Source organism: Phyllopteryx taeniolatus, chromosome 15, assembly GCF_024500385.1.
Source record: "Phyllopteryx taeniolatus isolate TA_2022b chromosome 15, UOR_Ptae_1.2, whole genome shotgun sequence".
Classification (NCBI taxonomy): Eukaryota; Metazoa; Chordata; class Actinopteri; order Syngnathiformes; family Syngnathidae; genus Phyllopteryx; species Phyllopteryx taeniolatus.
This window is the reverse complement of record NC_084516.1, coordinates 9,886,641-9,957,243: the sequence shown is the minus strand read 5'-3', so window position 1 is coordinate 9,957,243 and position 70,603 is coordinate 9,886,641. Positions and strand designations below refer to the sequence as shown.

The 70,603-nt window shown below is 40.1% G+C and overlaps 6 protein-coding genes across 14 annotated transcripts in view; 2 read left to right on the top strand and 4 right to left on the bottom strand.

Moving 5' to 3' along the window:
• Nucleotides 1–11,469: 11,469 nt before the first annotated feature.
• Nucleotides 11,470–34,241, bottom strand: galt (galactose-1-phosphate uridylyltransferase). 8 transcript variants are annotated; one of them, XM_061799341.1, is made up of 12 exons: nt 34,104–34,241; nt 33,812–33,896; nt 32,509–32,678; nt 30,996–31,071; nt 30,714–30,759; nt 27,896–28,025; nt 26,231–26,287; nt 24,082–24,204; nt 19,676–19,808; nt 19,351–19,434; nt 11,831–11,985; nt 11,470–11,580 (listed from the first exon to the last, which is right to left on the bottom strand). In XM_061799341.1, exons 2-12 carry the CDS (start codon nt 33,843–33,845, stop codon nt 11,491–11,493), a joined length of 1,098 nt encoding a protein of 365 aa, XP_061655325.1. In that variant the 5' UTR covers nt 33,846–33,896; nt 34,104–34,241; the 3' UTR covers nt 11,470–11,490. The 8 variants fall into 8 exon arrangements, with proteins under 8 accessions (XP_061655325.1, XP_061655327.1, XP_061655329.1 ...); XM_061799343.1 differs by lacking the exon at nt 34,104–34,241 and adding an exon at nt 32,925–32,962 and having other exon boundaries at nt 33,812–34,087; XM_061799345.1 differs by lacking the exons at nt 33,812–33,896; nt 34,104–34,241 and adding exons at nt 32,925–32,962; nt 33,694–33,798.
• Nucleotides 34,242–34,264: 23 nt separating this feature from the next.
• On the top strand, nt 34,265–40,428 carry sigmar1 (sigma non-opioid intracellular receptor 1). Its single transcript, XM_061799346.1, has 5 exons — nt 34,265–34,436; nt 34,587–34,638; nt 37,159–37,307; nt 38,705–38,797; nt 39,352–40,428. Exons 1-5 carry the CDS (start codon nt 34,292–34,294, stop codon nt 39,579–39,581), a joined length of 669 nt encoding a protein of 222 aa, XP_061655330.1. The 5' UTR covers nt 34,265–34,291; the 3' UTR covers nt 39,582–40,428.
• Nucleotides 40,429–41,604: 1,176 nt separating this feature from the next.
• On the top strand, nt 41,605–52,618 carry katnal2 (katanin p60 subunit A-like 2). Of its 2 annotated transcripts, XM_061747227.1 has the most exons (16): nt 41,606–41,980; nt 42,925–42,995; nt 43,146–43,312; nt 43,391–43,439; nt 43,679–43,775; nt 43,855–43,929; nt 44,262–44,309; nt 45,840–45,917; nt 47,048–47,146; nt 47,743–47,806; nt 48,347–48,465; nt 49,838–49,929; nt 50,669–50,779; nt 51,689–51,848; nt 51,927–52,044; nt 52,296–52,618. In XM_061747227.1, the coding sequence occupies exons 1-16, from the start codon at nt 41,822–41,824 to the stop codon at nt 52,433–52,435; spliced, it is 1,647 nt and encodes a 548-aa protein (XP_061603211.1). In that variant the 5' UTR covers nt 41,606–41,821; the 3' UTR covers nt 52,436–52,618. The 2 variants fall into 2 exon arrangements, with proteins under 2 accessions (XP_061603212.1, XP_061603211.1); XM_061747228.1 differs by lacking the exon at nt 47,048–47,146 and having other exon boundaries at nt 41,605–41,980.
• On the bottom strand, nt 52,585–57,769 carry hdhd2 (haloacid dehalogenase-like hydrolase domain containing 2). Its single transcript, XM_061747229.1, has 9 exons — nt 57,654–57,769; nt 55,237–55,346; nt 55,055–55,157; nt 54,157–54,262; nt 53,892–53,976; nt 53,308–53,473; nt 53,075–53,125; nt 52,911–52,974; nt 52,585–52,821 (listed from the first exon to the last, which is right to left on the bottom strand). Exons 2-9 carry the CDS (start codon nt 55,335–55,337, stop codon nt 52,718–52,720), a joined length of 780 nt encoding a protein of 259 aa, XP_061603213.1. The 5' UTR covers nt 55,338–55,346; nt 57,654–57,769; the 3' UTR covers nt 52,585–52,717.
• A 1,527-nt stretch (nt 57,770–59,296) lies between these two features.
• Nucleotides 59,297–61,445, bottom strand: ier3ip1 (immediate early response 3 interacting protein 1). Its single transcript, XM_061747230.1, has 3 exons — nt 61,283–61,445; nt 60,628–60,729; nt 59,297–60,158 (listed from the first exon to the last, which is right to left on the bottom strand). The coding sequence occupies exons 1-3, from the start codon at nt 61,371–61,373 to the stop codon at nt 60,103–60,105; spliced, it is 249 nt and encodes an 82-aa protein (XP_061603214.1). The 5' UTR covers nt 61,374–61,445; the 3' UTR covers nt 59,297–60,102.
• A 333-nt stretch (nt 61,446–61,778) lies between these two features.
• Nucleotides 61,779–70,603, bottom strand: part of skor2 (SKI family transcriptional corepressor 2) — a 10,480-nt gene continuing 1,655 nt past the window's right edge. The window contains exons 2-9 of the mRNA XM_061747748.1: nt 68,513–70,501; nt 67,965–68,022; nt 67,506–67,589; nt 64,299–64,364; nt 64,051–64,149; nt 63,818–63,885; nt 63,275–63,338; nt 61,779–62,879 (exon numbers count right to left, since the gene is read on the bottom strand). Coding sequence (XP_061603732.1) covers nt 63,282–63,338; nt 63,818–63,885; nt 64,051–64,149; nt 64,299–64,364; nt 67,506–67,589; nt 67,965–68,022; nt 68,513–70,486 — 2,406 coding nt within the window. The 5' untranslated portion in view covers nt 70,487–70,501 and the 3' untranslated portion in view covers nt 61,779–62,879; nt 63,275–63,281. The remainder of the gene's footprint in view (nt 62,880–63,274; nt 63,339–63,817; nt 63,886–64,050; nt 64,150–64,298; nt 64,365–67,505; nt 67,590–67,964; nt 68,023–68,512; nt 70,502–70,603) is intronic.

Sequence of the window (70,603 nt, the reverse complement as noted above, 5' to 3'; positions counted from 1 at the left end):
CTGCACATCACCTTTGTTCTTAAAAATGGGCACCAGTACACTTTTCCTCCATTCCTCAGGCATCTTCTCACACACTAGAATTCTATTGAACAAGCTGGTCAAAAACTCCACAGCCACCTCTCCTAGATGCTTCCATACCTCCACAGGAATGTCATCAGGACCAACTGCCTTTCCATTTTTCATTCTCTTTAATGCCTTTCTAACTTCCCCCTTACTAATCATTGCCACTTCCTGGTCCACCACACTTGCCTCTTCTACTCTCCCTTCTCTATCATTTTCCTCATTCATCAACTCCTCGAAGTATTCTTTCCATCTACCTAGCACACTGCTGGCACCAGTCAACATATTTCCATCTCTATCCTTAATCACCCTAACCTGCTGCACATCCTTCCCATCTCTATCCCTCTGTCTGGCCAGCCTGTATAGATCCTTTTCTCCTTCTTTAGTGTCCAACCTGCCATACATGTCATCATATGCCTCTTGTTTTGCCTTTGCCACCTCTACCTTTGCCCTGTGTCGCATCTCAATGTATTCCTTTCGCCTCTCCTCGGTCCTCTCAGTGTCCCACTTCTTCTTAGCTAACCGTTTTCCTTGTATGATTTCCTGTACTGTGAGGTTCCACCACCAAGTCTCCTTCTCTCCTTTCCTGCCAGAAGATACACCAAGTACTCTCCTGCCTGCTTCTCTGATCACCTTGGCTGCAGTGGTCCAGTCTTCTGGAAGCTCTTCCCGTCCACCGAGAGCCTGTATCACCTCTTCCCGAAAAGCTGCACAACACTCGTCCTGTCTCAGCTTCCACCACATGGTTCTCTTCTCTGCCTTTGTCTTCCTAATTTTCCTCCCCACCACCAGAGTCATCTTACACACCACCATCCTATGCTGTCTAGCCACAGTCTCCCCTACCACTACCTTACAGTTGGTAACCTCCTTCAGATTACATCGTCTGCACAAGATGTAATCCACCTGTGTGCTTCTACCTCCGCTCTTGTAGGTCACCCTATGTTCGTGCCTCTTCTGGAAAAAAGTGTTCACTACAGCCATTTGCATCCTTGTTGCAAAGTCTACCACCATCTGTCCCTCCAAGTTCCTTTCCTGGATACCGTACTTACCCATCACTTCTTCATCACCCTTATTACCTTCACCAACATGTCCATTACAATCTGCACCAATTACGACTCTCTCTCTGTCTGGGATGCTCAGAACTACATCATCTAGCTCCTTCCAGAATTTCTCTTTCACCTCTAGGTCACATCCTACCTGTGGGGCATAGCCACTAATCACATTACACATAACACCCTCAATTTCAAATTTCAGCCTCATCACTCGATCTGATACTCTTTTCACCTCCAAGACATTCTTAGCCAACTCTTCTTTTAAAATAACCCCGACTCCATTTCTCTTCCCATCTACACCATGGTAAAATAATTTAAACCCTGCCCCTAAACTTCTAGCCTTACTGCCTTTCCACCTGGTCTCCTGGACACACAATATATCAACCTTTCTCCTAATCATCATGTCAACCAACTCCCGGGATTTTCCTGTCATAGTCCCAACATTCAAAGTCCCCACATTCAGTTCTAGGCTCTGTGTTTTCCTCTTCTCTTTCTGCCAAAGAACCCGCTTTCCACCTCTTCTTCTTCTTCTTCTTCTTTGACTTCGACCCACAGTAGCTGAATTTCCAACAGCGCCCTGCAGGTTGACGGCGCCGGTGGCGGACGTTGTTAACCCGGGCCACGACCGATCCGGTATGGAATTCTTTGGATGAACGCTCATATTTGTTTGGCAAGGTTTTAAGCCGGATGCCCTTCCTGACGCAACCCTCTGCATTTATCCGGGCTTGGGACCGGCCTACAGTTTGCACTGACTTGTGCCCCCCATAGGGCTGCATTTGTTTCTCATCCACAGTACACAGTATAAAATAAAGGGTGTAGTGTAGTCGTATGGTGTTTGGACAGTTACACTCATTTTTTTATTCAGAAGAATCTCTCCGTTAACTTCTTTGTTCATATTCATTACTCTGGTACTGGACATCTCCTGGGCCCAACTGAATTTTCAGCTATATTTTAAGTCAGCATGTTGCCTTGAATTAAAGTGAGGCTTTCAGGCAGAGTAGTCATGTCTTGCCGTATATCTATTTTTAATGTGGATGAATACCACTCTGCATTAAAAGCTTCTACTTTAATTAATTGGAAAGGTGGACTGTACTAATGTTTTAATCATGTTTGTGATTGCATGTGAGAGACCTAATTGAGTGCCAATAAAAATGTTTACATCATGAATACCACCAATATTGTAGTAATTAACTTTGGATCTTGTTTTTTTTTTTTTTTTTTTTTTTTTTTTTAGCCTCAAACATACGTTTAAAATTTGAATAACAAAAGGTGCACTCCCCTTAAAGTACTGGCATTTCATTTTCCCATTGTTGCCACCCATTCAGTCCACAGTAGTAGTCAGCTGCAGCTTTCACCCTACAATCTCAAAAACATGAGGAAAAACTTGTTGCTTGTTCTTTTTATTAAATGAGGAATTAAATCAAAAACAGGACTTTTGTACTTAATGTCCAAACAAAAACACGCAACACAGTATGACCGCAACGATGGTGAAAGGACATTGATAACTTTGCATTCCTCGCAGCTCTGGCCAACTATAGCAACAAAATATTTTATTTTATCTCTTCTTATATTACAAAACAAAATAAATTCCATATCATGACAGTGTGATCGTACAGTTTTAACTAAAGCATTCTGATACAAATAATAATTTCCTAGTAATATTTTTTTACAATTATGTACTGTATTACAATAGAGCCACCAAAGAACATATTTAGTAGTTTTAGTTTGGATTACGTTTTTTCACCCCCTCTGTGTATTTGATGTGAGTGTGGGAGGAGGGTGTTTAATGGAAGTTTCTTCTAATCAATAAATATAGGAAACACCATGGGTTGTCTTGGTTATTTATTCTCGCAAAAATGAAAAAGGTCAACAGGAGTACAATCTGAGAGCCCCCCTGCAAGTTCCCTGTCGATTCACGGTCAGCTCACTTTCCAATAAGCAAGCAGGACATGATGGGGCAAGCTCAACAGGGACAGCCATCTCATCATTGCCGTGTGTTGCTTCTATTCTGTTTTGTTTATTCTCCACCAATCTCTCAATGAATGGAGACGCTCCCGCCCCAGACTACATAAATCTAATTATTGATTTACTTACTGAACCCAACACATTGCTTGCTGGTGGGCTTCAGACCCACAAGTCATGCATAAGGTCACACAGAAAACACAAGTTCAGCAGTGTTGTTCCTGAACGAGCTCAATGAACTAAAGTTGATGGACTATTTTAGATTTTGTGTGAACGTGAACTGAACTTAGTTCATTTCTGCTTGATGAACGTAATTGAGAACGCGCTCATCATGGCGTCAAAGAACAGTTTTGGAACGAAAGCTCAGTTTCATTCAAGAGTGCCAGCTTTTGCTAGGGACTTTCAGGACAAACCCGTCTCAATACATGATATACGAGCCTTCCTACATCGACAGATTAACGCTGTATTTGGCAACCGATTTAGTGCAGCCACAGCCTCCACTAAATATAACTTAAATATTGGCTCAACATACACAACACAAAGAAAAAAATTGACGAGGTCAAGGTTCTTAACTCGAAAAACTTGTAAGTCAAGCTACCACACACCACTTTTCTCAGCTAATGACTAATGGGCAAAGTTCCAGAGTGAAAGAACCACTTTGTAGTGGCTGTCTCAAAGCCAAAAGGTAAGCAGCAAACAGTGTTACCAGCATTAGCTTCAGATAAAATTTATATAATCTTAATAAATTGGGAAAGCTGTCGATGTTGGGTACCTACCTGATTTAGCAACCCAAAGAATTAGCAATGGCTAGACTATGCATGGAACATCCATCCATCCATCCATCCATTTTCTGAGCCGCTTCTCCTCACTAGGATCGTGGGCGTGCTGGAACCTATCCCAGCTGTCATCGGGCAGGAGGCGGGGTACACCCTGAACTGGTTGCCAACCAATCGCAGGGCACATACAAACAAACAACCATTCACACTCACAGTCACACCTACGGGCAATTGAGAGTCTCCAATTAGTGCATGTTTTTGGGATGTGGGAGGAAACCGGAGTGCCCAGAGAAAACCCACGTAGGCACGGGGAGAACAGAACTGTGAGGCTGACGCTCTAACCAGTCGGAACAAAATTCACTTTGTGATCAAAGTTTGTGCGGCTATTTTGCGCTAATTCATTTCAAATTCAGACAAAGTATCCAGGTTTCACCACACCCACATGCTCTGTTCAGTTGCTTCTCTTGTTTCTCTTGTCTGTCTTGCGAGCCCTCGTCCCTCATCCTTGTCTTGTCTACAGGCTGTGCCAAGTGACGTGACAGATGAGCAGGGGTAACGGTCGCTCACATTTCCTCTATAATTGGAGTTTACAGCCGTCGCCTCCAGGCTACATCTACAGTGTCTCATTTTCTACAGACAAGGCGAGGTGAGGGGAAATCAAAGGTGAAATCTGATTGGTAGTGAGCATGATCGTGTGAAAGATACAAGCGAAAGGACAGAATCACAAACATAGTAACCAGTGTCACTGGGGTTGCAAAATTACAGTTTTTACACAAATGATTTATAGTTTGTCTATCAAAGGAACTTAAATATTTTGAAAAACATTTTAGCATAATCTTAACTAAAGGGCTCTACAGTATTTAATTCTTCCATCCATTCCTTCTAACTCACAGGGGAGCTGGAGCCTCACCCAACTGACTTTAGGCGAGAGGCAATCACATAATTTAGGGTCTTCAATTGAAGAACCTAAGGGGTCTCATTGAGCCATATTTCACTAACAAGTCAGAACCAGAATCATCTTTATTGGCCAAATATGTTAAAACACACAAGGAATTTGTTTCCGGGAGTTGGAACCACCGTAGCATGACAACAAATAGCCACTATAACAAAGTATACAGGACATATAGGACATAAAAAAACAAGTCCGTAGAGTCATTGTGCTGTGAAAGGCTGATACAATGACAGTTGTGCAAATGACACAGAGTCATCTAGCAATTTAAAGCAATTTAAAGTGACTAGTAGTGCGTGTTGATTTTATGTATTTTTTGCTCAAGAAAATTAAAATGGCAGTCGTGTCAAATAATATCAATCTGTTATGGCGAAAATGGTAAATAACTAATTTCACTTGGGGCGCCCCTTTATCATTGCCAAAATAAACACGCCCCTCAAATGTCTTGGTGTGATGTCAGAGGCAGAGATGGAAACCAAATCCACTCCATATCCAATGTGGAAAAAGGAATGTACTCTACTATAAATTGGCAGTATTTAGTCATATTTTATATATTCTTGCTGTCGGGTGGAATCCCCCCACCTCCAAAATAAAACCTTTCAGGAAAAAAACCCTAAATCTTGCTTGAGTTTCCAAACACCGCTTTGCTCAAGTTGATATACTTTATATTGCAATCATATACCGTTACACTCTCACATGAACACAACAGCTCACACACCACAATTATGTTCAATCGCTAATTTAATATGCAAAGAAATCCCAAAATGTATTACCATGTCATTGATTAAAATGGTATAAACATGGCGCCAGGCAGCCGTGCACATCAAAGTCTGCCTGTCACACGACGCCGCCACCGTACAGAAAGCCTTTAATAGCAAATGCCTGTGTCACGTCATCCATCCAAACTCTTTTCAAAGATATTAGTTTTCGTGATGCAATTGATACATTGAGCTGATGAAACCCATTTACACTGGCAAAAATAAATCTGCAACCACTTACCATATGTGGAATGACGTGGCCGTCTTCAAAGAGGCATTTGAATGATGTTTGTTTTTAACTTTCAGTACATCAGAGCAAAAATTGTACTTGTTGGAACAACCATTCATACTCAGAGCTGGAACAAACTAAAATAAACTTGGTGACTATGAATAATCTACATTATGTGTTACCAGAATGAATCTGCTTGTTATAATTTAACCTAACGTAACAATATTCAAACTACACCATGTTGTTTGACCCTTTAAATTGACAATCTGGCAGATTAAAAGCACATTTGACACCACTTGGTGTTTTGGGAGAACAATCCTCTACTGTCTCTAAAAAAAGCAACGTACCAAGGATTTGGCAAATATATCTTGAGCACATACACGTGCACACATACACACATACTAGTCTCAAAGGAGCGATGGAATAGACGAGGAAGTGATCCATGAGCCCAAAGAACTAAATAAATATTGACTTGAAAGAATGAGGTCCGTCACAGTACATAAAAGGCACACACATGCGCACACACACACACACTTTCACAAAGACCTCTATACACCAATATACTTCAACCTTATACTTAAACAAAACCTAGAATCACCATTAATATTTATAGGAAGTCAAAGATTGTGCTTTGCAATAATAGCAGTGTGTGTTTGTATGACATCTTCCAAGTGTTATCGCAAGTGCACTTTACTGGAAATTCTGTCAAACTACATGGTTCCGAATATTCCATTCCCTGAATATATTTCTCTTTTACTATGGCTGTAGTTCTCACTATGAAGTGAACTACTTTAAAATGTTTGGACCATGATGATAAGATGAGTTGGGACAACACATTATGAAATCAAGTCAGACTTTGTGTTGATGATAAAAAAAAAAAATAATCATGACTAATTAAATACATGCAGAATGCTGGATATGCTAGAATTGAGCCAAGAAACCCTCTACATCAGTGTTTATTTACTTTGAGGCAAAAGGGGGGAAAACCAGCTCAGATTAAATGACGCAACTCTAAGAAACAAGTTACTTTCTTGCATTTTATTTTATGTGGCAAGGCAAAAATGTAATACTTGCCTGACTGTATCATAATTAATCAAGATGAATTAAAAATAAAAATTGTGAATATATGATAATGGAAAAATGGGCTCATATTGTGTATTGCACAGATGCATCAAGTCCGTGAACACAACTGAATATTGTTCTTGTAATATACATTTTATCTACTTCAAAAAGTAATGGTCCATGCATGAACCGGATGTGGCAAAAATCGCACGGATGCATCAAGTCCGTGAACACAACTGAATATACATCTTGTAATATACATTTTATCTACAGTATTTTCATGACCATAAGGTGAACTTAAAAGTCTTACATTTTCTCCAAAATGGACAGGGAGCCTTATTATGCGGCGCGCCTTATGTGTGCACCGAGTTCCAAAATCTCTAAATGTTTTTGTGTGACTTTAATGAGCGCTCCGCTTGACTGACTGGGAGCATTTCCTGCCGACACGCTGCTTATATAGAGGAAGGCGGACGTGACTGAGGACAGCATGCGGACGGAAAGGGGGAAGGGTGCGCGTGACAGAGGACGCTAAAGACACGCCCCCAGTAGGTATATAGTTCCGGTATGTGCATCGGTTTGGCTAAGGACCCCCGAAAATGGCACCTACGAAGAGACACGCTTACGAAGCAGTTTAAACTGCAAGCTATTAGTTACGCAGAGGAACATGGGAATCGAGCAGCCGTGAGAGAATTCAAGATCAACAAATCCATGGTTTGCAAGTGGAGGAAGCAGGAAAACGCGGAAACAAGGCGAGGAGGCCCAAGTTGGTAGACCAACTCGAGCAATGGATTAATGCGCAAGGAACAGCCGGGAGAAGCGTCTCTACAGTCACCGTTCGACTGAGTGCAATAACTCGGAGCTTGCCATCATTCCGTGAGGCTTGATGAAGGAACTCCAACCACTGGACATCGGTGTAAACAGGGCATTCAAAGTGAAGTTGCAAGCGGCGTGGGAGCCATGGATGACAGATGGCGAACAGAGCTTTACTAAGACTAGGAGGCAGCGCCGGGCGAGTTACGCCACAATTTGTGAATGGATTGTGGATGCTTTGGCTAACGTGTCTGCTTGCACTGTTGTTCGAGCTTTTGTAAAAGCCGGCATCATTTCTGAGGAGCCGCATGGCAACGAGACTGACTCCGAGGAGTACGAGAGGGAAGTTTGATGGAGAACTTGCCCAGCTGTTCATTTCGGATACAGAAGATGAGGACTTTGATGGATTTGTGGATGAGGATTGATAAAAAAAATAACGCAAGTACATTGTTAAATACTTCAATAAAGTACAACTGAATTCAGTTTTGCTCCCGCTGCCTTTTTAAAAACATTGTTTTAGCGTGCATGCATGCTACCATATGTTTTAAACTAGCGTGTTTTACCATGCCTGCGCCCAATAATACTGTGCGCCTTATGTACGTGTTAAATACAGAAATAGACCCCGTAACTGAGCCTGCACCTTTTAATACATGTGCCTTATGGTCGTGAAAATACGGTACTTCAAAAAGTAATGGTACATGCATGAACCAGATGTAGCAAAAATCGGTCTAGTTGTTTTTGTTTCATCCTGAAAACAGATGGGTTGATGGCAAAAATACAAATTTCCCAACAAAAGCAATACCTCCAACACAAAAAGAGGCATATTTTATACATACAGTATCTCAGTAGTCTGACTATTCACTGGTAAAATTACAAATTATGAAACCATTGTTTTAATAGTCACTGATGGTGTAGTGGTACACTCACCTGACTTTGGTGCAGGCAGCATGGGTTCAGTTCTCGCTCAGTGACAGTGTGAATGTGAGTGTGAATGGTTGTCCGTGTCTATATGTGCCCTGCGACTGACTGGCGACCAGTTCAAGGTGTAGTCCGCCTTTCGCCCGAAGTCAGCTGGGATAGGCTCCAGCGTCCCGCGACCCTAACCAGGATAAGCGGTGTTGAAAATGGATGGATGGATGTTTTAATAGTTTATGGGTCATTTGATATTTTACAATATTATATTGACTGAATGTGTTTTATTATTCCCACCCATGAGCCACGTTACTTTTGAAATGTTATTTTACATTCATTACAATGCATGATGTTAATTCAGAGAAAGTCTTTAGCCTGATGAGATGATTATGACAAAAGAGAAACATCTCTAGTTGAAGAAAAAAATTAAAAGTCTCTCATCTGACCATCATGGAGTCAAATTACTGTTTCCTCCATTAACAGATACTGTATGATTTTTCTTCCTACCAGGGCCCCATTATTAATCTCCAAACCCATTAGATTTTGGGTCAAACTCATTCTTTGTGCTTGGTTTATCTTACTCTTCTGTGTGCTCATGTTGTTACGCATTTGTGTATCTGTAATTAGAGTCACCCAGTCGCTTCAGGACACTGTGATCGACTGGTTAGCTCATCTGCCTCACAGTTCTGAGGACCGGGGTTCAAATGCCAGCCTCGCCTGTGTGGAGTTTGGATGTTCTCCCCGTGCCTCAGTGGGTTTTCGCCGGATACTCAGGTTTCCTCTCACATCCCAAAAACATGCGTGGTAGGTTGATTGAATGTGCCTTGCGATTGGCTGGCGACCAGTTGAGGGTGTACCCCGCCTCTCGCCCGAAGATAGCTGGGATAGGCTCCAGCAGCCCGCGACCCTAGTGAGGATAAGCGGTATAGAAAATGGATGGATGGATGTACAGTCTCTTCAGCCACGCCCTCTTATGTGCAGCCAATCACTGCCAATGTCTGCCATTCCTCATGTCTACTCCTACATCCTAAAATACAATAAAAGCAAGAGTGAAACAGAAACATTAAAAGAAAAATGCTTATTTTTTTGGAGCCTGGCTATGATGTCTCATTTTACAACACGCTATGCTATGAAATGCGAGATGAGATTGGCGGGCTCGTTGAAGAAAAAAACATGCAATGGTGAGTTGTATTTTTAATCATTTATTTGTATATATGACGGGCCTTCGGAATACTTTACACGAAACCAGTCTGTGGCACAAAAAGGTTGGGGACAGCTGTAACTGTGCTAAAGGAATATCAAGGTCAGCAACGATTAATCAATTTCGATTCGTTTAGATGCAGTATGTGCCTCTGCACAAATCTTTTAGCAAACATTTTATTTAAAGTGAAACAGACAAATTATGGCCAGCGGGCCACATACGGCCCATGTTCGTTCATCCAGCCCACTAAGAATTTACATTATCAAAAGACCTGAAATATTTGTAGCATTAGTTTTTTCTCTCTCACTAAAATGGGTTAGTTAAAATGTACATGCAGCGGTAAAGAAAATGGATCGATGTTACATATTTAACTATTCTTTTTTAACTCATCCAATAAGGACCTGGACCCTGTTTTAAAAATCGGATGTGGCCCTTGAGCACTGAAGTTTAACCACCGGTCTAAACTCTTGGTCCTCCAGAGCCTTACGTTTTAAGCAACAGTGCCCTCTGTTGTTGCTACGATGAGTGTGCGAGTGAGACTTGTTAAACCTTGCCATTTTAAACTCGATCTGTACATCAATCACAGAATCATATGTCATATACCTAGATAAAAGTTGATACATTGACACAATTGATAATACCAGTATACTGATCGACCAGTAAAAACTGGACCCATCCATTTTCTGTTCAGGTCACCGGTAAAAACTGAAGCCTATCCCAGCTGTCATTGGGTGAGGCAGGTTACACTTTGGACAACTAATCATTCACATTCACACCTATACGGACAGTTTATACTCAAAATTATCCACAGGGTTTAAGAGCCTTCAAAAAACCTGGTTATGTGCATGATTTTGGAATATGGGAGGCAGGCAGTGTACTCAGAGAAAACACACCCAAGCACGGGGAGAACTTTGTTACACAGAGACTTTTGACAGCAAGGCTGACGGGCTAACCACACCAAAAAGTTGAGTTATACTAATTACGTTAATGAAATTACATGTTGTTATTTGCTGTAGTTCTGCAATGTCTTCCCATGTTTTCCGGAATAACAAAAAGACGCTCCATTATAGCACAAAAAAAGGGGATTTAGTTCTTACAAGACGACAAGATAGCTTGAGTTTCCGATTAAGCTTAACTGAGAGAGAGAGAATGGATGTTGTCCCCCACCATTTCTCTAGTTTTTTCATGGGCCTGAATAAATTTTTTTGTGTGACCCTCATAAAATCAATCTCTGTAAAATGAACTACAAGCTTTGCATAAATTCTCAATAAAATAAATTATAACAAACTAAGCGTCTGCCTCACAGTTCTAAGGACCGGGGTTCAATCCCTGGCCCCGCCTGTGTGGAGTTTGCATGTTCTCCCCGTGCCTGCGTGGGTTTTCTCCGGGTACTCAGATAATGGATGGATAATTTTCAGCATAACCTGTCCAGCTATTCCGGACATAGTCTAGTTTTATTTTTTTTTTTATTATGCCGCTTCACAAATAGCCTAACCCCCAATGTCACATCCAATTTAAATTAATTTCATAATTACGTCAAAAGCCCTGCTATGAGCTTTTTTTGGGGACAAAAATCCTACACCTTCAAGCTGTGTGAGAGATACAAGTCATGAGAGGCTCGGGCATAATGTGTTTGTGTTGGATATTTTGATTTTTTGTATTATTGTCTTGATTTGACTTTTGTTTTGAGTACAAAAATAATATTTCCATCTTCTCCATTTATTTGATCAATACATTGCATTGAAATTTTTCTTCTCCATGTCTGCTTTTATAGTGCTCATCTGGTAGATTCCGTAACCTCTCTGCCGCCTAAAAATAAAGCAAGAGCGATTGTAAGACAACTTTAGGGACAGACAGTCAATACAATTACATCTTGTGTGATCATAAGTCTAGAAGGCCTCTAAGTCAAGACAAACGTCCTGTCTTTTTCCACAACAAAAGGATAATTTGTTAAAAAAAAAGTCTAAATGCCTGAAATGTACATTAAAAATCCATGAATAGGTCCCAGTTGTAAATGAAGCTGTGGAAAACATGCAGGGGTGTTGCTATTATAAATCACCTGTTCAGGAGTGAGGTCTCTCTGCTCCTGAGCAAGTATTTCATAGCCGACCATGAACTTCTTAACTGTGGCTGAGCGCAGCAGAGGGGGGTAGTAGTGAGCGTGCAGCTGCCAATGGGAGTTGTCATCCTTTAAGTAGGGACCAGTAGGGGCTCCTGTGGAAAACAAAAACATAAGCAAGACGAAAGATGCAGGATTTGTTCATCTCACTAATAAAACGCTTTTTCAGAAAGCTCACATTTCATATATCTATTAATGAGGATGACACCCTGCCCTCAGCATTACCTTAGCTTTCATGCAAACTGACGAAACAAAAATACAAATAAATGGCAGAATATATTGATTTGTTTTCTCTTCAATTCTGCAGCACACTTGCACACAAGCAAACAGGGCGACTGGCTTGAAGGCTAATTAAGAATATGCATCACCATGGGAAAACAAGACTATTCATCTCTCTTGCTAGTCACACAGCATGAATGAAGCACTTTGCTCATTAAACCTTTTGGACAGCAGACCAGAAATCAGCCTCCCTCGTCAGTTATCTTAGAGAAAACACGGTTGTTGACAATTGAGTAGTTAAAAAAAAAAAAAAAAAAAAAGAATGAAAATAATTTATTTAGTGGGTGTTTTTAGGGGGGAAAAAAACATTCCTTTAAATGACATGAGACAGATGACGGCCAGTTTATTTGACAGTTTTAAATTCCACACCAACTGAATATATGTACAGTAGGTCCATTTAAATACTTTTTATTTTGCAAGATGGCGCCTACAATTGTGGTCGCCTCGGTCACGCGCTCTCTAGTATTGTTTTTGTTTTTGTGTTTTTCCTTTGTCTTTGGATTTGCATATCTGTTGTTGACCAATACTGGCCACTCATGCCAGAGTAGCATCTGCTCCATTTGCACACTGACTGTGGAATATCTGCAACATTTGCACAATCAACATTGTCTCAGATTATCGCGCTACGTCACTTTAAACTGCATACACTCCTAGAAGTCTCGGTGCCCTTTGCACAATGCTCATTGCACCGGACTATTGCTATATTAGTCATTCAAACTGCTCTGAGTGCTAGAGGACTCTGCATCTTTGTACAATTGTCAAAAAAAGAAAAAAAAATGTACCGGCATTACCAGATAACTATTAACCCTTTATTGCTCAGTGACTGTTTTTTTGTCAATGTCTTTATGTCTCAAAGTGTTCTCTGTCAATTGACTGTTGTCGTACTAGAGCGGCTCCAACTACCGGAGAAAAATTCCTTGTGTTTTTTGGACATACTTGGCAAATAAAGATGATTCTGATACTGTACTGACAACAGTGTATATTTAAAATTACAGGTTGACCATGATCAATTTCAGGTCAATGCTTTGCTCCAGAGCACCGTAACAATAGTCAGGAAGCAGACTAGCATCCCTCCAACAACTACTTTCAATTTAGATTTATCCACAGTGGGATCATAGCCCTCTAGTTCCAAAGACCAAGTTTTACAGATGAGCTCTTGCCACCAGTTTACAACACACGAAAAACTGAAGCATACTACAAGTTTGATGGTGACAGCAACTGTGAAGATCAAGAAACGATAACATTTAAGTTTGCTAGAGGCCGAAATGCCTTCTTTTCCAGTGTGTATGGCGATGACCCGATGATCATTTTCTTGACATTGTGCCATCACAGCTAAGAAAATTATCTCCGTAAAACACAAATCCAGCAAGCTTATGAAACAAACCAGAAAAAGTACCATTTATTTGCCTTGTTCGGACTACAGAACCAAATTAAAACTGGAAACACAGTGAATACAGCAAATCGGAAGGTATTCACAGTGCTTACGGCCTTTTTGCGTAATATAATAGATTTTGGGGGTTCAAAATTATTTTATTTTTTTACCAATGCTATTATAACGGGTGTCAATTGCCTGCTGATTTTCACTATTCGTGGTTAAACCCGGTCCCTATCCCCTGCGAATAGCGGGGGTCCACTCTATATATATGAATACTGTATATATTTATTACCTTGTTGTTGTTACTGTTGTACTACGGACAAGTTCATTGTAAAACTGAATTGCCCTTCTGACTGGGACTATTAACATATTCTGAATCAAATCAAATTTGTCTTTCATAGTCTGTGAGTCCTTCAGGTGCCTTTGGGCAAACTTCAAGTGGGCTACCATGTTCCTTTTACTAAGAAGAGCCTTCTGTCTGGTCACACCACCATATAGGTATGATTGGTGGATTGCTGAAGAGATGCTTGTCCTTCTGGAAGGTTCTCATCTTTCCAGAGAGGCACATTGGAGCTTTAACAGTGACCAATGGGTTCTTGGTCAACTCCCTGACTAAGGCCCCTCTCTCCTGATCATGCAGTTTCAACAGGCAGCTGGGTCTCGGAAGAATCCTGGTGGTTCCAAAGTTTCATTTATGGATGATGGAGGCCACTGTGCTCATTGGGACCTTAAAAGCGGTTTAATTATTTTCTGTACCCTTCCCCAGATGTGTCTCGAGACAATCCTGTCTTGGGGTTCTACAGACAATTCTTTTGACGTCATACTTGGTTTATGCTCTGACATGCACTGTAGGATCTCATAAAGACAGGTGAGTGCCTTTCCGAATCATGACTAATGAAATGAATCTACCACAGGTGGACTTAAATTAAGCTATACAGCTATACATCTCATGGCTGATCTGTGGGAAGAGGACACACCTGACCTCAACCTTCATAGAAAATGCTGGGAATACTTCTGTACATGTAATTTTGTATTTTATTTAATTACATTTGCGCAAAAAAAATGCTGTGTATAGAATTTTGAGGGGGGAAAAAATCCATCTATTTTGGAATAAATCAAACATCAAATGTGGAAAAGTACTGTGAGCACTTTGTGCATGCACGTGTACATTGTATGACAATTTATACCTGTCGTCAACCAGTCATCCATGCAATCTAATAACGTGCTCTTCTCCATGACTACCTTTGGACACTTGGTTATATTGTTTTAATATCTACAGTATAATCTCAAAATATATATATAATTCTATCGGTGGCACGGTTGAAGAGTGGTAGTCTATCTGCCCCACAGTTCTTTTGCATGTTCTCCGTGTGCTTACCAAACAGTACAGTAGAGGGTGCATAGGGGATAGGCTCTAGCTCATGCACACCAATCTCATGTATTGTTAATAACACAAAATTTGAATAGGATCGTAATTAAACTGTGTTTCCCCTCACAAGAAATCTCTACGGCAGACACGGCAGCAGGCGCGGACAGGCGACTATGAATCCGTAGTACTCCCCATGTTTCCCTTTGTGGGATCCAATAAATTCTCCAGAGACATTGCCTGCCAATAAGAGTCTGACCGGAGACAAATACAGATTGAGTGCAGGGAGACAGTAAAGAAACTAACACCAGTGAAAAGAAAGAACAAGCACAAAGAAGGAACAGATAAGGAATGAAGAGAGTGATCTTATTAGTAAATGACTGTGCAGTTTCTAATGATCTTTGGGAAGTGTAAAGGTGTTCTGCAAGAGAATTCAAACACCAATTGTGCTGGTAATAGAAGTATTTGTAATGTGTTTTCCTGCTGAACAAGATTGGGCATATCTATTCCTAGTCCCTGACTTGAATGCCATCCAACTACTTATTCCATCAGTACAGCTCTAAGCCTAGCACGATAAAAAGGTGGGCTGCTGCTAAAGAAATAAAGATTAAGAGCAAACACAGATGGGAGCGATAACTCATTAGCAAAAATTTTTAATGTGTTAATATGCATTGTGGGTTGCGATGTTGTTGGAACAAAGATTCACAGCATGGGGACGGGTCCTCATTATGTCACATTTGTCTTCACGTTTCACAGTCCATAACTTGCAAAGTAATGGAGTGAAAGCCATTGTTTAGGCCAGTGAGTGGCAGGGGCAGATATCCAAGGAAATGTTGATGTTTTTTAGCCTCTAAAATGAGTTTGACTTTGACTTGGGAACACCAAAACCTTGATTTTGTTTTGTGAACTTGCTAGTATGTTTCTGGTTGTTGTCCTGTCATTTTTGCCCTATGTCTTTTTTTTGTCGAGTCATAAACACCTTAACTGAGGCCAGTGAGGGCTGCAGTTGTTTAAATGAGTTTTGGATTCTTTGTGACCTCCTGGAGGAGTCATGTTGCACTCTTGGAGTAATTTTACCACTGTTCCCAGTTTTCTGTATTTTTGGATAATGGCTCTAACCATGGTTCACTGGCATCACTTTCTCATTTGTTGAAGAATTTCTTTGGATTGTGGCGTGATGCAGTTCTCGCTGAGATCTTGTAGCTTACATCACTTAGTCTGATAGGCACAATTAAGTGATTTCTTGATTTGACAAATATGACGGTTATCAGGCCTGGGGGTGTGCAGTGAAATTTAACTCAGCTTTCCAAAAACTGTGGTTAATCAAGTTATTTGTTTTCCCATTATACATGCAAATCAAATCATTTAGAAACTGATTTTTTTTTTTAGATATTACATGGGGGGGGGCAAATGGTTTTTCACAGCACTGTGTCGAGACTTTATATACTTTTACATATAGACAACTGAACCAGAGTTCTTCTATTTATGTTTTCTCATCATATGGAGTGTTTGGACATATTTTCTGCTGTTACTGCTCATAATTTCATATTGCATTAGTCATACCTGAATGTACATTTGAATTTTCCATTTCAGGCAATAGTGGGCACTGAGATGGTGGGTGAACAGTGAAGTGTCCGTTTTGTAAAGTAACTCAGCAAGGCATAGACGCTGCACACATTGGACCCGCAACATTTAACTCTCTCAGCTATTGAGGCATGATGACACTTGCTCTCCTCTGTCACATATTACTCAGTGCATCACTGCACTCTGCTAACCTTTGTTCCGCTACGGGCCCTTTGCTTGGTGCATCTTTGCCAAAGCCTCAAACTGGGTATTTCCCCCACTGCCTTTTGCAGTGCAGATAAATATCAAGTGCAGCCCGTGCTTTAGCTAGAGCAACAGCTGCCTGGGTGGTAAACACCAATCCTGAACAGGTCTTCCAGACTTTAGTATATTTGTGCAAGCTGTTTCTTTGCAGCAGTCCAAAATCATCTTCGCAGCAAGGCTTCAGAGATGCAAGTTGATTTCCCTGTATTAGACTCATGTAAGGTAGTATTTTGACACATCAAAGGTATTTGTCATACTCATGCTTTTTTTTTTTTTATTATGGAAAAAAGGTGACTTGTAACGACTAAAGAAAGATGACCAACTTACTTTGGTTTTTAAAACCAATTTTGGAATGAATTATCTAATTTGCACATATTTATATTCACATTAAAATCTAATTGGTGCATTACAAAATGTGAATTATGATCAAAAATCTTTATTCACCATTTATTCAGTTCAAAAGGATAAATGTTTCCCCACATATGTATTTGTTTCTCGCTATTTCCAAATTCACCTATTCACAGATTTTATTGGGAACATATCATGTTATTTGCTGAAAAACTCACCTATGCACTGTCTATGTAATCAGGCCAAAGCCTGGTTCTTTTTAAAAGTACTGCTTTGGTGCCATCTTGGTGCCAAAGAACTACAGTATGTTGAAGTAAGGGGCGGAACTTCATTTCGACCAGCCATCGCCCTGCCGCCATTTATAGGCAATTATTTTAGGGGTGTCATCCGTAAGTACAACTTAAAACTTATGCAAAGCAAAAGCCATTCATCAACAACAGCCAGAAACACCGCCGGCTTCTCTGGGTCCGAGGTCATCAAAGATGGACTGATGCAAAGTGGAAAAGTGTTCTGTGGTCCAACATTTCAAATTGTTTTTGGAACTTGTGGACTTCGTGTCCTCCGGGCCAAAGAGGAAAAGTCTTGTCTTTTGTCTCAACATGCTGCCGTACCGAAGGAGTAATATACATGCTGTATTTCTTAAAAGAAAAATCCACTCACTCCACTTGGTTAGATTTCTGACCCAAAATAACACTCTCCGCAGTTGAATATATAAAAATCGACGATTTGAAGAAACCAAATCAGTTATGTTGCTGATTTGCACTAATGTCAAAAATATCAATAGACACAGAGCAGACACCACCATTCGGATCAGCAACAAACTAATTATGAGTCATGGATTTTTGGTTAAGAAAGACAAAAGACAAAAAAATTACCAAGTCTTAGTTAACAAAAGTGGAAAAAAAAAAGCCTCAGAATAGTTTCATCCTCAGTGAAAGTGAAATTTGTTCATGAGGATTGTTGCAGATCATGGGGAGAGTCCTGCTGGCAGTAATCATCATTTATGTAAACAACCACATAATCAGCACTTCTTAGGGGTCCCACAGCTCACCAACAGTGCTGCAGAAATTATGCTTCACTGTAATGTACAACTGTGGAACTATCTGATGTTTACAAAAGGGACATTCTTTTTTTTCCGCTTCTGGATCAACTCCTGTCTGCCAACTCATTGATTCCTTGCTAATGCCATCATCTTGTGGTGTTTGCTTGCCCACAAGAATAGAACAAAGATGTGGCTTGAATCTAAAATTGCTGCTTGAATTCTGCTCCATCAGCCTCTTATTTCTAAAAGCATCTTTTTCCTTTATTCCTTCACAACATCTACTTGTCCTCTTACGAAATTGGCACATGGCTGTGACAGTGGCCAGCCAGCTTTAGAGCGATCAGATGGTCTCAGGTATAAACAATGGGATTTTTCCATGTATAAGCATTTGGCAACAAACAGCTGGGGGGAAAAAAAAGAGCTGATAAAGTGGGAAGAGCTTAAACGATGAAAAAGTACAACATACATTTTAGCACAATTGATTTGCCCAAACAACAAAAACATATGGGTTGTCTATTTGGCGCTTCTAGATGTTTCTCTGTGGAACAATGCCTACTCCCCAAGTAGTGCATCTCCAAAGAACTTATTCTAAGCTACCAACATGAGCTACTCCAATGTGGAATGTAAACTAATTATACACTTATAAACAGTTTATATTACATATTATTACATAACATAACATAACATATTAATGTTTTTGGTCAAATATTTGCAGTGAATGTCTCACACAAACTTGTGCGTTTGTCACATTGAAGCAACTTTGCAAAATAGGTTAAGGACCATTAAAATTAGAATTAAGGTAAGAAAAAACGCATCCGTTTACATTTACGTTGTTGCCAATTACCTGAATGGTAAACAGTTAACCTTTAAATATGTTAATGTGTTTGACAGTGATATATGGTGCACTAATGCTTCTACTGAACACTAAAGAGGAATTAAAATCAACTTTTGACATTAAACATGCTTCTTAATATTCACCGAAAAAAGTTATTAGTTGAGGCCAAATGGTCAGGTAATTTGAATTGTTTTAAAGTACTGCTACAGCATTGTAATGCTCTTCTCCCTTGGATTATTGCTTGTCATTCCTGTTAAATTTAGTGTTAAATCCTTAGTCTCAAATGAGACATTATCATATGGCAATCCAGTTTTGAAGATTATTTCACCCTTTTCATAGAGTTTAAAAATGTATGAACGTGTGTTTCCTGTAGATGGTGTACTCTTACCATGCCAACCCATGGAGTAGGGAAAGGACACATTAAATAGATTGTCATATTTGGTTAGCAGTTGTTTCATAATGTCAGCCAGACCTGAAAAAACAGAAGACCGGAAGATAAAGAGAGCAAACAAGACTTAAGTGGAACGGTTTTCACTGTTGATCCTAAATAACTGAAGGAAGGGGAGCTTAAGAGGCAAGGTAAAACTAGAATGGACAGTCACTTAAAAATGTTGACTATAGAATAAATAATTTATACTAAAGCGACAAATTGCTTTTGTCCTTGGGAAAAACAACTTCACAATTATGTAGCATCTCCCCAAAAACACACTTACGCTCCCTCTCCTCTGTGGTCAACTCATTGATTCTGAGGACATGTCGTCGTGGTAACAGCAGCAACTGGTAGGGCCACGTCGCCCAGTAAGGAACCACTGCCAACCAATGAGGGTTCATCACCACCACCCGTTCCTAAAAGGAAAATATTGTGCATGTGAGTGAAAATTGCACAATTGTCAGCACTAACTACTTTAAGACAAAAAATAATATATATATGATCATTATTATGGTGGACGACTGATTAGAGTGTCTGCCTCACAGTTCTGAGGACCGGGGTTGAATCCCCGGCCCAGCCTGTGTGGAGTTTGCATGTTCTCCCCGTGCCGACGTGGGCTTTCTCCGGGCACTCCGGTTTCCTCCCACATCCCAAAAACATGCATGGTAGGTTAATTGACAACTCTAAATTGCCCGTAGGTGTGAATGTGAGTGTGAATGGTTCTTTGTTTGTATGTGCCCTGCGATTGGCTGGCAACAAGTTCAGGGTGTACCTCGCCTCCTGCCTGATGATAGCTGGGATAGGCTCCAGCACGCTCACGAGCCAAGGCGGATTGAACCCCGGTCCTCAGAACTGTGAGGCAGACGCTCTAACCAGTCGTCCACCGTGCCGCATGGATGAGCATTATTACGATAATTTATTCTTTTAAAAAAAAAAATTATCAATGCGATTATAATGGCCATCAATTATCTGCGGATTTTCACTATTCATGGTCCGGCTCGGTCGCCATCCCCTGCGAATAACGTGGGCTCACTGTATTATGATTAATATTGCGTTCATGGAATAAAAATTAAACAGGTTAATTCATCAAGTTTCATCCATGTCATGTTGGGCAACATCACCCTCTGCTGTCGAAATTAATGTCACAACAGCTTTTGCCCTTGCGTTGCGAACACCATGTATGTGTCAAACCTGATGACATGACCAGATGGTTTGAACAAAATTTTTGCAAGTTTGGGTTCATGCAGATTTCTAATGCCTTATTTTTCTTTCGAGAACTGTGATTGATGGGGTTTAAAAAACAATTTTGAAGCCATCACATTGTCATGCAAAAAACATTAAATACATACTAAAACCTGATTGTCTATGGTCACACACAGGTTAAGTATCCAGGGACTTTGATTTCTCACATGTCTAAAACTTGTGCAGCAAGATAGAAATTACTTCATAAATAAGAGCTTCATAAAAAGTGAGGAGAATAAATGTGCACTGACATTTGAATAAAATGTACTATAACAATGTATTAGTGAATGCTGTAAACAACATTTACCGTAGTTATTCTTTACTGATTGAATCATAATTTATGCTCTTTAACCTTCTACCACCTTCTCACTCCTTTCCACTATTTTCTCCCTGTGAGTTTAAGCGGATTATAATGCAGCAGAATAAAGATCGAATACAAATGAATGGGGAGAAAGACAGAAAAAAAGGACCACGGCGTGCAGTCAGTGGAGGGTGTCCTAAAACAGATACCTCACACCTCACAAATCCCCACCAAAAAGTTTTATTCAATTAGCTTGGAAAGTTTTGCTTTCAAACTCAAGGGTATCACATGGGAGCCAAAGCCCAATTCAAGCTTCTCCAAGTACTGCCGTGTGCCAATTTACAGTCCTAACCTCGGGTCAGACAGACGGGAGCAAATAGGAAGAAGGACACTATCGGCACAAACACACACACAAAGTACTTTTAGGCAACCCGGCAAACACTCTCTCTCTCTCTCTCTTCTCTCTCTCAGACCCACTGCTTCCATTCTAACTTTAACTCTCTAACTAAAGGTCAGCCCCCACACTCACGCGTTTATCTCATACCTGTGTGTGTATGAATGAATCTCTTTTCCCAAATCATCTACATTAACGGATGTTTGCCACCGGTGACTCCATGTTTCCTTATTTGGCTGTAAAGTGAAGCAGAACAAGCAGCACGGAACATACGCTTCAGCACTAAATACAAGCTAAAGTTCGACTCTTCAATGGAAAGGACAGTGGTGCAAAGTGCCGTGAGGCAACCAGATCCTAATAAGACCGAGACAAGCTTATTTCGGACCTTAGCCTAAGGCTTGATGTCAAAGCCCAAAAACTACTGCATGATGTCTACCTATTCCTTTTGTACTTAAATCCTTCAAAAATCTAGCAAACCTTGACCTTGAGAACATTCCCATAAGAAAGAATCTGCTCCAGGATGAACCTGTCATCATCATTATCAAATTTTTGTTTACTGTACCTAGTAGTAACATTAAGATTCTTACTCTTAAATGCGCATGTGAAACAGTACGTTGAGCTATCATGTGATATCATCCACAATGGCAGTTAATCCTTTTTAATAAATGCGCATCCTTTTGGGGATTATTATGGGTATTTTGTCTTCATGAAGGCATCAGACAACAGCATAAAGAAATTGGATAATGTTCATGGTGGTGTATATACAGTAGTATATCATCTTCTGAGTAATCTTGCATATGACTACTCTAAAGAAACAGACTATGGTTTCACTTTTATTATTCTCTCCTTTGTGCATACATTTGAAAATGACCTGCCTTTGTGTTGTATTCTTGTAATTACAACAATAATAATAATAAAAATAATAAAACATTTTATGTGTAAATAAATGTGCCCAGTTTTTGTCAGCATATTCTCTTGCCCAATTGACACTGGAGCAGCGTTACACAATCACTGCCTGTAAAGACCTTTTTTCTGTCTCGACTCCAGTTCAGTGCCAGTTTAAGCTTTATGGCCACCACACTGCTCCAACGCGGAGTACAATATACACTATCCATATATGGCCTGCGACTACCACAATTGACGAAAACACTGAACTCCTACAGCAGTCATTTGGCCAAAATTATTTGTAAAAAGTATTAATTATAATAGATATTTGATTAACCTAATTACAACTGATTCACCCTCCAAAAGGCCATTAATAGAGTTGGTGTCTTCATATTAAGAGCAACACCATTATTGTTGAGCTGCCAGTGGAATACCCCAATATGGGGTGAAAAAAAAAATAAATCTCTGGAACGCAGTTTACTCATAGTTTCCACTAAGGCATCTGCTTACGACTGCAACATTCAGATTGTGCTTAAGTGCGAAATGTGTTATGTCGAAACTTAACCTCAAGGTTGCTGTTGTTTATGTTCTTCACACATGAATAGAGAATTGCTAAAACACGCGAAACGAACCAAATATGTCTTCCTAATCTTTTCACAGGTTGAAGATAGATGCCAGAGCATGATGCTAATGAGCTTTCCTACTGCGCCATCACATGCTTCACTGACTGAAAAACAGGCAGCGTGTTCTAGTGGAAAACAGCAAGGAAAGGTGTGACAGAATAACACAGGGCGAAAGGGGGTGGAAGCAGATGGATGATGCGCAAGATTTTCTTTAATAATGGAAAAGTCAAGGGCAACTGGACTTGGTTAGAAGAGTATTTGTTACTGAACTGGATAATCAATAAATCACTTCAACACAATGGCTTGCTATAATACTGTATGTCGTATTAAAATAAAAGTTAGCATAACTTCCAAGTGACTTATTTCCTCACCATAAAAATGGCATAAATAGTATAAAACAACTGCAATCCTTCACTTTTATAAAAATGAATCTTGATCTAGAATTAAAAAATAACGTGCTATTTGAAAAGGTCAAAGTCTTCATTAGCTATGGTGTTTCATACATAATGTGTTCTGTTGTATTTGTAATAGAGTGGAAACTCAAAAGTAAAACACAATCTGATCCTGGAAAGCGGCAAAAAAGAAAAACAAAACAAAAAAATACCATAAGATATAATGGGGCGGCATGGTGACCGACTGGTTAGCACATCTGCCTCACAGTTCTGAGGACACGGGTTCAAATTCAGCCTCGCCTGTGTGGAGTTTGCATGTTCTCCCCGTCCCTGCGTTGGTTTTCTCTGGGTACTCTAGTTTCCTCCCACATCCCAAAAACATGCATGGTTGGTTAATTGAAGACTCTAAATTGCCCCTAGGTGTGAATGTGGGGGTGAATGATTGCTTGTTTATATGTGCCTGCGATTGGCTGGTGACCAGTTCAGGGTGTACACCAACTCTCGCCCGAAGAAAGCTGGGAGAGGCTCCAGCTGCCTGCGACCCTAGTGAGGATAAGCTGTACGGAAAATGGATGGATGGATGGAAGAAATCACGGAACTATGAAAAAATCAGTTCCAGGGGCTAATTGCCGCAATAATAAACTCTTAATTAAGTGTAAAGGCATGTTTATGCAACAATTTAACATTCTTAACTGTCATACAAGTACAAAAAACACTATTAAAAGTAAGAGGTAACGACATCGCAGTCTAGACTGACTTTAGAGGTAACAATTTAGTTAAATTCACAACCGTATGACCTTGGGAACATTTTCTTTACATGGGTGTCTCTATACTGTGGTTGTTGAACCGTACCTTTCTCTCAACTTCTTGCTTGGCATATTGCAGCAGCAGCGGCTCTTTGTGTTTTTCATAGAACGCTCTCTGACAGCGATCAGACAGAGCTGGCTCATTTGGGAGGAAGCTGCTGGCCCACACCTGTGATATCGAAGGAAGTAGAAAAAAGATGGAGTAAGACAATATTAAGATATGACAGAATCCTAGAAAATTGCGATCAGGTTATGCTCAAAACTACTCTGAGAATAAGTTGAGACCAGAGGCATAGCAAGGGTTGCCAAGATTTCTGTGGCCCCGGAGTTGCTTTAGGGCTACTGTAGTTCTAACCTTTGTGTGTAGAATTTGTGGTATTGTGCACCACTCACATAATGCATACTGTATTTGTCTGAGATTATCAATTCTCTACAATTATCACTGTCCCAACATTAACTACCTTGTAGCCTTAGGAGTTAGGGCAGGGAGGAATGAGAGGGGAATGAGGGAGCCAACAATATCAAGACACTTCTTTCCACTCTTTAACTAAAGATTTTTCCTTTTAATTATGAACACTACCTATTCGAATACGACTTCTACAATGATATTAATAGTGGTCTCTTAACCATTTTTATGAGCTTTTCGAGCTTTGCTTAATATCATTTCTGACATTGGGACTAAAAATTTATGAAAGTAGAGCATGTAGACCAAATACCAGAGGCATTCAGTGCTGTTTTTGCATGCCATGCAGCGCTGCCTCTGACAGAATGGCTAATTGTTTTCTAATTAAACAACGCTAAATTTATTCACCCAGAATGCAGTGCACATCCAAAGGCGTCACACACATTGTGAAAAGCGTCCCTCTGGTAATTAAGTCATTATTCTTTCATTTTCAAGTATTTTTGTGTTGGCCCTTCTTCATCATATATCATCCAGCAGCAGGGTTTAAATCCATAAATGATATCACACAGTGACTGAAAGAAGACAGAAACTGACTTATTGTAGCTGTTGATATTAAAAGTTCTTGGATACTCAAACCTACATTTGAGTGTGTGTGTGTGTGTGTGTGTGTGCATGTGTGTGTGTTTGCGTGTGTGTGTGTGCGTGTGTGATTATATCTGCATGCGTGCCAACATCTGTAGCTGGGGGTGTATTTGTGCAGCTGTGTTTCTGTGGACACTAGATCCAGCTCAGATCCAGTAGCAGACTGTTGACTCAAGGAGAAATGAAGAGATGACCCACAAGAGACCAACAAAGATGAGCATCTATTCCCACAAGACAAGTTGTCGGGAATATGTTAAAAAAAATGAATAATTTCCCTCTGTCCGACAATTTAAAAGACTTTATCAACAGTGATGTCAGTGACACGTTACCTAGTAACATTTTACTCGAATACTACCACGTTTTATCGTAACGGGTAATCTAATACATCCAGACCGGTAATCAGGTTAAAGACACTTGTCCAATTAACTGTGCGTTACAATTTTTTTGTAATTTTCCTTAGTTACTTTTAAAGTCAAGTACTTAGTAAAGTACCTAAGTGAATTTTTCTAGGGCAACATTGTTTATTAAATATTGTACACATGGTTCATACTACAAGTATCTCAATAATAATTACATTACATTGAAGCCCGAATAGGCACTGGCAAAACAATGTGAGTCATGATCTGAAAACTGTAAATATGTTCAACTATAACATTGTTCTTTTAATTCAAATCCAGAATGTACTTGAAAAATGAATCTTGCACTACAAATATTATCCCAAATTAGATCTTTCCGTTTACATTATTGTATTTTCATTGTAACTAGTTAATCTGGAAAAACAAAAAATATATATATTATATTTTCATTGTAACTAGTTAATCTTGGGGGGAAATAAATAAAACTAAAAAAAATAGAGAACGCCATGATACACAGCGTTTGCCTGAAGTCACACACTGCCCTCTATTGTCAATGTCTAGAAATTGACAGTACATGATGCTGACATTGCCAGGTATTATTGCTTGAAGAAATACTATTTTTAAAATCTTACTAAGCAGCCAACAATTAACTATTTGTTTTAAAAAGGTGACTGGATGTCCCGTAAATTAAGTTACCATAAAAGATTTTAAACTTAACTACCAACGTACCGTAGTTTTAGGCTTAGATATTTTGTGTGGTCAATATTGTGCGTGTGTGGGTTTGCATATTTTACCTGACAATGCGGATGCGGATTGGAACAACCCATCATAGCTCCTTTATTTTCAAAGATCTAAAGAAAAAAAAAAACATTTTTTTAATGAAGTGGCGGCACGGTAGACGACTGGTTAGAGCGTCAGCCTCACAGTTCTGAGGACCCGGGTTCAATCCCCGGCCCAGCCTGTGTGGAGTTTGCATGTTCTCCCCGTGCCTGCGTGGGTTTTCTCCGGGTACTCCGGTTTCCTCCCACATCCCCAAAACATGCATGAATTGGAGACTCTAAATTGCCCGTAGGCATGACTGTGAGTGCGAATGGTTGTTTGTTCCTATGTGCCCTGCGATTGGCTGGCAACCAGTTCAGGGTGTACCCCGCCTCCTGCCCGATGACAGCTGGGATAGGCTCCAGCACACCCGCGACCCTAGTGAGGAGAAGCGGCTCAGAAAATGGATGGATGGATGGAAAAAATGAAGTTAGATATCTGTTTTTGCTGACATGCGCTATGATGCTGCACTAAAAGATGGATGATTTATATGACAATGGTGGTAATTATTCAGTATATGACAATGGTGGTAATTATTCAGTACAAGAAGATATTAAATACAGTGTAAGTACAGACTGGACACAATAGAACATCCATCCCTCCATTTTCATTACCGGTTGACCTGTTCAAGGTCGTGAGGAGCTGGAGCAGAAGGGCACAAATAGACAGAAAAACATTCACACTCACATTCACACCTACAGATAAAACCATGCTGCCTGCACATAAGTCAGGCAAGTGAACCACTACATTGTCAGTGACACACAATACGACAAAGAACCTGAATGAACATCTTTTAACATCTTTCTAAATTTACAGGTGAGCCGAAGCCTATTCCAGCTGGTTTCGGGCAACACACCATGGCACATATAGATAATCACACACCACACAGAAAGGATCAGGCCGAGAAACCACTATCTTTGAGGAAGGATAAGTTTCAGCGTTTGTGACTGTGAAAACACACTTCTTGATGAGAAAAATTGTTTCTGGGAAACTTTTTAAAAATGAATAATCAAGATTGTTTCCTGTTTGAGTTCAGCTCTCTCCCTGTACAAAATATATTTAAAATGAAACTCTGTCTACGATGACATGTTTTAACATCTGAGAAAGGTGTCTCTTCATGGCAAAGAAAATAACTGAGTAGAAGAAATGTGTTTAAACATCAAAGGGCATAATGCATAAATGTTTTGCCAGAAACTTCATTCGTTATTTTGCTCATATGATGCTTACATTTATGGCCTAACTCTAAAGGTAAATTCATCAGTTAATGCTTTTTTGCATGTTTTTGTACTTGAAAATTCCTCTCTGGTGTAAAGTTAAGCAAATACTTAAGGACAAAGTATTGTAAAACAGTCAAATGTTCTGCCTGCAAGTCACATCTTTGTTGTTATTAGCGTTGAAAAATCCCCAAAAGTAGTTATTTTATTCATTACATACTTTTTTAAATCTATCGGCTGATTAATCGGTGACCACATTTTTTTTTCTGTGATCGCTATCAGTCTAAAAAAAAGCTATATCAGTCGGGTCCTAATGAGAACCATAGCAAATCCCTGAGGGGAAAAAAACAAACAAAAAGCAAGACTTGTTTTGAAAGGCATCTTATGTTACTATAGACAATGGGGTCTTATCGGCATATCCCATACCTGAACCCATGGGTAGGTGGCACCCAGTTCTTCCATGAGTTCCGCCCATTTGTCAATCACACTGACAACTTCTCCTTTTTTCATCAGCGGGAGGCTGATGTCAGACCAGGGATGGAAACACATGACCTTACTGAAAAGATGTGGGGTGTTAGTTAAAATGGTGGCAGTAGTTTAAAAAAAAAAAAAAAAAAATACTTTTTTTTTTTTTTTAACAGTATTTGTAAAAGTGTATTCTTTACCTTTGGTCACACTGACCTTTTCTTAATGTGGGTCTATTATAATGTTTTTAAATTATAAATGAGTGGTTAAATTGCAGCTGTGTTTTCCTTGAAAAGCATGGAACGATGTTCATATATACGTGCGGGAGCTCCCTGTTCAGAAAAAATAAATCTCTCGTCAAAACTGTGAAGGCTGAGAAACGTCTGGGAAAACACCTGTCAAAATCTGACCATTTCAGACATTTTTAGTGGCTTTTCTAATGAGGTTTCTGGTTGTGTTTTTCAAACTGACAGAAAAACAACTGACATGCCTTACGAGGTGCCCCTTGCAGAAAAAGATGATTGTGCTTGTGTATGGAATGCAAACTGCATCAATAAACATCACCTTCCTGTGAAATTTCATTTCAGGTTCCATTCGCTTTGCAGTTTTTGTAAGCATATTGACATTCGAACAACGTCGCAAAATTGCCATCTGGCAAGAAGTTACCTTGGTACTATGGTCAGTCTTGGTACTATGGCAGACATCTGGTTTGGGGGAGGAGACTAAGGATTGGTGGAGATACCAGTACGTGTGCGATATATATATATATATATATATATACACACACACACACACACACACACACATTTTAAATCTGGCTTAAGATGTTAAAATTCATGTCTCTACACTGCTTTAGGTTTTGGTTTACATCTGATTAGGACCCGAGCTCTTCTCACCAAAACAAATGGTCGTGGGGAGAATTTTATCTTCGAGAACTAGAAGCTTTTCCTCTTCATGACAGAGTGTATTCACTGTGTGGTTCGCCAGTATAGTACTAGATATCTGCTAATGGTAGTGTTACATGACATGTAATCTTTACTCGAGTAGTACACATGATAATATCAGCAAGCTGTTTTTCAGTGCAATCAGTCTACAAATTTGGCCAGAAAACTGGGAACCATTTAAAGGATACATTAGACCCTGAGCACTTTGACTCTCCGCAATCACACGATTACATTAACTTAATTGTGACTTTCAGTTAAAGTGATTGTTGATTCAAGAGAAAAAAAATGTAAAGCTATAAACTGATACTGAAGGTGAGACAAATTTCCTGACTGTAATTGACACCCACAAGCTATTCTTGCACGTCAGTTGTTCTCCCTATCTAATTTCAGTCAGTTTGATGCAGATGCCAGGTTGAAGGAAGCATATGGCTGAGCTGCAGATCTAGAAATGAACTTCCTTTCTTGTTCCCCATCCAAATTGGTTTATGCTGACAAAAATGTACTTTAGCAAATTGGGAGCTTACTCAGACAAGCCAGAGTTTTAACTCATTACTGTGGTTAATCTAAATTGAATGTAACCAATTAACATGTCTCAATAGAACTTGAGACAAATCATGGACCCTTGAGAAGAAATTGATTTTATCCTCTGCTACTTATTGGTATTGTAAATGGCATTGTGCATAAAAACTTGATGTTCTCCCTCATGTTGATTTTTTGTTTCCTCTAGCACACAAATCCCCCAAATCTTGTTTCAGTATAACAGATTGTCTCAGTGCTGCTGGGGGCCAACAAAACATTTAATTCAAGATCCCTTTGCAAAAACACTAAAACATTATGTGGGAACAAATATGTATTCCAACCAATTGATGGTGAAAATGAAAAGACTGAATCCCATATTGAGGAAGGAAAACTTCACATCAATCCAAAAACATGGCAAGAAATCAGTTTCAGAATATTGCCCTTATTATCCAGTGTGTGTGCGCGAGTCTCAACACATGGGATGTCAACACGAGGTTTCAAGCAACACATACTGTATATGAATGTAATTAGATATACTGCATGTTTGTAGCATGCAATGCATTGATATGGGTTTGCCTCAAAACCAATGAACCAAGATGGTTTGAGTGGAACTTTCTTTGCAGAGGTTTTTGAGCTACTCAGCAGGCTGTGGATGTCAACTATTCATTAGGCTTGTATGCTGGAAGTGAGCAACAGGAAGGGAGTGGGTATCCTGTTTGGCGTGTTTAACATGTAAAGATTGAATGTGTGCAGTCATTACATGCAGCTAAGAAGTATATATTCTTCTGAAATACAGTGTAAATGTTCCTGACTTTTCTTGTCAGGTTAGGAAACATTTCCATCCACTGTTGGTTCAGGAGAAAATCAAAGCATAATGTGCCCATGGGTGTGACCGGGTGAAAGTTTAAGGAAGTCCAAAACAATGTTGGACAGCTCTGCACTGATTCAAACTTCACTTGAATTCCAGTACAGTAACTCTAATGCTGATTGGTCCAAAAGAGGAATCCATATTACAGTATTCTACTCTTGGACAGCCTAAACAGAACCAATTCTGGATCGGTATAATTAAGTCATCCTTTTCTGCCAAGTCTGCCACGATGCTCTGCTGTGACTGACACTACATGAGAGGTATTGACATAACAATAGGTTTGTTATGGTGGGAGTAGTTTGCAGACGACTAAAATTACACCGCATTATATTGAGTGATATTTCTAATATTGGCTGGTTGATAAGTAAATAAAGACTGAATACATAAAAAGTAGCTGATAGCTAACATCAAATATTTGTAGTAATTATAAAAAAAAAAAAATTCTTACCACACCCCTCTGGCAGCTTTAGATTGGAACAATGGATGACCTGACACTGAAGAGCACAACATTTTTATTTATATTTTTAACTCACACAATACTGTGTAATGAAAACAGTCAGCAAACTATTAAGAATACTAAGAACTAGTATTTTTATCCTATTCCTCCTCATGAGTGTGTTGCTTTATGATGAAGAACCATGAGAGTGCAGAAAATTGATACACATTAGCAAGAGATTTATTTTCCCTAATGTGAAATAATGACTTTTATAAGGAACAAAGAAACACTCACCAGGATCTGGAGCATCTGACTGCATGGCAGGGAAGTCATTTTCAAAAATAAAAGTGCTCTTGTATTCTGGATTTGTCTAGTGAGACAACACAACAAATACACATTTCATTTTGTCTAATGGTTGCCAGTCGACAACCAAATGTGCAGAATAAAGTGGTGAGATGTCAGGACCAGAACGGCCTTCTCTGCAGACCGACGTTTACAACCAAAATATAAAATGAGGATCAGATGTATACAAGATGGATGGATGGGGTATATATGTAATTTTTGTCTGTGAAATTGTATTATTTATTCCACTCATCTTTATTTTATAGTTTCTCTTGGCTGAACTGCTTCCAGTATGTGTATGTTGGATTTCTATTTTTTTTTGTCCAGATTTCAGCCTCTCATATAGAGAAGAGATGTGTGCGTATAGAGGCTGAAATCTGCCATGTCAATTTAATTTGCCCCAGGTCTTCAGAATCTGTAGCGCTAGCCAATGTAACAAACTATATTAGCAATGGGAACGTATCTGTACTCAACCAGATTTCAATTTAAAATGACAAGGCTAGCTGGTCCACAATAATGTCAGCATTTTATCATCCTGATTGGTTGGTCAGAGCAAAACTCTTATAGCCAAGTTCATCCATCCATCCATTTTCCTCCGCTTATCCGAGGTCGGGTCGCGGGGGCAGCAGCCTCAGCCGGGAAGCCCAGACTTCCCTCTCCCCAGCCACTACCTCCAGCTCTTCTGAGGGGATCCCGAGGCATTCCCAGGCCAGGCGAGAGAAATAGTCTCTCCAGTGTGCCCTGGGTCGACCCCGAGGTCTCCTCCCGGTGGGACGTGCCCGGAACACCTCACCAGGGAGGCGTCCAGAAGGCATCCTAAACAGATGCCCGACCCACCTCATGGCTCCTCTCGTACTCGGAGGAGCAGCGGCTCTACTCTGAGCCCCTCCCAGATGACTATGGTCTCAGATTTGAAGGTGCTGATTCTCATCGCAGCCGCTTCACACTCACTTGCGAACGCTCCAGTGAGAGTTGGAGAACACGGCTTGATGAAGCCAACAGAACCACATCATCTGCAAAAAGCAGAGATGCAATACTGAGGCCACCAAACTGGACCCCCTCTACGCCTAGAAATTCTATCCATAAAAGTTATGAACAGAATCGGTGACAAAGGGCAGCCTTGCCGGAGTCCAACCCTCACCGGAAACAAGTCCGACTTACTGCCGGCAATGCGGACCAAACTCTGACAATGGTCGTACAGGGACCGAACAGCCCGTATCAGGGGGTTCGGCACCCCATGTTCCCGAAGCACCTCCCACAGGACTCCCCGAGGGACACGGTCGAACGCCTTCTCAAAATCCACAAAAGCACATGTAGACTGCCGGTGTGACGACTTACATCTCTCTCAAAATCCACAAAAGCACATGTAGACTGCCGGTGTGACGACTTACATCTCAAAAAACTAAGTCATGTCACTTGTACATCAAGGTACCTCTGAATTACAGACGTATGCATGCTTTGTTACCTCTCCATTAGCTCGTGTGTTTCCAGGACACAGTGGATTGTAAGGATCATATCTTGGTATACATTCCTCTGGAGGTTTTTCCACTTGACCGGCCCAGGGTCTCTTCATACGGTGGGCTGAGACCAGGACCCAAGTGTCTCTCAGAGGGTTATACCTCAGGTGCTGGTGCTCTGAGGGTGAATTGAGACAAAAGAATGATACTTTAACACACTTCTTCTTTTCCTTTCGGCTTGTCCATTTAGGGGTCACCACAGCACATCATCCTTTTCCTATAAACCTATCTCCTGCATCCTCATCTCAAACACCAACTACCCTCATGTCTTCCCTCACTTCATCCATCAACCTTCTCTTTGGTCTTCCTCTAGCTCTCTTGCCTGGCAGCTCCAGCCTCATCATCCTTCGACCAATATACTCACTATTTCTCCTCTGGATGTGTCCAAACCATCGAAGACACCTGTTGAAACACATACTTATCGAGGTTGGTGGTTCATCAAAATATGCGCTTTGTTTGAACATTCACACATTATGAGTGATACTAAAGCAGAGTACACACACTTGCACAGGGCGTCAATTCGCAAACAAACACAAAGTCTGGTTTGTGCTTTTCAGACAACTTGATCAACGACTCTTGCGTGACTCAGTATGGCAATACACTGACGACTATGTTCATTATACGAGAGCATACTGGAAATCCCACATACCCTGTATGCACATTGATAGCTGTAGTGACATAAAGAACAAAACATTCAAACCGCCCGTGCAATACTTTGACAATGTGGCAAAATCCTACAGAAAACAAAAAACAACGTGGTTCGTATACTAATCAAACAAAATGCTAAAGTACAACAATCAATCAATCAACTGTGTAGACTACCATTCACCCAGAATGTAGAGCAGTCAATACATAACCAAATCTACATATGCAAGCACAGTTTCGTATATTTACAAAGTCAATATGCAGAGAAAAGAGCTACACGTCAGCGCAGCAGCTGGCATCAAGAAATTATTTTCGTTGAAAACTATACACACACTTGGAAGTATAACTGGTATGCATAAGAAAGGATCAAATATGGCGACATCCTGCTTCCATACATATTCGTTTGATCGGGGGGCGGGGGGATTAAAGTTTGGGAATACGCGGGATAATAAAAGCGGTAAATAGAACAAAAGTTCAATCACACTCACTATCATATTCGTGTAGGTTTGGTTCCGGTGCAGAATTTAGATGCAGGAGTTTCGGATCGAATTGTAGCTCTGGTTAATTAAACATGCCAAAGTAATTCAAATCAGTACAACTCCATACCTTTTGGATCAAAATGGGTTTCGGGGCCACTCATGTCAACAACGTTGTTTAAAATCGCCCTTTGGAAAACTTCGGCTGCTACTTCCTGTAAAACAGGAGCATACTATTTGCTCTACAAATACGTATCTGTGTCTTTAAAAAAAGGCGTTCACGTAGACGGACTTTACTGGTACATGTTCAACATATCATTAATATTAAACATCATATATAATTAGAACTAAAACAGAGCTTTAAATGATAGCGTCATAAAAAAAAACCGTAAACCCGAAGAGTGCAATCGAATGGAACATACAGCGATTTCGTCATGATTGGTTCAAAGGTTACGTCTTCGTCATCCGATTGGTTCAACGGTTACGTGCCGCCTCCACTGATCCAGGAAGTAGCCGTCAATCCTATGTCGGTGGTGTGAGGTGCGCCATAGTTTTCTTTTCTAGGAGCCAAACCTGTTGCTGTGTTCCCGCGTGTTTTGGGCTGTCAACAATGGCTCTATTCCGTTCGTGTTGTCGCCTCTTGGTTTTTGTCGGAGTTGCCGTCCTTGCCATATTGCTGCTGAGACACTGGCTGGTCACCAAGCAGTACATTTTCAACCACGACGACATCGCCAAACTGGCCAAACAGTACGCGGGTGAGTTCGAACTTTGGAAATGGAACGCACGCCAAGATACACATGGATTGTTGTCACATGTCACAAAGGCGTTCAACCAGCGCTGCCACAATTTGCACGCATTGCATGCTTTGTCTTCCGTGCTCATTGCTCATGTCTGTCTACTCGTAGGGCAGGACCACGAGCAGGCCTATTCAAAACTGGTGGTCGAGCTCAGGAAGAGGTAACGGGAGTTTACAACAACTGTTAATACTTCAAAGGACTGTGTTTATATTTGGGGGATGAGATACATTCACACAAGCTAATAAGCCCTAAGCAAGACCGCTACAAAAATGCAAAACATTAAATATTGTGCTTATTGTCATAGCTTTTGGTTTGCATAAGTGTAAAACTAGTGTGTCATACATACTGAGTGTGGGTTCTAATATTGGTTACCTTATGCAACTACACGAAAGGGGGAATTTATAAATAACTCAGTGGGCTACAGTGCAGTTCTACACCACTGCAAAGTATACCAAAAAACAAACAAACAAACAAATCTGAGTGTTATTGTCCCCGTAAAGCATTAATTTGTGCACGTGTGCATAATTCTGTAGTAAATGTTTGATTACAATACAGATACAATGTTCTGCTCATTGGAGTAATACATACTTATGTAACAAACAAGTCGCACCCATCTCAGCTCCCCTGTGCAGTGTTTTCCAACCTTTATTGAGCCAAGGCACCAATTCTACATAAGTGTCAAAGGCACACCACCAAAGAATAAAATAAAATAACGATGACCGCTTCGCAATTTACTCACATTTGACTTAGTGTGAAATCTGAGCCTGTTTAAATGAACGCAAAGGCAGGACTGATTCTATTGTAGGAATAGCAAGAAGTGGATACACTGGTTTATTGCACCTTCTGTCACCTAATAGAAGACCTTTTAATTGTTCTCCATTCCACTATACATCGCTGGCATAGCTAGATGAACAATGATATAGTTGTAATTACAACCCCAATTCCAATGAAGTTGGGACGTTGTGTTAAACATAAATAAAAACAGCATACAATGATTTGCAAATCATGTTCAACCTATAGTTAATTGAATACACTACAAAGACAAGATATTTAATGTTCAAACTGATAAACTTGATTGTTTTTAGCAAATAATCATTAACTTGGAATTTTATGGCTGCAACATGTTCCAAAAAAGCTGGGACAGGGTCATGTTTACCACTGTGTTACGTCACCTTTTCTTTTAACAACATTCAATAAATGTTTGGGAACTGAGGACACTAATTGTTGAAGCTTTGTAGGTGGAATTCTTTCCCATTCTTGCTTGATGTACAGCTTCAGCTGTTCAACAGTCCGGGGTCTCCGTTGTCGTATTTTACGCTTCATAATTCTCCAGGCAGGCAAGTCTAGTACTCTCTTACTACGAAGCCACGCTGTTGTAACACGTCCAGAATGTGGTTTGGCATTGTCTTGCTGAAATAAGCAGGGGCGTCCATGAAAAAGACGTTGCTTGGATGGCAGCATATGTTTCTCCAAAACCTGTATGTACCTTTCAGCATTAATGGTGCCTTCACAGATATGTAAGTTGCCCATGCCATTCGCACTAACACAGCCCCATACCATCACAGATGCTGGCTTTTGAACTTTGCGACCGTAAGAGTCCGGATGGTTCTTTTCCTCTTTGCCCCGGAAGACATGACGTCCACAATTTCCCAAAACAATTTGAAATGTGGACTCGTCGGGCCACAGAACACTTTTCCACTTTGCATCAGTCCATCTTAGATGAGCTCGGGGCCCAGAGAAGCCGGCGGCGTTTCTGGGTGTTGCTGATAAATGGCTTTTGCTTTGCATAGTAGAGTTTCAAGTTGCACTTACGGATGTAGAGCCGAACTGTATTTACTGACATTGGTTTTCTGAAGGGTTCCTGAGCCCATGTGGTGATATCATTTACACATTGATGTCGGCTTTTGATGCAGTGCCGCCTGAGGGATCGAAGGTCACGGGCATTCAATGTTAGTTTTCGGCCTTGCCGCTTACATGCAGTGATTTCTCCAGATTCTCTGAACCTTTTGATGATATTATGGACCGTAGATGATGAAATCCCTAAATTCCTTGCAATTGTACGTTGAGGAACATTGTCCTTAAACTGTTCGACTATTTTCTCACGCACTTGTTAACAAAGAGGTGAACCTCGCTCCATCTTTGCTTGTGAATGACTGAGCAATTCAGGGTAGCTCCTTTTATACCCAATCATGGCACCCACCTGTTCCCAATTAGCCTGTTCACCTGTGGGTTGTTCCAAACAAGTGTTTGATGAGCATTCCTCAACTTCCTAAGTCTTTTTTGCCACCTGTCCCAGCTTTTTTGGAACGTGTTGCAGCCATACAATTCTAAGTTAACGATTATTTGCTAAAACAATAACGTTTATCAGTTTGAACATTAAATATCTTGTCTTTGTAGTGTATTCAATTAAATATAGGTTGAACATGATTTGCAAATCATAGTATTCTGTTTTTATTTGTTTAACACAACGTCCCAACTTCATTGGAATTGGGGTTGTAATGAATGATGATTTTGGGGCAAATTAAGTGAAATTGGATAATTTCCCACATTACCTTGGAACGAATGTGTTACTGTTTGCAGATAATTACACATGCATTACTGCAAAGTGAAGTTCAAGAAAGGAAGCTTCATGTTGTGTTGCACATTTAAAATCTCGCTAATCAAATGTAAACTAATTTAGGTATCCTGGCCACATCCTGCCAGATGAAGACCTGGAGTGGGTTTTTCTGAGGGCTGGAGGCTTCATGGGTTCCATATGTGTTCTCCATGCCTCCCTCACAGAATATGTGATACTCTTTGGTACTGGAATAGATACATCAGGACACTCAGGTAAGGGCAGAGGGAGGTCTGTGTATATCACCTTCTGAACTGTGTGAAATGGATTATGTTTACTTTTTCTTGGTCAATCATTCATTCATTCACTACCACTTTTCCGAGGTCAGGTCGCAGGGGCAGCAGCTTAAGCAGAGAAGCCCAGACTTCCCTCTCCCCAGCCAAGTTGTCCAGCTCTTCTGGGGGGATCCTGAGGCGTTCCCAGACCAGCTTGGAGACATAGTCTCTCCAGCGTGTCCTGGGTCGTGTCCTGGCCTCCTCATGATGGGACGTGCCCTGAACACCTCACCAGGAGGCATCATAATCAGATATCCGAGCCACCTCACCTCCTGTTGTACTCAGAGGAGCAGCGGCTCGACTCTGAGCCCCACCCGGATGATTGAGCTTCTCACCCTATCTCTAAGGGAGAGTCCACACACCCTGCGGAGGAAACTCATTTTGGCCGCTTGTATCCACGATCTTGTTCTTTCGGTCACAACCCACAGCTCGTGACCATACGTGAGGGTAGGAATGTAGATCGACCGGTAAATCGAAAGCTTCGCCCTTCACCTCAGCTCCTTCACCACCACAGATCGATATAGAGCTTGCATCACTGCAGACGCTGCACCGATCCCGCTCCATTCTTCCCTCACTCGTGGACAAGACCATGAGATACTTGAACTCCTCTACTTGGGGCAGGAACTCATTCCTGACCTGGAGAGGTCACTCCACCCTTTCCCTCCTGAATCTGAGATTCGACTTCCAGACGGACCGTCCTCTACAGCAACCCCCAAATAGACCTTGGCTTAGGAGTGTGATCCCTCTATAGTAGGAACACACCCTCCGGTCCCCCTTCTTAAAAAAGAGGGACCACCACCCCAGTTTGCCAATCCAGAGGCACTGTGGACCAGCGTGTCAACCAGGACAGCCCCACACCTAGAGGCTTTAAGAACTCCGGGCGGATCTCATCCACCCCCGGGGTCTTGCCACCGAGCAGCTTTTTTTTTTTTTACCACCTCGGTGACTTCAGCCCCAGAGATAGGAGAGCCCATTTCAGAGTTCCAACACTCTGCTTCCTCATAGGAAGGCATGTCGATAGAATTGAGAAGGTCTTCAAAGTATTTGGTCCACCAACTCAAAACGTCAGGAGACAAAGTCAGCAGCGCCCCACCCCCACTATAGACAGTGTTGATGGTGCACTGCTTTCCCTTCCTGAGACACCGAATGGTGCAGCAGAATTTCTCCACAGTCGTCTGAGTGTCCAAGACATGCAGCCGCAAGTCTGATGTAAACTGAATGCATTCAAAGTAGAAACAGATACATTTTAGCCAATTGGATCTTTTGTGGATTTTTGGAGTGATTGATTTGTGAAAACAGTTTGATCGCTCTCACCCTTTCTTTCTCTGTTTCTGTAGGTCGTTACTGGGCTGACATTTCTGACACCCTTGTCTCTGGTACCTTCAGAAGGTGGAAGGAGGGAAGTACAAAGAATGAACTTTTCTATCCTGGTATGCATATATCCATATTTTTACTGTTTTTCTTTTAATTATGTTTATTTACTAAAGTACTACTAAAAGATTAGCATGCCTTTGTTCGAGGCAGGGGTTTGGTTTTATTAGCTCCATTAATGCAACTTTTGAGCAATTTTACAGTGTATTTATATTTGCTCTTTTCAAATGCATGATAATAAATAATATACATTGTAATAAAGCGTTTCTTTTAATTCACATTGCTTCTATAATGGAAATTCCCAAAACATGTTAAACATAATACAATTTTCACAAAGTGCTTCTATAATGGAAATTCCCAAAACATGTTAAACATAATACAATTTTCACTTTGTGGACACGTGATTTATTTTCTTATCTTAGTATAATAAAAGTGCCAAAGCGGCAAAGTTGGTGCAAGACAAAATTGTTTTTTTTCTTTTCTTTTTACTTTATACTGTGCCGTATTGTCATGAAAAAGTAATTCTTCTAGTATTTTGTTTGACAGTATCATGAAAAAAATTGCATAAAAACCTTGATAATAATGACTGACATTTGTATATCATATAACACAGGTGACACAGTAATGCACCAGATGGGTGAGGCTGCTGGGGTCCAGTGGACTGCCGGGACATGGATGGTTGAGTACGGCCGAGGTTTCATCCCGTCCACGCTGGCTATAGCTCTGGCCGACACTCTGTTCTGCACCCAGGACTTTGTCACCTTGTTTCAGACTTTCAAAGTCTACGGAAAATCGATGCTGTTGGAGATGGGAACAATGCTCGCTGACGCCGGAGTGTTCTAAAGGCAAAGTGGTGACACTTTCTGACGCCTGCACTAGAACAGTGACATCACAAGCTGCTGATGTGCTGTTTTGTTATCGATGTCTGACATGGAGTAAATTCTTGCCAGATGATTGATTCTTTTTACCGTAAATGAAAGAACATCCTTGAATATGCTTAAGTTGAGAATCCAGTAAAATGTAACTGCATCAACACAAATACTGGACTTTAAAAAATGTAGCCACTCCCTTCTACGTTAATTTTACACTAACCGGCTCCTTGCAATCTTACACTACAAGAGCATTCCTTTTAAAGCTGCCTAAGCAGACAATGAAGCCTTTTGGTGCTAACCAAAGAAAATTGTCTTAGAATGTGGTTATAAGAAATGAGGGTCAAAATCTTCCAAGTACTGAATGTGACATTCTTCTGACGGTAAAGTATTACCCATTTTGTTATAAAAGATACCTTATGGTTGGTGGTTGATCATCCTGTTTCTTGACTTGCTTAAGCACTGCTGGCATGTTACTTTCTCTAATGATACTATGTGTTGCGATTTTCTGTGAATATTTAGTTGTTGTATTTTGTCTACAACCTTGCTTAACAAATTACAATTGAAAACCAGCCACAGTTCTCAGAACACATCTCATTTTTGTATCTTAAATGTATGTGTCAGTTATTTTTTTTCTACCGCAACCTCTAAATTTCATATCAGTGACATTTTGTAACTGAGTAAATTCTCAGTAACTCACTTTCTTAACGTATCACACTGTATAGTTCTTGTCTTGCAGGAATGAAAAATACTTAACCTTAAATGTTGATGAGCACATATGCAAATTATGAGAAGAAATAAACATTTTTGAAAATATTAAACTTGTGGCTTATTATTACTATGTATGCAATGATTAAATCGAGATCTGTCTCTTGTAACTAATTTTTGTCTCACTAACCCCATCTCTAGTTAAATGTCAATATCTGGGAACAAATTCACGTTTTTTTTGGGGGGGGGGTGGTTGTACACAATGTAATGAGATAAATTGCAGGGTTCATCAGTGCGTGTTTATTGTTGTTTTAGACTGCAGTTATGTACACCTTAACACAGCCTAGAGGAACATAAAATCATTGCAAACTGCAACCCTTACCGCAATAATCACATTGTTCAATTAAAACTTCACTGAGAATGTCCATCAAAATTGAGCATTGTTTGTTTTATTTTGTTTCCACTTGTATTTGGGCACATCTCTTATGCTAATATGTTGGATTTGAGGTTAAATACAATGTTAAATACACTGATCCACGGATTAAATACAGTGTATCAGTGAAGCTACTAGAGCTTCCGCATTCACCCAATTGTGTCTAATAGTAATTTAGAAAACATATATAAAAAATTATGCAATTATGCTATTATAAATATGTAATCCATCCATCCATCCATTTTCTGAGCCGCTTCTCCTCACTAGGGTCGCGGGCGTGCTGGAGCCTATCCCAGCTGTCATCGGGCAGGAGGCGGGGTACACCCTGAACTGGTTGCCAGCCAATCGCAGGGCACATAGGAACAAACAACCATTCGCACTCACAGTCATGCCTACGGGCAATTTAGAGTCTCCAATTCATGCATGTTTTTGGGATGTGGGAGGAAACCGGAGTGCCCGGAGAAAACCCACGCAGGCACGGGGAGAACATGCAAACTCCACACAGGCGGGGCCGGGGATTGAACCCGGGTCCTCAGAACTGTGAGGCTGACGCTCTAACCAGTCGGCCACCGTGCCGCTAATATATATATATATATATATATATATATATATATATATATATATATATATATATATATATATATATATATATATATATATATATATATATATAATATATATATTAATATATATTATATATATTATATATATATATATATATTATATATTATATATATATATATATATATATATATATATATATATATATATATATATATATATGTGTGTAAACGCAGGGAAAAAACATCCTTACTTCAGCCATGCTCTGGGTACACTTTCACGTATAGAATATAAACAGACTGTAAACTCTTTACACTAACGACAGGCGTGTATATATGTATATAACCTAACCCTGAATATAAGATGACGCAAAACGCAATTAACGCCAGTTGCTTTGGAGCAATGGACGGTGTAGATGAATACGTTCAAGACGATTTTTAAATTAGTCAATTGATCATTTCCATTTTCAGTAGCAAATTTGGCAACCAACTACTCACAAATCATGAGGAAGAATGTATACGGCAAGTCCCGAGGGACAAACCACAGAGCCTATTCACGCCGATCTTCTCTCAAATACAAGACTCGGACAGACGCCTGACAGTGACTGTATTCAAGCAGCAATGGAGCAGATATACAATAGTAGGAAGCACGCACATCAAGCTCGAGAGGCGGTAAGTCAATACTCACTCTTGTTCATATCTCTTCTCGTAGGTCAAGTGTTGTTTGACTTATGCTAACACTGTTAGCACGCTTGCTATATGCCTTCAAAACGATGAACACTACTATTCTCAACACTCAATGGGGCTAAGCTATATTTTTCCACTGCCTTATTTATTGTATTTTTTTCCTTCTGTAGTTTAAGCTAGTTAATGGATTGGGTGAGAGTAGTAAGTACTTCACGTTTTCTTGGTGTGCACTGGTTGCCTAGTTACCCTGTTGGAGTGATCGTAATTTATGGTAGTTTGTTGCCCTCTATTGGAGAAAAGTGTCGGTGCAAAAGGGAAAACCGTGCAATACTTGAGATCACATTTTGGTTGTGCCCTCCCTAGCAACACTACACGCACTCACACAAACACACACAAATAAATAAATAAACTGAAGAGAACCTAGTTGTAATCATTTTGGCTTAATTAAATCTCAGCGTGCTTGCGTTTTATGTAAAGGATTAAATTGTTAAATTATTTCGTTTTATGTAAAGGATTAAATTGTTAAATTAGATGATTTTGTCTCTTCCTTGAGACAAAATCATCTATGGTTTCCTATCTGCTCCCCGACTGTGGCTGATTATTATGATGCTGAGGCGGAGTTAAACGTTACTGGGACATTTTTTGACCTCAAGTGGATTTTTATTAAACGCCATCGCTTCTACTGAGGGCGATGACACATGGGCCATTGCCAAGACCTAACAATGCTTTTGAGCTGCACATAATGCACATGCCAAAAACCACCACCAAGTGATCAAATGGCTTGTGACTGAGCGAATGTTACTGTTACATTTTTTTATTTGGACAAATTGTAGATGAAAATGAGCTTATTAATCAAGTGCAGAATTCTCTCACACAGTTTTTAATAATTTGTCATTTTTCTACTCCTTTCTCATGGCCCTATTTATTAGGATGATCTGAGGATTGAGATGAGGAAGAAGGCTCTTCTTATCCTCATCTATCAACACCTAATGGGACAAGGGTCAGTATTTATAGTATATACAGTATAGTACAGTATATAATACATATATAGTTTAGTATACTCTGTTAACATTTATTTAAACTCACAGAGCAAGTGTACAGCACAAAAAGCAAAAGGAGTAATTGATAGTGAAATGTGTCTACCCGACAGCTATGTGGCCACAGCAGCGGCCTTGGAACAGGAGATGAATGGAGGATTGAAGAAGTTTGAGGTGTGCGAAAATGTCGATTTGGAAATGGTGTTAATGGAGTACGAGAGTTATCAATACGTCAAGTTCCAGAAGTATCCCAAACTTATTAAGAAAGTGGTAGAATCAGGTGACACAATTTAACAGAAGCGCCTCAAATCTTGATACAATCCAATTGTGTTTAACCGGGGTCATCATGTCTTTTCAGTCCTCTGTCAAGGTGAAAACAGAAATACAAGAAGTGGTGGAAATAAGAGGTGAGCGCAAGTTGCTTTCTCCAGGATCAATACAATTGCAGGACCTCAAAAAATAAAAGAAGCACAAATGCACAGATCATTTTGGATTATTTGATTTTATGTGTGTCTTTTTGTGTGTGTGCCACGCCTGTCCACTTGCTGCTGTGAAACTGATATTCCCTCCTGGTGGAATAATTACATTTTATTATATTCTATTTTGAATAAAAAAAGACATCCCATTGCCACCATTTCTCTGCTAGGGCTGCTAGTTCAGCTGTGAAGCCTCTTCCTAAAATCCAGCTTCCAAACCTTGGTGGAGAATCAAGAGGGAATGCTACCGCTCCTTTGCACTCATATGTATGGAGTTCATCTATCATTTAAATTCCATTATAACAGGATGATTAATTTTGAATGACTTTTTTTTTGTATTCACCAGAGCGATGATTTATTCGGTCTCAGTGTTTGCCCTATCGCTTCTGCACAAGCTGGAGGAGGATCTGTGACCAACAAGGTGCTCATCATAGCTTATTTATGACTTGTTTTTATTTGTGCAGGGGAGATTTAAATAAAGATTATCAGTTTCACTTGTGACCTACTAGAGCCGTTTGTTATTTTGTATAAAGGCATTTATTTATTTGAATTGACGACAAATCTGGCAATTAATTGGGGCGCGGCATCTTTGAGCGGAGGCCACTATTTGTGGAAATATGCAATAGTGTTTCTGACTTTGTCTCTATCTAAAGCAGAACAAGTATTCTTCAGATTGCAAATCCATTTTTCTCCAGATATTCATATACTTTGACCTGGATGTGTACTAATTCCTGTGCACACATTGTGTTGCAGGTCCAGATGCCTGACAGCTCAGGTGGTAAAGGAGACAGCGAGCAGGAGGTAATTCTCAATTCCCACAGTAACTAATTGTAATACAGTACCGGGGGTCCTTGGTTTATGACGAATTCTGTTCCTACGGCTGTGACGTTACCTGATAGTCTATCACTAACCTATGCTAATGCAATAGTAGACTCAAAGCTATTGCAAATATTCGTTGGAAAAGTACTTCTAGCCCATACCAACAGAAGATTTGAATGAAAAACAATTACGGCAGTAACTAAACTTCACAAAAACATTAAACCTGCATACAGGAGACACACAACTGCCACATTGAGGCCAGTCAGACCACCTCTCTCTGTTCCTCCCCCCTACATTAACCCCCTCAGAAGGAAAAGTCCACTTCTGACCAGAACCATCATCACTTTGCCAGTGGCTCTGCTTGATTTAGAGGACTGTTTCTTTGAACACCAGGACCTGGTGGAACACACAAACACTGTCCTAACCAACATGCAGTATATTTGTACAGCCCTTAATCACAAAAGTGTCTCAAAAGGGCTTCACAGGCCCATAGTTGACAAAGATTGGGGGCATCCACTGGTCCAAACCCCCCAAGACAGCTTCTTCCCACAAGTCATCACTGTATTGACTCACACTACCACACCAAAACTCATTCCATATTGCTGCTACTTGCACATCCAAATATATCCCTGACTCTGCTGCTACTGCACTCCTAATGTGTGTCTTACTGGCATTTGTGCTCTATAATTTAGTATTGTTTGATGTAGTGTTTATATTATTATTTTTTAAATTCTATTTTTACTGTTCATTCATGAAAACACGAACCTGGATTCACACTCCAATATCAGTGTATCTGCCCATACAATGACAATAAAGGCTTTAAATTCTATTATTTTCTCCTTGTGCAGCGTGCTGACGTAATAGCACACCTGACACTAGTTCCTTGCACACCGTTCGTAACCTTGAATCATCTTATGTTGGTACCACCATGAAGTGAAACCCCCTGTATTGTCCATTTCCTATGAAATTATTTTAGGCTATTCATTTTATGTTTTTGTAACTAGTATTTCATGCTTACTGTGTGTATGCTTCCCAGAATACTAGTTACCCTGGTCTAGTGATCACAATGTATGGTAGTTACACTTGCCAACAATCAAATCTAACGACGAGGCATAAAGTTGTAGTTCCCTCAAAAATGGTGTGTAAATGCTCAGAGATGCTGTCATCAAGTCAAATTGTTCAAGAAAGAGCCTAATTGAGGGTTTTAATACTATTTGCATCGCAGAATATATACAAATCTTCAGATACCTGCATGCACATATTCCTCCTAGTGACTATGTGTAACATAAGGATGAAAAGGCGTTCATTGTGAGCCATTGCTTCTTTTGTCCTTGATGCTTCAAAAGTCAGAAATTTCAGAACCAATACAGTTAGTTTTGGCTCCCAAAAAGCAATTAAGCCACATAATTTGTTCTTTGGTGCTAATATTTGCTTTTTACAGTCCCAAAATAATGATAATAATGCCACAAAGTATTGCTCCTCTTCTAAGTTTAATGTTGTGCTGCGGTGTAGGAACGACTGCTGAAGCCCCTCAGTGGTTTTTCAGGAATGAGCGGCGACATGACAGAATTCGCCACAATCATCAATAAGGTGCCACACACACACACACACACACACACACACACACACGCACACACTCAATCTAATCGGTCTACTGTATATAAGATTCTCCCCCAGTGATGGCCTAAATATTTTTTCTTTTCTTTTCAAGAGGGGAAGTAAAAATAAACACCGGAGATCATGTGATTGCACAAGTGTACACACCCTCTTATAACTGGGATCGGTCTGTGTTCAGAATTACCCAATCACATTCAAACTCATGAATGGGACCTGCCGCCATTTAAAGTGCCTCTGATTAATCCCAAATAAAGTTCAGATGTTCTAGTAGGCTTTTCCTGACATTTATGGTTTGCTTTCTTGCAGAGGCCTGAATGTATTGTGCGAACACTGACTGCTCTTAGGAACTGTTCATAATTGTGTCCACCCTGTCTAGCCCCAAAGTATGATACTGCCACCACCATGCTTTACAATAGGTGTAGTGTTCTTTTGGTGATGAGCAGTGTTATGTTTGTGCCAAACACACCTTTTGGAATTGCAGTACTGTATGGCCAAAAAGCCGCGGTTTCACTGGACCATAACAAAACCTCCCAGACGCATGCGGAAAAAATGTGCTGACTACTATTTTACGTGGGTTTGAATCTGAGTGGTTTATTCTGAACACAGCTCCCTTACTAGATATAAGTGGGGTATCACACATGTGCAACCACATTGTTTAAGTTTTTTTTTTTTTTTTTGTACTTCCCCTCTCTCAGAAAGATTGGAAACAATTAAATTAAGTTGTATAGGTTGCAGGCCATAGTAATGCTGGAAAAAGTTTTGAAATTATTTCTCTTGGTCTAATGTTTTAATCTCACAAAAACCTGGCATTTGAACACGGATGTGTATATATACAGTACTTTTATATCCACTGTGTATGTGATACTGCTATAACAAATACTGTCCACTAGAGTGCAGCAAAAACCTTTGTCAAGAATGAAAATGATAGGCCGTATTAATGAAGGCTTAAGTTCTATGTGCTTCCCTTATGGAATGTTTGACGCTAGAGGACACCTCTTCATGCTTAATGGCACCATGGGCGTCTGTCTGTTTCTCGCTGATCGCTTCCACACGCATCACTCATTTGTGTGTGTGTGTCTGTGTGTGTGCGTGTCCCTTTAAAGGACATCTATTTGCACAACCCCAATGTGAGGTGGGAGGACATCATTGGCCTGGAGGATGCAAAGCGATTAGTCAAGGAGGCCGTCGTCTATCCCATTAAGGTGTGCCCACTGCTATTTCAGCACCGCTCGCCCTTCTTCGATTCTGAATATATCTCCTTTAAAGGCCTGAGAGAGGAGGGGGTCACGCCAGTCCGTTAGGCTGACATTAAATCTATATGTGGGATACTATTGCAACACGTGCATAAATGGATAGGGGCAGACTTCATGTGGAATTTCTATATACACATATCCAGATGTCATGACTTTGACGCTCCTGATGGATGTGATGGCATCAAATCAGGTCGTCTGCATCCTCTTGACATTTACACACCGAGATGAGGACCGATGCGTCTATCTGCTTCCCTGCAACTCTCCTCTTATTGAATAATGTCCCGCCACCACATTCTGTCTCCATTACTATTCATTCTTTAGGATATAAGGTCACTTTGGTGATTCCACACAGCCTGTTTGTCACCTCCGAATCATACTAACCTATGTATGTATTTGTTAGTGAACCCCCCCACCACCAAATATAATAGGAATATCACTGGCCTTTGCATATGCTCGATTGTGACGCACATAGAAAGTTCTCCCAAATGTTTTTCCTAATTATGAAGCCTTTTTTTTTTCTAACGTTATACTCCTGCTTGTCACAGTATCCCCAGCTCTTTACAGGACTCCTTTCTCCGTGGAAGGGCTTGTTACTCTATGGCCCCCCAGGTAAAAAAAAAACAAACAAAAACACACTCTTTCACTGAAATATTAACATTGGAGGAAATGCTTAATGTTGACCTTTGGACTCCTGCTCACAGGTACATGAGGTTTGGAAAATTCTAAGAATTTTCAAAGTTGGAAACTTTCCATGCAGAAAAGTACAAGTGAATGCCAATTTACCATTTAATGGGAATTTTGGGGAATAAACCAGGAATTTACAGTGGTTGACTCTTAATAAGGAACTTAAATAGTTATATTCAAATTAAGAGCCTTCGATCACTTGATTTTTAAAAAAAATTTATTTGGGTTTCAAGCCAAAATTTAAAAAAAGGAGCAAGTAAGGTACTTTTAAAGTCCTCACGTGGGCAAGGAGACCAATCTATTTCGCATGGATGTCTTGTTTATGACAGAACAAACCTTTTGCTTGGATATGATACTTTTCCAATAAATTACCCTCAATTATCAGTTAATTACCATGGAAAGCTTCCAATTTGGAATCTTCCAAAATTCCCTATTCTAACTTCCCATGGAAATTTACCATCACAGGTACGGGTAAGACCCTGCTGGCCAAGGCGGTGGCTACTGAGTGTAAGACAACCTTCTTCAACATATCAGCATCAAGCATAGTGAGAAAGTGGAGAGGAGACTCCGAAAAACTGGTCAGGGTATGTGGCATCGGGCATCGGTCACAACATTAGGTAGATCTGCACAATCTGATCGGTTCCAATACAATAGTTCTTTCAAACATTTCCCTTTTCCAAAGACAATTGTACTCAAAAAGGTACACATTCAATTTGTGGTTGTTTGCAAGGCTGTAGAATTGCACTGCATTTTCATGTAGCTAAAAAAGTATATATATATTAGAGACAGCAGGCAGAATAGGGACATCGCAGTTCTGATATTCGTGGTTTGAATGTCAGAGTTTGCATCTTTGCTCAGGTGGGTTTTTCCTGTGTATTCTGGCTTTCCCACCCTTTTTTTTATTGGGCCAAAAAAAAAACAAGACAGTTTTGTTGTAATAACACAGAATAAAGAGACAGAATACAGAGACAAACAATAGAAGACAGCAATGAGTTCAGCAATAAACCAGGATACATAGACAAAAAAAAGATAAAATACATAGATAATAATAGTAATGAAACCAATAATAATTAGTTGTGAAATATTAATCATTAGTCGCCAAATCACTTAACCTGACGGGTCGGTAAATGTTTTTTAGATGGATGTATCATGTGGATTATGAATGCTTGTGTGTTTATGAATGTGTTCATCCCGCATTCTAATAACATTGGTATGTTAGGTTCATTAGACTAAAATGTCCATAGGTATGAATATGTTTGATAGACCAGTCCATGGTATACTCTTGACTCTCAACAATTGGTCCAGAAAATGGATGAATGGTAACAGTTCTCAGTGTCATATAGTAGAATTCTACACTAAGGCACACGATACCCACTATAACATCCATCCATCCATCCATTTTCTGAGCCGCTTCTCCTCACTAGGGTCACGGGTGTGCTGGAGCCTATCCCAGCTATCATCGGGCAGGAGCCGGGGTACACCCTGAACTGGTTGCCAGCCAATCGCAGGGCACATATAAACAAACAACCATTCGCACTCACATTCACTCCTACAGGCAATTTAGAGTCTCCAATTCACGCATGTTTTTGGGATGTGGGAGGAAACCGGAGTGCCCGGAGAAAACCCACGCAGGCACGGGGAGAACATGCAAACTCCACACAGGCGGGGCCGGGGATTGAACCCCGCTCCTCAGAACTGTAAGGCTGATGCTCTAACCAGTCGCTCACCGTGCCGCCCCCACTATAACAATGAAAAAAAAAAAAAAAAAACTCTCCGGCAGTGTCAATCAAAATTGAACATTACATTTGTAAAGTTAGAATATTTAATAGAGCTCTTGTATTGGAGCTCATATTTTGCAGGTCTGACATTTCAATTGAGTCCAACATGAATATGAGCAGTTTTATGTCACTGTTCAATGTAAAACCTTTTTTATTTATTTATTTTTTTTGTTTACAGGTTCTGTTCGAGTTGGCCCGGTACCACGCCCCCTCCACCATCTTCTTGGATGAGGTGGATTCAATGATGGGCCAGAGAGGAAGCAGCATAGTGTAAGCTGAAGCACAAAGTGTTCTTATTTACATATCTTAATGTATGGTACGACTTTCATCTTGTTCTCAGTGTCTGCCCGGCATCAACCTGAGCAGTTTTATATAACTGCATCTTCAAAATACAAGTAATTAAGGCTGTGTGATCTGGCCTTAAAAATTATATATCCCCCACCCCCCCACCCTCTTTCACCTGGAAAAAAAGCAAAACAAATGTTGCTTTTTTTTTTTTTTTTTTTTTTTTTTTAACTCTTCTGGGATTTACTTTATTTCTCCTGATTGCAAACAAGCTTTGAAACACTTTTTTTACAGGACTTTGATTTCTTAAGAAATTTCGAAACCTATCTGACTATCCGAGTGGAGTTTGGCCAAGTGCTGGGTGAAACCCTGATCAGGGGGAAACAAAAAATGTACTGCAATGACATGAAATGGTATTTTCAATAAGTGGGCCATAATGGGTTTCGATGGAAGTCACCTGAACTATTGACTGTATTATAACAATAATTGTACAATCTTTTTTTTATTTGTACTTGTTTATGACCATTACATTAAATGTATATAATGTAGTAATATATAAAAACATCCTAATAATTTGACATATATACCCTTTATAGGACTTTTTGGATAGACTTTTTGTCATAGAACCATTATTGAGGTTTGCTCTCAAGGTGTATAGATACTGAATAATGAAATATTACTCTTGTACTGTTTGTACAGTTCTAAATGGTGTGCGTGTTTTCAGAGGAGAGCACGAGAGCAGTCGCAGGTTAAAAGCAGAGCTGCTGGTCCAGATGGACGGAGTGGCGAAATCAGATGAGCTGATTTTTGTACTGGCAGCCTCCAATCTGCCTTGGTAATTATCACTGATTACATGCAAACTTTATAGTCCTATAATGTTCACAAACTGACACAGATGCTAACGTATGTTTACTCTTCCTCATCATATAAGGAATTTTGATCGAGAGAAGGAATTTTCTTCTGCAGTGTGCTTGAAAATGTTTCCAAATCATCAGTCCTGTTGCCAAGTGCAATAAAGGCACACTAGTGAGATAATATCAAAGAGTCCTTGTAGATTAAAATCATTTATTCAGCGGGCATTTATTTAAATAATTTAAAACAGGTATCTTAACACATTTGTGACATGCTTTTATCAAAATACCCTTTTCACCTTTTTCGAACCGTGCTGAAATTGGTGTGTTTTGGGGTACTATCAGTGGTACTGTCCTAAATAAATGAGCCACTGCTCACCCAGCCCCCATACTGCAGCGTGTGCTTCGCAAGTACAGCTTTGCGTTACCATGAAAAGTGAATCCTTTGATGTCGTGCAATTAAAAAACAAAATATTCCTCACGAATTTGTTTGTACTTTGGAAAAATTCAAAATTACTTACACATTTTCGGACAAAGGAGGCTAAATATTTACTCAGTTGTGTAATTTCACACTGGATGAGTGGGCAGGCACTCGAGACACCCAACTATTTGTATACGTATAATATTGTATAATATTCTCTTGAGTATGCGCAACCCCCAAAATTGACCCCTCCAAAAAACATTTTAAAAATAAAAATTCAGGAAACACTTGCTGCTATCCAAATGCTCAAACATGAAGTAATTTTTGAAATAGGACTCTGTTCAACACCCTCACTCTTTGTTGGCTGTATGAGATCAATAGGGATCTTTCTAGACCTAGAAGACAACAATGATGATGGAACAACCATTGTTTTTCTCCGTGAGCCTCACATTTGAAAACATCCCTCCCTCAGGGAACTGGACCAAGGCCTGTTAAGAAGACTAGAAAAGAGGATTCTGGTTGGTCTTCCTCCTGCACCAGCCCGTCAGGCCATGATCGCTCATTGGCTGCCTCCTAACTCCACAGGAGAGTTGCAACTAAAAGCAGAGCTTGACTATCAACTTCTGGCAAATGTAAGTCGGTCCATCTTTGCTCTATTATGTAGTCGAGCTTCTCGAAAGAGTCCATCAAATTGTACATTTGTTCGGCAGGAGATGAAGGGCTACTCTGGCTCTGATATCAGACTGGTATGTAAAGAGGCTGCAATGAGACAAGCCCGCAAAATCTTTGAGGCTCTGGAATCAAATCAGGCTGGTAGGATCAGACAAGGTCCGTTCAAAGACATCGACCGTTACACACATCCTGCATACCTTAATAGGACATTCTGTAGAGTCACATGTACACTTTAGTTGTGCTACCGCAATAGTCAGTTTTGTGTAATAACTAATTACATGTAATGAGATTATGCAATTTAATTACAAAATTTATGTAATTGTAATCCATTACATTAGTGTGAGAAAATGTGTAATTAAATTAGGGACAGGTGCCAGGTGATGACCGAGGCTTTAATCCTTCTGCAGGAGACACAGGCATGCTGGACGTGCAGCTCGAAACCGTGACAACGCAGGACTTCCTGGAAGTCTTGGCACACACCAAACCGTCGGTCAGCGGCGTGATGGACAAACACACAGCCTGGGAAAAAGATTTTGAATCCGTCTGATCGACCTCTTCATTCACTCAAAGTTACTGGACATGTTTGGCCTGGTTCATAGACATTTTACTTGGTGTGTTTTTTTAAATTAATTTCCAATTAGAAAGCAGTGTTTACATTTAAAAATGCAAACCATTTCTCAGAAAGCAGCCATGAAATAATATTGGGACAACTTTTTTTTTTATTTATGCACCATTATAACTAAAGATGGTGAACAGATGAATAGCTATATAGTTATGTACATGATGACAAGGTTTCACTCATCAACCAACTGCCTTACGCCAAGCGATGTTATAGTAGGTTCTTAAGGATGTGTTCAACAGCGTCTGGAAAAGTATTGCACGTCAGGTGAGGAGAAGGGTTGGTTTTATTCTCGTCTCCTTGCCTGTATTTACCTGGGAGATGACACCAGAGGTCACGTAACTTCAGGTGAATTACACAGAGGGCCACGGAATATAACTTCAATGGAAAAGGTTCATCTCACCAGTTCGGACCAGAATCCCTAACATTCCTGCACTCTGAGCTCCTCCTACATCATCTATGGCATCCTGCAAGAGCACAAAGCAAATTTACAGTAAACCACCTGTGAAATGGAAGGTGGGATTGAAAGTTGAATTCAATGAAGTTAGCTGAAGTGAGTACACTTACATCGCCTATCATGACTGCTTCATCTGGGCGACAACCCAAATCAGCCAGAGCCTACATGCACAAAAAAAGTCTTACATCTACATTTTAATATGATCCAATATGAGATCTATTTAAAATGGCTGCCTGTAACACCTAAATCAAATAAAGATTACATTATAAACAGTTGGTATGATGGAGTGGCAGTAACAAATAAGCACAATTTGTAAAAGCTTCAAGAGAATTGGGAAAACAACCTGTGTGAAAAACGTTTTTTCAGGCTTTCCCACCACAGTAGCTTTACAGTCTGTGGCATACTCCAGTCCAGTTACAAAGGGCCCGGGGCCGAGGGCCAAACCATCTTTCCTTTTATAGTAGCGAGCCTTATGGATTGCGAAGAGAGGAGCACCATCCAGAATCAGTCTGAGACACAAATCAGAGTACTTTAAAATAAGGCGATTACTGTTCACTAGCCTTTATCAAACCAAGCCATTAGAAAAATCTCATAGCTCACCACCGACAACAAAGCTACAAAAAGTACTGTATACCAAAATAATCTCAATTCACAAATTTACATGGTGTGAAATCTGGTCCTGTTCAGTTGAACACCAAGCTAATATTGCATAATAATCCAGGTTGATTGTATCTCCTGCCATCTAGTGCAAAAGCATTTATTCTGCCCAGTACTAACATAGATACTGTATATGTTGTAGTAAATAAGTCATTTTCAGATCAATTAAGTGAAATTAGATAATTTCCCACAGAACGCCTGATCTTGGTTTGGAATCACTGGAACGGAAAACTAATTTAGCACCAGGCACATCCTAAAGTCTATAATCACCTGAAAGCCTTGTTCATAGTTTGGTAGTCAAAGTGATCAGGAGCGAGCCCGATGACAACAGCATTTGGTTCGAATGTGTTGATACCTGCGAAGTGAATCAAAACATTGACCTTCAGGGTGACCATTTGTAAATGTTTTTTGGGTTTTTTTTTACTGTAAAACTTCTGCTAAATAAGTGAAATCAAAATTATTACAAGCAATACCCAAGGAGGAAAAATAAATGTTTTTTTTTTTTTTTTATGTAGTTTTATTTTCAGATGTGTACCTATGAAATCTTCCAGAGCGCTGTCCTCCACTAGGAGCAACGGTCTGTATTTTGTCTTCTCTAGGAGGCTCCTCGCGGCGCTTAGTGATGTGAAGATCTCTTTTTCCTGTATGACAAATTGCAACATCAGATAAGACTACAGTCATTAAGTAAATGTTATTCAGCATCAAGTCACAGAAGTTCTATCAAAGCACTTTTATTTATTGAGCAGGTCAAGAACCACACTATACATTACGTAGTGTATATTGCAAATGGTGACAGAGGCAAGGAGAAACTCCCTTGAAGGAAGAAACCTCAAACAAAACCCAGGCTCTGTGGGGTAACCGTCAGCCTTAGCTGGTTGGTTTGGGATGGAGAGAAAGAGTAGAGTGACAGACAGATAGAGAGAAAACAGGCTAGAGAGGTTAAGCAGCCAGGGGAGGGATGCGAACAATGGGCACAACAATAGCCCTATCAACAGCAATAGTCCCATAATGACAGCAATGACGAAGATACTGGTCCGCTCCCTAAACCACATTATCGTCAAAGTAGAGAACCGACAACATAGATACAGCTAAATGTACAAAGATTGACTCAGGGAGAAATGCATAAGAAGTTTAAAGTCCATATATAGAAAATGTTTGATTTTGTAAAGAAAAATACAGCCGATGCTATTTTGTGAACAGCCTAATAATATCCGTCCATTATCCTCACGAGGGTATTTTTTTTTTTTATAACAATACATAATGAACCAACAACACACTTGATACACACTTCTTAATTTTTCCCAATGATGTGTATGTGGAAATAAAAGCTATTATACAGATTTTGGCCTTTACTAACTTTTAAGTGTACTGCTGTTTTTCTGAATACAACTGTGATATGTCACAACAGAATTACTGTTTTTTTTTTTTTTTACCTGCAGGTCAAAATTGAGCCGTTGCAGCCTCTCCAGCAAGTTCTTCTTACTCTCTTTGGTTGTGTTGGTTACAAACTTGACGGCAACAGACACCTGCCGTAACCTGACAACATCCAAACACAAAGCATTGAGTGATGCCCTGGTCCTCATTCAAGATAGCGCCCCCCCCCAAACCTCCCCACCTGGAGAGGGCATCCTGTGCCCCGGGCACTGCTGTGTCTTCGATGTGCAAAGTTCCACTCAGGTCAACGAGGACGGCCTTCAGAGCGCGTCTGCTTGTCATTCTTGTCAACTGCAAGGGAGAATACGAGACCATGACACAGGGAGGGGGCAGCCTAGCCTTAACTAATACTGTATATATCGACAATACAGTACACCAATGGTGGGCAAAGTATGGTCCGTGGGCCACATACAGCCTGCTCCTTTCTGGCTCACCGAGCATTTACATTATCAAGAGTCCTCTAAAATTGGTTAGATCTATTTGTTCTATAGTATTCATATATCTCCTTAAATAATTGGTTAATTTTGTTACCTTTGTCAATAATGAAAGGAAAACATATACAACATATATGTACATACACATAACCTTTTTATTTTATTAAATAGTTGTTAATTAATTATGAATAACTGACCCTAGTAGGGATAAGCGGTATGGAAAATGGATCGATGGATATATATTATTTTTAAAAATATAAATTTATGTTCAACTATTTTACATATATAGCCGTACCTTGACGTTTTTCCAAGTTATGAGCCGTTGCTTAGTACATTTTTTGCTTTGTGCTGTGAGCCAAATTTTTAGTTACGAATGAGATTCAGACACACCGCCGCTCAAGTGAACCGGAAAAGAAAAAAAAAGTCACTGATGCACGTTTTGTAGGGTCAAACAGTAAAACGCGTAATTACAAAATGAAAACACTCATAAGGCGCATGGAGGACAAACCAACACTAAACTTGCCACAAGCTAAATGGCCAACCTGAGCTGGAGTCACAGCCCCTGATGCCACTTAATAGGCAACACCCCTTAAAGCCACATACCAAAACACGAACACTACAGCATGTGTGTGACTTTCATCTGAATTACATTACATAAAACCAATTTATCTCTATACATTCTGTTTTAATTTTGTTTTTATATGTATATTTTTCAAAACAGTGCTATTTTTCTTTATTGAAACGCAGTAACATATTTGCATCAATCATCAAAAGACACACAGACTGTGTACTTTATATTATTCTAAGTAAAAGAAATTAACCAATAGAAAATGTAATAATCCTTCATGTTTAATGGGCTCATTTCCATCTGGTTTCTATCCTTTCATAAAAGCTACTTGGCCTTCAGTCTGGGTATGATTTGTTAAACTGATAAACAAAAATAAAGTCCACAGTAAATGGAGGTTTGGACATGTTTTTAAAGCTGCCTGAATCATTTATTATTTTTAATATAATCATAATTCATGCCAGAATTGGAAAAATGGATCAGATTACTGCTTTATTCAAACCTAAATCAGGAAGGGATTATTGACCAGTTTGTCTTTAAAATATATGGTGTCCTGCCTAGAATGCAGATTTGTGAGAGGGGCCGGGGTAATTTATTGGAAGTAAATTGTGATCCCCTATTATTATTTAGACATGCTTGGATTTTTGTCATGTAGTTATCAGTTTGGGGGACTTACTTAAACAGCTGATGCGTCCCGTATTTATAATTTGGATTTAGCTCAGTTTAGAACTGGAATCCAAGCGTGTGTGTGTGTCTGTGGCTGTGTTTTGAGGAGGAAATTACATTTTGCGTTGAACTTAACAATTCAACACGCTTTTCCTTTATTGTTAATCATTTCATCAGTTTATTTTATTGTGAATGATTTAAAAAAAACACTATTACTGTTTTGTCTGTATAGACATTTTAATAATGACTGAGCCTCCCCACTTTGCCAGGTTTGTGAGGGATTTCCTGAACAAAGTTTCCTGATTGATGCATTGGTCAAAGGAGTATAGACTGTGGGCTTCCCTGACCTCAAACCTTGTGACTCTTTTTCTGTGGTGCTATATCAAAAGCAATGTGTATATCACTAAGTTGCATCACCTTCCACAGCCTGGGGAAAGAATCTGCACAGCCTACCGCGAGGTCAAGACATGCTACAAAACGTCTAAGATGCCAATATCCAAAGGTAGCTGAAGTTTTAGTTTTTGTTTGTATTTTGTCTTGTTGGTTGTACATACAGGTATATTAGTATGAGTGAATACTGCTGCTGAGTTTATTTTCCCTCATGTGATAATAAAGTAAATATCCATGCAGAATAATCAGGATAAGTGTCATGTAGTGTAGGCATGTGACAGTGGTAGTTTGCAGCGGTTTAGAACTGCACTCAATCTACCTGGAATGTGTTTCTAATACTTGGGTTACCTACCTTCAGCTACAAATCATGGTCTTAATTAATTTTTACAATCATTGTAAAAATCCTAACCCTAATAACGAAGTAATTTACGATAGTTATTCTAAATGATGGGAGAAGTTTTCGTGACGACACGCAGTTATAAAAAGCATACATTAACATATGTTAGAGCAGAGAAAATTGTTAAAAACGTTTAGTTTGCTAACCTTTGAAAAAACTGCTCCTGCTTCCGGGTCAAGTCTTCTTCGTTGATGTTCTGTAGGTAGCGTTTCTGCTCTGTGCTGCCCCCTCTGTTCAATGTGCAATATTATGTACCACCATTTGTATATACTGTGTATATACAAATATGTATATATATATAATTTAAAAAATATATAATTTTACTTCATTTCCACCACATTTCTGGCCCGTAGTCATTTAAGAGGGTTATCTCTTATCACTTAATCACTCATTATTACAATGATAGGAAAAAAAAACATGTACCCCATTCCTCTAACAACTAACAGACGTATCGCATTAATGGCTCGTTGAGGGTAGATTTATTACGGTATTAGCAAAAGGCTAAACCTTGTCGTGACATGATGCCAGTAAGCACTGTGGCAAATCCTCTTTTCATGTTACCCCTTCATCGTGAATACATGTTTTTCAGTTGTTTTTTGTGTATATATTTTTTTGCATCTCACATTAGATATGAAAAACATGTTAAAGATTTATCTGTCTGAAGGGTGTTTTGAGAGGACCCCATCCGAAAATATATTAAGCATCTATTTGGGTTTCAATCCCTTTATATTTTATTTTATCTTAAATCTATACCTGTTTGGGAAAAATTCTATTTACTTTATTAAAGCTTAAACTGTTTTGTTCTGTTTTTAACTTTGGTAGTTTCTTATGTTTACGGGATATGTCAGAGATGTTTGAGGACTGATGTCACAAGATATATGTAAAATCCAAACTTTTCCCCTTTGTAAGCCGTCGGGAGTCCTACACTTCTGGAAGGATTTGAGATCCTTCGTCGTCACACCATCTTAATGTCGTCCACGTCTTCAAAACCTTTTCAAATCCTCCCCTAGGACCCACTTGAGCTTGGGAAAGAGGTGGGGGACATCATATGATTGGAGGTTACTCCCGCACAACAATGTTCTTCTCAGCCAGAAAGTGTCAGATGCTCTGGGCTTTGTGATCAGGCACATTTGTCCTGCCACAACTCTCACCTTTTCTCACATACTGGAAGAAGCAAACGCCACAGGATCGTTGTAGACGTGCTGGTCGATAGTCTAACCCATAATGAAGTGGAAAACTAGTAGTTTGGGCTTGAAATATATATTTTCAGACAGACCTCATATATTATAAACAGGCATAGTTTCAGACTGTCCACCAACCTTTTCGCAAGTCTATTCAGAAAATGCATTAATGAATGTAGCAACATAATGTATACGCCACTTCATTATTAATAAAGTTGAGTTGATTCATATTTTTGCATCAATTATTTGGGATATCTATTTTTTTATTTTTTTATTTAAATCATGCAAACTAAACACCAGATTCCAAGCTGTGAAGTGCATATATGCACGCAAAGATGGCCTGTGATCACTGACAGATATTATCGTAAAACCAAAGCTCAATGCAACCTAATCACAGATTAAATTGACATTCGCAGGGAACATCCCTCTGATCAACATATGCTTTCAATTCTAGCAGAGCCGCATTTACTCACTCTCATTATTTCAGGATCAAATTTTGTTAATAATAACATTTGCTGAGATCAACAGGGCAGGAAATGGTGATAATTCACATCATATGGGGATTATTAGAGAAGTGGAGCAGCAGGGGGTAGATGAGTGGAGCAAGAGAACTGTTACCATTTATTATACAGAGGTGGAAAGATGAAAGGGAAACATTTTTGTATTGGATTATAACAATAATAGCTCAACATCAAGAGGAACAAAACACACAAATGCGAAAAAAAATTTCAGACATTTGGCAAATTTGAGAACCAAATCAACAGTTGCAACATGACTTGCAGTAACAAGCATCTCCACGGCGTAAAAAACATAATGTATACACCATCTTAATGTCGTCCACGTCTTCAAAACCTTTTCAAATCCTTCCCTAGGACCCACTTGAGCTTGGGAAAGAGTGTAAAAAAATTATATGACAAATCCATTGATCTATACTGCATTTCCTCATTCGGGTCATACAACCTGGACTGGTTGCCAGTCACTCGCTGGGCACACATCGACAATCATTCACATTCACACCTAAGGACAATTAAAAGTGTTCAATTCAACAGAAATGCATGATTTTGGAATGTGGGAGGAAGCCGGACTACCCGGAGAAAATCCACACAAGCACAGGGAGAACATACAAACTTCACACAGGAAGGCCGGAGGTGAGAGTCGAGTGCCGAACCTCAAACTGTGAGGCAGACATACTAACCACTCGGCTACCGTTACGCACTATGACATTAAATTACAGTATTTAGAAAAGATTTAGCTCGACTGAAGGAATCTTTTTTTTTTTTTTTTTTTTTTTTTTTTTTTTAAATCGGAGACAAACAACACTGCTTCCACCCGAACGACTACTGCGCGCGTGTGTGACAGAAATGTTCCTTGGTCCTCCAGCTTGAGTTTGATACTTGATCTTGCTGACCGGTTATCACCCAAAAAGCAACAGCAGGACAATGGAAGCTGAATTCACTATTATAAGAGGCACTAGAACAACAAACATGGAAAACATATTTAACTCAAAGTCACAGGTTCAAAAAGGCATCATTTATATAAATATATATAAATTAGAAAATGATAGAAATGTATTTCATTCGCTAAATCTAAAAGGTGAACCTCATCCAGTATCCAGATTTATCAAACAGAAAGAAAGCACTTTTCCAAATGTTTAAATGTCTAAATTCATAATTAAATTTTTTTCGTATGCAATATTCTCATTTCTTGACATGGTGATCTGTCAGCTGTAAGACACACTTATAAAAAAAAAATAATAATAATAAAATTTAAAAAAATAAAATCTTTCACCAATATTTAGTGAATCTATATAATATTAAGTTTTACTTTTTGAATTGAACGACTGAAATTAAGTAGCTTTTCAAAAATATTCTAATTCATCGAGAGGCACCTGTATATACTGTAAATCTTTGTGCGTGTCAAGTGGATGTATGGAACTGACCTCTCATGATAGTTCGCACTGAGCGGATGAGATTGAGGACCTGGGCTTTGATTCCCGGGTCATCTCCAAAACCTGAGACGCCCTGGTCAACACCTGATCCAACTAGAGAGAGACAGATTTAAATGCATTGAGATGATAGGTTACACGAGGCAGGAGCCAGCAGTGAGCTATGACACAGGTATCTCTTGCACTCATGAGATCCAAGAGCTGACTTCACAGAGATAATCCTCAGTTATAGGGAGGTATAAACTCAACAATGCATACGTTTGTGTCGGTAACAGGAGTATAGAACTCCAAATTTTGGTTAACTATAAAAGCTGCAGGAAAGTGCAAAACATTAGAAGCAATCCTCAGAAAGATGCATTGCAGTTTTACACCACTTTCATTGACAGTCTGTCAACTACATCCAAAATAACTAAACTACCAGACCCAGGCAAAAGAGCATTATGTACAGATCACACATTTTAACAACGCTTTTGTGGGCTTGTTGTGTGTCGTAATAAAAGCCGATCAATCGCCCTTTTCGTATGTGTACAGTATTTCAAATAAAACCAAAAAGTATATTTTCCCTCATTGGAGATGGCCAGCACTAGTGTTGCCCTACGAGAGACATCCAATACAAATACGATGACCTCAAGGACGACTAAACACTTACTTTTGCTGAGGAACCTTTCTTCGTGCAACACAGCGATGGCATTTGTGCACAGAATTGCGGTCTGGATGAGCGAATAGAGTGTAAACGCCATGCTGAAAACTTCTTTTCTTCTCTTGTCTTCAGCCACTCCTATTGAAGCAGGCAGGGCGCCGTAAATGAGCAGATGATGACGTACAAACGAGAAATGTCGTAAATTGCACATCGACTACGTAAACCTCATACTCCTGGCAAAAAAAAAAAAAAAAAAACCTCTAAGTGGATGCTCAGTGGGGTTTAACGTTTCATATTATTGTGCCCTTTCCCCAAAAAAAATAAATACAATAATAATAATAATTTCATATTGGGTCTGTGTGTCTTGTCATGTGGTTCACCTCTTTTTGCTCGTATTGCATCAAATGATTCATTGTTGGCAGTGATGATAGCTTTTTATTAAACATTCAAATGGATTTTGTTCAATTAATTACTTGAACACATTTCTTATAAGAAACCATCCCAGCGTTATTTATAGTCTTTTAATTTACACATACAGTAAACCGTAGAGAGCAGGAACATAGGTTATTTAAATACATCTGCAGTTTATAATTAGAACATCTTTCTCAGGCAATGACAACTTTATCCATTCATTTGGTCAAACCTATAAACATGATGGATGAGTTTTCATTTTACACTTTGTGAGATTGACAGCAACATTTTCTTTTCTCTTTGTAATAAATAATCATATTTTTAAGGTCAGGGTCTTAGGCCCCAATACTGAAATGAAAATAACAAACACATTTAAATAGACTGTGTGGATGAATACACTCACATGGAGCGTATGTACAATTTTTGTTGGGCTATTTTACAAGTTCAATATATACAAGTTATGTCCATTCAGCATCTGCAGACATGACAAACCAATCAAAAAGGCAGCATACTGACACACCTTTGGGGGAAAGTAAAGCCTTTAATTTATGATTTTTTTTCCAATTATTTTAAAAAGTATCTGGAAAAAAATGTGTGCAAAATAAAAACATACCTATTATGATACTTATCTGGAGAATACTTTATGACAATATGACAAATAATGTTCTTTTTGAGGTAACATTTCCTGCATGTTTATGATGAATAGGTTCACAGTAAATAATGGCTGATATGTAATTTACAATTATCACAGCAACAAAAACAGTAACAACAGCAACAATATTAGCGTGAGGACCATCGGAATCCAGTGTGTTTATTTACAGCAGCAGTTCTGAGTCCTGAACAAAACAGTCTTGACTTAATCTGACTTCTTTGTACCTTTAAAAACTTGTTAAAAAGCCAGGTTGTTCAACTTCAGTAGATTAGCCTTTAAGGCCACCAGGTAAATTCATGGTGGGCATCTTTGGGTCCTGCTTGGTGCCTTTGAGTCTGACTGCGGATTTTCATCTGAAGTCATCAGTTTGTTTCTCTTTTAGGAAATCAATCCCAGGGAACAGGACAAATGTTTCAGGTGCAAGGAATCCAGAGAAATCTCTGCATTCTACTATGTCTTTTCTACTAATTTAGTTTTATCATTATTATCATTTAGGAGGAGGTTTTGCAGAATTCTTCTTCCTTCCAGGTAAGATGACTCAGTCTGTGAAAACAAAACAAAAAAACATTACAATTGAGTGTTAATGCTGTTTCTGGATTATACTGTGCGTTTTCTTATTGGTAATCCATAATTTACTATAGTTTATAGAATTAAGTTGAGACAAAATTGATACCAGTTTGATGCTGGTTAAATATAATGATGGAAAAGTAAATTACATTGATTTCTAATGACTGAAAAGGAAATGATAGTGATTTATATAGACTGTAATGATTTAACTCTTAATTCTAATTTCAGTAAAAAAAAAATAATAAGAATTTAAATATCACAGATATGATAATTTTATAAGGTTAAAATTTTGAATATTCAATTGTTTCCTCATGTTGTTCATAAAGGATTGGGGAAACAATTTAAAATATGAATAAAATACCTTTAGTTACCTTTTATCTACTTATTAAGATGGGAGCTGATCTTTTCTTTTCTAATGATGTTTGCATACGGAATCTGAAGGACACAAAAGTTGAAATGTTAGTATACTGTCAGGGGGGAAAGAACACAGTAAATAAATTATTGCTCAATAGTTATTTAGGTGGATAAAATGCATGCTTTTTCATATGAATTATTATCGTTCTGTGAGTGCGCATGCAGGCTTTGTGACCATGCGCACACAAGCGTGTGACAGAAAGCAAAGACAAATGGAGTCTGTCAGTCAGCTGTGATGATTGATTCAGACGCTGCACAGCAGCTTTCTCACCCATGAAAGACAAAGTAGATGATTGCATCTACACTATGATTTGGATGCACAAATAAGCAATAGCAGTGCAGTCAATTGCTTTATTGTTACCACCAACAAGAACGCTGGGCAAGTTTTTAATATATATTGTATGTGTCTATTTATTAACTTAATATGCTTAATAAAAATTAGGGCTTTTAGCAGTGAGTTCTATGTAGTATGCATCATTGTTTTGTATGCATTGCCTTACCATCTGTAAATGCTGGACCATCTCTTCTCTGTACGCTAGCTCTCTTTTCATCTGGTCTTGGAAATTATCTGGAATGATTATGACACTCCATTGAGAAACCAGTTCAGTGTAATTGATAGAGAAACTGCAAATGTGCACGTTGAGGAAAGTGAAGGAGAAAAGAAGACATAGGCGAAGGGAAAGGTTAAGAAGACGAAGAAGAAGAGGAAGAAGTAGGAAAAAGTAGCACTCACGGAAGACAGGAAATGGGGATGTGCCCTTCAGAGCATGAAACTCTTGCTCCAGTCTCCTCCTAAAGTCTATCTGCTCCAGCAGAACTTTCTGGAGCTCCTCTGTTGAGGACAAAGACAAAAAAAAAAAAAAACAGGATGACGTTGTTGAAAAACAACTCTCAGATGTGTATGCTTATAATGCCCCTGTTCAAAATAACCCCAATCGGCAAATTGTTTCAATATTGCAAATGTGTGTCATCTTTATGTACCTTTCTCCATATTCTCTACATCCTTCTTAAGTTGCACAGGAGACGGAGCCCCTTGACTTTGATCACCTGAGAACACATAGACAGTTTTAGATTAATATGATTGTATTTTTTTTTTAAGACATATAAATCCACCACAACACAGCTGCTAATATAAGTACACATCACACACGCTGACCTTATTTATCACCTTTTGGATTCTTCGTATTTAACTTTGTGAGTGAAACGGCGGTAATTAACCAAGTGACCTCTAGATGTCAGTGTCGCATTGTACTAACGACTGGATGCATTGGCCGTTTTCCCAAACTCATTTTGTGGTCAGACTATAGTTTGCCATTAAGAAGAGTTTTGATGAAAGAAAGAGAGTAAAATGGTTTGATGGCTCTTATACAAGAGTACAGATGATACCACAGGTGTTGGGGATTTTGCTGTACCTTTACTTGTTATGAAAAACTAAGAACGTGTTTATTATTTGTGACATTACTCCTTATCAACACATGATTTAGACTTATATGTGCAGTGAGGTGGGTAGAGTAGACTGTTACGTCTCAATAATTACTTTAGTAAGAGTAAATACTCAGTGAAAAAAAAACTACAAATACTGAGTAACTGGTGAGTAACTTCTGATTTACTGTTTTTTTTAATCAGCGGTATGAATGTCATATAGGGGAAAAAAAATCTCTGACCAACTAAAACAAATAGATACAAATAAAAGTAGCGAGCGGAATGTAGTTCAATGTAATACACTTAAAGTGTTTCTTTTTCACAAAAAAGTTATGTTCCATTAAAACTACTCTGACAAGTACAATTTATCCAAGAAGTTACTTAAGTAAATGTAACAGAGTATATGTAGTGTGTTACTACCCACTTCTGTATATGAGAATATTGTGGTTGAATTGCTGTAGTGTTGGACAGCAGCATCAGTTTTAGGGATCTTTGGCTACAAAAGAGTCAGAATATTGGAAACACCTTCCAGGAAGATACAGTGAAGTTTTAAACCACACTGAGATATGTTTCGGTTACCTTATTGTATTTACCTACAAAAAGAGAGGTATGGGAGAACAAATATATTTGCTAATTTCATCCTCGATGTACACTTGTTCCTCAAACATCTCATTTCGATGGCACTAGTCACATTTAAAAAAAAAAAAAAGTGACTAGTTTGAAAACAGCATGATGTGATAGTCTCCCACGCTCAATGTGCATGGTCTCCTCCAGTCATTTCATATCCTCCTTCAGCCCTCCTATGCTCTTTCCTCTCATTGGGAGCAGAGAGTTCCCCTTCTCGTCTCTCCTTTTGCTCTCCTCTCTCTGTCTCATTTGACAAGCAAATTTGCAGACACTGCCCGAGGATAACAACCTCGTTTGACAGTCAATTAACCGTGAATAGTCAAAGCCAAAGCGGTTTGCATTACATAAATGGAAAATTAGATTATTATTTTTTTCTCTCCCTAGAAACAGAGGGAGAGTTTAAAGACAGCGGAGGCGGGGAAGGAGGGGAGGGGGTTGCGTTCTCAAAGGAGTCAGGCCTTCTAATCACGTAGAGCTTCCCAACGCCCAGGGAGACGTTTGGCAATCAGGGGAAAGGTGGTCTCATTTAATTTGTTTCGTGTAATTTTTCGAAATACATTACACATTATGTGCAGGGATCATTACGATGCGTGTGTGTGAGCGTGTCCGGGTAGCGGGAGTGTGTGTGTGTTCGTGTTAGTGGGGGTAGATATAAATGTTGGCGCAGATGTCATAAAGCACTTTTAATGTCTTCCTGACAGATATAAAAAGGCAATAAGATGTGATCTTTTTCAAACGGGTAAGGTTTTTTCTTTTAGCGCTGAGGAAGGGGGGGGGGGGGGGGGGGGAGGCAATTATGTCTGCGGCGATATTGGTCTAGGATGGAGGGTGCCGGCGCCGCTGCTTATTTCTGAGCTGATGTTTTCTTGTTGAACTAGAACGGCCCCCCGAAGAGCAACAACCTCGGTGACAACTCGGCTAAGCAGCTTTACACAGCGCTCTTCTCTGTGTGTATTTAGGCATTTCATTAGGTACACTTGCACCATCTAACAAGATCCAATACAAGAGCTGTATCCGGGGGAAAAAATTAAAAACCTTTACACAGATAATTATGTTACGTTTTCCTCTGTCAGACTTCAATATTGATCTAAAAAGGTGCTCAATGTAAATCAGTAAACTTGCTTTGAAAAGTAAGCTTTTTATATTTAACAATTGAACAATTTTGATGATGATGACTACACTTACCTGTGGTTGAATGCTTATAAATGAGATTAAAAAAAATGTAGCTTTGATAGACTTTTATTCGTGTGGATTGATTTTTGCCAAATTAAGATTAAGATCATGATTTTGTTTCCCAACATTTATTGAGCAAAGGCACCCACTTTGCATTAGAAAAAACTCAGGGCACACAACCAAACAAAATTGATCACATATGAATCCTGAAATAATGATGACCTCATCTCAATTTACAGATAAATGTGCTCACTCAGTGTGAAATATGGGCCTGTTTATTGAACACAAAACTGACATATTCACAGGAAGTTTGATGATTTAGTGTATTCTCTTGTATGAATGGCAACAGGTAGATACCCAGGTTTATTGTGCCTTCTGTCAGGAAGAGCATTTCATTGTTCTGCCTGTTACTATATGCATCTGACACAGCTAGATGAACAAAGACATATTTGTAATTCATAAATAAGAAATCAAGTGCAATTGGATAATTTCCCTTGATGACCTCTCACAGCACACTAATCTGCTGCGGCACCCTGGTTGGGAATCACGGCTGTTTTACTGTGTGCACATTAATAAATCTCATTTGCTGTCAATGGCCCACATTTGCGTGGTATATAGTAGTTAAGTAAGCCACAGAAAATATTCCTTCTGAAACAAAATTCTGAGTTTTTTAACAAATCTGCCGAGGTGTACTTGATTATGATGAGCACACCATCACACCATTGCTAAATAAATACCTCCATGACGCTGACTGGACTTCATTAGATATAGTACGGGTGTGCAGACAGTAGTCTTATTTGATCAAAATGCGGTAATATGAAGTACCAGACAGTTTTGTTCCCTTTTAAATGTTGCAATTAAAGTCATTTTGCTTAACCTGCAAATTGCACTATTCATATTTCCTTAAAATTTCAGGCTGTGATTGCCTGACAGCATTAAAGAAGATGGGGGGGGGGGGGAGTCTACCTGAGCTTTCCCTCCAGTAGTCCGGTGCTGGTACTGATGTCTCATTCTCGGCTCCAAAGAAGCTGGTCTGCTCTTTGTTTTCATCTGGAGAAAAATACATTTTTAAACCGGTCATTTGGAGTCTTGTCAAACATAAGGTACGTGCACATATTTTGCCAATGTTTGAGTGTGTGTTTAATAGTGCACCACCACAAAACAAGCAGAGGACGTCAGTGTGAGAGATGAGAGCAGAAAATGAAACATCCCAGAAATATGTGATACATAAAGCCCCGCACTCAGACACTCAATAGAACAAAGCTGCCATAAAATAACTTGCTCAGACATCAAATAATAAGAAAAAAAAGTGTTTTTAGAAAAATGGATAGTAAGTCAAAGCTGCTTTAATAATGAGTCTGTGTGTGTGTACCGTACATAAGACAAGTGCTATAAATTACAACAATTTCAAACATCGGTGCGCACCTGACATGGAGTCTTTGGTTGCGTAGGCAGGTAGTCCTTCATTTCTGTTTTTCTCTACCTGGAATCAGATATACAGTATGTAGTTATTATTACATTTGTGTGTTATGCATCGTATACTAGAACAGTGGTAGAGCACAGCAGGTTATTTTTTTGTAGTTCATTATGTATAAAATCTGTTTTCAATGAGTCAGCACTGGGATTTATTTCTAATATGATATGCTTTAAATATATTGATAGTGTTTTTCTCTCTTTGTATTTCTCTGCTGCCACTGCCGCCTCCTCCGTCAGAGGCTAGGTTAATGCAAGCGGCAACAGGTTAAAGATTAGAGTTGCCCTAACAGGCTGAGGTTACAATGAGAGAACAAACAGACGGTGGCCATTAAACAGCCCACATGCCAGGGTCTATTAACAGGGATCAGGGTGGGGTGACTGTTTCAATTCCTACAGGGAGGAGGCAGCCTATCAATCTGCTTATGCAGATCACATCCCTGCCTGCTGCAGCACCATTTAAATAATAATTAGCTGATGTGGCCTGCGGGGATATTTACGTTTTTGTAAGTTGGGTCTTCTCTGTGCAAGGGGCTGGAGCCGGAGAGTGGCAGGCTGGCGGGCGATGAGGCGGGCAGGCTGGGGGACTCCTGTCGGATGGGGTCCACAGAGGAGGGAGGGGAGGTGCTTGGATATGCCGCAACACTCCCCCTCTCATTCCCCCGGTCCTCCCTGGCACTGTTGCTCACTGTGGGCAGGAACAGGTTTGTTTGAGTCTGCGGGGGCCGCCCGGCGAAGCCCCCATCTTCTTCTTCGTCTTCCTGCTTAGAGGACTCCACGTCCACCTCCCCGTCCTCCTCGCTTTCCCTTCCCTCCGCTTCTCCTTCGCCCCCGCTTTCGCTGCCGTAACTACAGCTGCTGCTGGGCGAGAGCCGTGGGTGGCGGTCCGACCCTGTGACGGCGATCCCCAAGTCCTCATCTGTCACCCCGGTGACGCTTCCTCCGTTACTGTGGAGCTTAGTGATGCTCTCTGCATCTTTGATGACAGGGCGGAAGGCTGAGCCGTAGCTGGGCTTCCTGGTTTGGAGTGTTGGGTTTTCTAAGAGTTTGAGCCAGCTCTCCGAAGTCACAGGCCGAAGGTCAGGGGTTATCATTGTACAATCGGGGTCAAAGAGAGCAGATCTAGATGCGGCGCTCCCGTTATTGGGGGTCACGTTTGTAGTGACGGCGTTGCCAGCTGGAGCTCCAGGTTCAGAGGAGTCAGACAGATCCAAGAAGGCTTGCCGAAGGGAAGGATTGTCAGCCAGGGAGGAGAGGCTGGGCTGAGGCTGCAGGTACGTGGGCACAGGGATCCCACCTGCTGCTCTCGGGGGCCAAAACATGCAAAAGGGAGGATAAAAAGTGTCCTTACGTCCGGGCCATAAAAGACCCGACAGTCCCGTCCCTTTGTGTCCGGCTGAAACATCACTATCCTCTTTTTTCTGCTGGCAGAGGCCGAAGGCTGGGAAGGGGTAAGGAGATGGGAAAATCGACGTGGGGGGAAACTTTTGGAGCATGCCGAAGCCTTTGCTCGGGACGGGGATGACGGGATAACTACGCGGTGTCTTACGGGGGGACAAACCACCTCCTTCAAGGTCGTCTTCATCTTCAAAGTGTGCTCTTTTCTGCGCGCCCAGGTCGCCTCCCATCATGTGAGGTACCACCGAGCCTAGGGTCTTCACGGGACCCATGGAATGACAGTGGCCCGCAGAGGGCAACGCCCTCTTCCGACTTCCTCCGTTGAACATAGCCTTCACATCTTCCCAAGCGTAAATGAGCTCGTCAGCTGGGTGTTTGTCGCTAAGTTTGAGGTGCCGCCGCCAGGAGTTGAAGTTGGCAGCGTCAGGCTGAGTGTACTTGGCGTCTGGCGTACGGTGGGAATGAAAAATGAACTTATTTGGGGAGAAGTACATATTGCAGAAGGAGCACTTGATGCATTTGGCCCGTGAGCTGTTGTAGCGTGCGGGGATGAAGTTACCGCGGCAACCCCAGGCGCACTCATGCGTCACGTCGAAGGCGAAGTTGTCGGGCAGCTTGGGAGGTATGTTCTCTCCCAGGAAGGACTTGCAGAGGCGCTGGGCCTCGCGTTTGGTGATCATGCCGCAGCGGCGTGACGAGATGGGCATGGCCCCGGCGCGGCGGAGGATTTCCAGCTGAACAGGAGTGCACTGGACACAGGTGATGCCCAGTGCCACGCGGCGGTTATGGATCTCGTTGTAACTGTAGTTTTTGAGGAGCGTGTTGGAAATCTGCGCCAAGCAAAGTCTGTCGTTGTTATCGATGACCAGCGACACAATCGGAACGCCGTACAGGATGACCTGGCCGACCTGATTGGGCTTGAGGGGCGAGGAGGAAGACGAAGGTGAGGGCGAAGATAAGGAAGACGAGGAGTGGTGGTGGGTGGGCCGGGGAGGAGTCAGGGGTTCCTGCGGGTAGGGACCTGTTGAGTTTGTCATGATGATGTCACTAGGGTTGGAAAGATGGGACTTGTCCATACTGGCGCAACCAACCTGCAGACAGAGAAATTATAGGAAATAAAAGAAAACAAGACAGAAGATGTGTTGATGCTGCAGGAATAAATGCACTCCTGCGCCATTTCCAAACAGGACACA

Bases quoted from the DNA above. Each gene is read 5' to 3' on its own strand.
- katnal2 (XM_061747227.1), top strand. From the start codon at position 41,822: ATGTATACGGCAAGTCCCGAGGGACAAACCACAGAGCCTATTCACGCC. The intron at 44,310-45,839 runs GTAATTCTCAAT...GCTGCGGTGTAG, and splicing joins AAGGAGACAGCGAGCAGGAG to GAACGACTGCTGAAGCCCCT. The intron at 47,807-48,346 runs GTAAAAAAAAAA...TTACCATCACAG, and splicing joins GTTACTCTATGGCCCCCCAG to GTACGGGTAAGACCCTGCTG.
- hdhd2 (XM_061747229.1), bottom strand. From the start codon at position 55,337: ATGACAAGCAGACGCGCTCTGAAGGCCGTCCTCGTTGACCTGAGTGGA. The intron at 55,158-55,236 runs GTGGGGAGGTTT...GGATGTTGTCAG, and splicing joins GCACAGGATGCCCTCTCCAG to GTTACGGCAGGTGTCTGTTG. The intron at 53,126-53,307 runs GTTGTTTTCCCA...TTGTGCATGTAG, and splicing joins AAAAAACGTTTTTCACACAG to GCTCTGGCTGATTTGGGTTG.
- galt (XM_061799338.1), bottom strand. From the start codon at position 33,504: ATGCCAGCTGCTGCGCTGACGTGTAGCTCTTTTCTCTGCATATTGACT. The intron at 32,963-33,454 runs GTAAATATACGA...GTGTTTCAACAG, and splicing joins TTTCTCTGCATATTGACTTT to GTGTCTTCGATGGTTTGGAC. The intron at 24,205-26,230 runs GTAAAATATGCA...TCGATATCACAG, and splicing joins ATCCGCATCCGCATTGTCAG to GTGTGGGCCAGCAGCTTCCT.
- sigmar1 (XM_061799346.1), top strand. From the start codon at position 34,292: ATGGCTCTATTCCGTTCGTGTTGTCGCCTCTTGGTTTTTGTCGGAGTT. The intron at 34,437-34,586 runs GTGAGTTCGAAC...GTCTACTCGTAG, and splicing joins ACTGGCCAAACAGTACGCGG to GGCAGGACCACGAGCAGGCC. The intron at 37,308-38,704 runs GTAAGGGCAGAG...CTGTTTCTGTAG, and splicing joins AGATACATCAGGACACTCAG to GTCGTTACTGGGCTGACATT.
- ier3ip1 (XM_061747230.1), bottom strand. From the start codon at position 61,373: ATGGCGTTTACACTCTATTCGCTCATCCAGACCGCAATTCTGTGCACA. The intron at 60,730-61,282 runs GTAAGTGTTTAG...GTCTCTCTCTAG, and splicing joins AGAAAGGTTCCTCAGCAAAA to TTGGATCAGGTGTTGACCAG. The intron at 60,159-60,627 runs GTCAGTTCCATA...TTGTTGTTCTAG, and splicing joins AGTGCGAACTATCATGAGAG to TGCCTCTTATAATAGTGAAT.